This window comes from Bufo bufo, chromosome 4 (genome assembly GCF_905171765.1).
Source record: "Bufo bufo chromosome 4, aBufBuf1.1, whole genome shotgun sequence".
In the NCBI taxonomy this organism is placed as follows: domain Eukaryota; kingdom Metazoa; phylum Chordata; class Amphibia; order Anura; family Bufonidae; genus Bufo; species Bufo bufo.
In genome coordinates this window covers 68,061,418-68,133,506 of record NC_053392.1, presented here as the reverse complement: position 1 = coordinate 68,133,506, position 72,089 = coordinate 68,061,418, and positions in this window count along the sequence as shown.

Below are 72,089 nucleotides of genomic sequence, written 5' to 3'. Positions count from 1 at the left end.
CGGATCCGTCCTGACACACAATGTAAGCCAATGGGGGCGGATCCGTTTTCTATGACACAATAGAAAACGGATCCGTCTTCCATTGACTTTCAACGTTTGGCTCAGTTTCATCAGACGGACACCAAAACGCTGCAAGCAGCGTTTTGGTGTCGGCCTCCAAAGCGGAATGGAGACGGAACGGAGGCAAACTGATGCATTCTGAGCGGGTCCTTTTCCATTCAGAATGCATTAGGGCAAAACTGATCCGTTTTGGACCGCGTGTGAGAGCCCTGAACGGATCTCACAAACGGAAAGCCAAAACGCGAGTGTGAAAGTAGCCTTAGAAAGAGACTGTCATATACTATATGATGTCTGATTTTCATTTTTTACATTACTCATGGCATGACCCCTTTAACCACCTCCGGACCGCTGTACGCACAGACGCGTCCTGGAGGTGGTTGATTCATTCCTCCTGGACGCGCCGGCGCGTCATCTCGCGAGACGCGAGATTTCGGTCACAGCCGGCCCGCGCATGCGCATCGCGGGCCGGCAAAAGTTAGAGGAGTATTTCATCAGCAACCTGCCAGCCAATGATCGTCGCTGGCAGGTTGCTGATTTTTAAAAAATCGAATCACAAGCCAGATAACAGATCATATTAGTAAATATGATCTGTTATATGGCTTCTCTGCTTCTCTGCTGGTCCTTTTCGTCGGTTGGATCCAGCAGAGAAGCAGACATCACTGTGAGTACACACCAAACACTGCCCTTAGCCCCTGATCACCATCCATCACCCCCATCATCCAAATTAACCCCTTGATCGCCCCCTGTCAATCACTTAGTGAAAGACAAAAAGTGATCAGTGTAAACTGACACTTTTTTTTTTCACTAGTATTGGCTGTTAGGTTTTAGGGATAGTTTAGGCCCCTTGGTTAGGTAGTTAGCGTCAGTTAGCGCCCACCCCACCGCACCGCAGTCACTTTTATTCGCTGATAAGCGTATCGCTAATCAGCATTTGTACTTTTATAGTATCTGTAAGTGATCAAAACTGATCACGGTCAGATCTATAATAGTATTAGTGTCACTTTAGTTCGCCCTCCACCCAAAACGCAGTGTTTGCCCGATCAGGCCTGATCGGTCGCCCACACGTGCGTTCACCCACGCCCGCCCCACCGCAGTGACAAAAAAATTTTTTTTTTTGATCACTGCACATTCACTTTACACGCTCTGCGGCGATAAAAAAATCAGTTTTGATATTTTTTATCAACCGCAGCGGCCTCCGGTACTTCGCTAGCCTCCCCTTTGTAAGACAGGCTTGCTTTTTTTCTTGGGTAGTCTCAGGGAATACCCCTAAATTTAGTAGTCCAAATGTCAAACAGGGGGTATTCTTCTGAAGAGGCCTACAGGATTCTGACCCAGTCGGATGAGGAGTGGGAACCCTCATCTGATGAATCTAGCGGGTCAGAATATGAACCTGTAGAAAGCAGTGGCTCTCTGACCCAAAGTTCGGACGAGGAGGTTGAGGTCCCTGGCAGCACCAGGCGTACCCGGCCCCGTGTCGCTAGACCACAGGTTATGCAGGATCCGCTTCAAGAGCAGCAGAGTGGGGCTGTCGCTGCCGGATCACGTGGTGAGGCATACACCAGCAGCGCAGCCCTTCCTGGACCTAGTACCAGCACTGCCGTACAACATGGTGAAGTAGCGAGCACCAGAAGGGCAGTTGAAGCTGGTACGGTGGCACGTGCACTAGTTACCCCGTCGCAGCCACCGCACAGACAGGCCCGTAGAGCCCCTAGAATCCCTGAGGTGCTGGCAAACCCTGATTGGCAGTCACCAACTTCAGCCGCACCAGTAGTTCCCCCTTTCACCGCCCAGTCTGGAGTTCGGGTTGAGACGGCTCAGATCAGTACGGCCCTGGGATTTTTTGAGCTGTTCTTGACTGCGGAGCTCTTGGACTTAGTCGTGGCAGAGACCAACCAATATGCCACACAATTTATAACCGCAAACCCGGGAAGCTTTTATGCCCAGCCTTTCCGGTGGAAACCAGTCCAAGTTTCCGAACTTAAAATTTTTCTGGGCCTTCTCCTCAACATGGGCCTGACAAAAAAGCATGAATTGCGGTCATATTGGTCAACGCACCCAATTCATCACATGCCCATGTTCTCTGCTGCTATGTCCAGGACACGATTTGAGGCCATCCTGCGTTTCCTGCACTTTAGCGACAACACCACCTCCCGTCCCAGAGGCCACCCAGCTTTTGACCGGCTCCACAAAATTCGGCCCCTCATAGACCATTTCAACCAGAAATTTGCAGATTTGTATACCCCTGAGCAAAACATCTGCGTAGACGAGTCCCTAATACATTTTACCGGGCGCCTTGGCTTCAAACAGTACATCCCAAGCAAGCGTGCCCGGTATGGGGTCAAATTGTATAAGCTCTGTGAAAGGGCCACAGGCTATACCCACAAATTTCGGATCTATGAGGGAAAAGATCAGACCCTGGAGCCGGTCGGTTGCCCTGACTACCTGGGGAGCAGTGGGAAGACAGTCTGGGACTTGGTGTCACCCTTATTCGGCAAGGGGTACCATCTTTATGTGGACAATTTTTACACAAGTGTGGCCCTCTTTAGGCATTTGTTTCTAGAACGGATTTGCGCCTGTGGCACCGCGCGAACTAGTCGCGTGGGCTTCCCCCAACGGCTTGTAACCACCCGTCTTGCAAGGGGGGAGAGGGCTGCCTTGTGTAACGAAGAACTGCTCGCGGTGAAATGGAGAGACAAGCGTGACGTTTACATGCTCTCCTCCATTCACGCAGACACGACAATACAAATTCAAAGGGCAACCCGTGTCATTGAAAAGCCCCTCTCAGTCCACGACTATAATGCGCTCATGGGAGGGGTGGACTTCAATGACCAGATGTTGGCTCCCTATTTAGTTTCCCGCAGAACCAGACGCTGGTATAAGAAGGTGTCTGTATATTTAATTCAATTGGCGCTCTACAATAGTTTTGTTCTCTACAGTAAGGCTGGGAGAACACGATCCTTCCTCAAATTCCAGGAAGAGATCATCGAGAACCTCCTTTACCCAGGAGGTTCCGTGGCCCCATCCACCAGTGTAGTTAGCCGTCTACACGAGCGACATTTCCCCAGTGTCGTTGCTGGTACCTCAACCCAACCGCCACCCCGAAAAAAATGTCGTGTCTGTAGCAGGAGTGGAATAAGGCATGACACCCGCTATTTCTGTCCTGACTGTCCGGACCACCCTGCCCTATGCTTAGGAGAGTGTTTCCGGAAGTACCACACACAGGTACACCTAGCATAGGGATCACATCTCACCAGGACAGGCACACAGGGCTATTAGGGCCCTTTCTCTCACAGCTGCTGCAAACCTCTCCTTTCACCTGGGATAAAGTGCATAACGTACTTCGCCACATCTTTGGGCGATTTGCGCTTTGCACATTGTCCCATGGGGAAGGAGAGGTTTGTTCTATAAAGGTAAAAAAAACAAAACAAAAAAAAAATTACCGGTAAGTAAAAAAGTTAAAAAAGTTTAAAAAAGTTAATATGTTCTGTTCTAAAGTTAATAAAGTTATTGCTTTGCGGCCTGGTTTTTTCTTTTTTGTTTTGTTTTTTTTACCTTCCAGGTGGACCATCCGATCGACCAGCTGCAGCACTGATGTGCATTCGGACAGAAGCATTGCGCTGCTGTCAGATTACACGCAAGTCGGTGTATGCGGCGCTGCAAGACGAGATTTCTCCTCTGCAGTAAAAGATATGTTTGCCAAGGCATATGAGCTGAGGAGGTGGCGGTGTTCATATACTTTGGCAAACACTTTGTATATATAAAAAAAAAAATCCCGGCAATGATTTATTCATCCACATCGATTGATGTGAATGGAGAAATCTGGTTTGCCAGGGCATACGAGCTGAAGTGGGTATGGATGTTGGGCGGAGCTCCTATGTCCTGGCAGACGCCTTTCCCCTCCTTTTTTCTTTTTTTGGCCGAGATTTTTTCATCCACATTGATCGATGCGAATGAAGAAATCTGTGCCGTTCATTTTTTTCTTTCAGCCCAGAGGCTGAACGGAAAAAAAAAATCTCATTACCCGTATGCTCAATATAAGGAGAATAGCAGAAACTCCTAATGCTGGGCATACATGTAATGATTGCGGAGACCCTCAAATGCCAGGGCAGTACAAACACCCCACAAATAACACCATTTTGGAAAGAAGACACCCCAAGGTATTCGCTGAGGGGCATATTGAGTCCATGAAAGATTGAAATTTTTGTCCCAAGTTAGCGGAAAGGGAGACTTTGTGAGAACAAAATCAAAAAAATCAATTTCCGCTAACTTGTGCCAAAATTTTTTTTTTTCAATGAACTCGCCATGCCCCTCATTGAATACCTTGGGGTGTCTTCTTTCCAAAATGGGGTCACATGTGGGGTATTTATACTGCCCTGGCATTTTAGGGGCCCCAAAGCGTGAGAAGAAGTCTGGTATCCAAATGTCTAAAAATGCCCTGCTAAAAGGAATTTGGGCCCCTTTGCCCACCTAGGCTGCAAAAAAGTGTCACACATCTGGTATCTCCGTACTCAGGAGAAGTTGAGGAATGTGTTTTGGGGTGTCTTTTTACATATACCCATGCTGGGTGAGATAAATATCTTGGTCAAATGCAAACTTTGTATAAAAAAAATGGGAAAAGTTGTCTTTGCCAAGATATTTCTCTCACCCAGCATGGGTATATGTAAAATGACACCCCAAAACACATTCCCCACCTTCTCCTGAGTACGGAGATACCAGATGTGTGACACTTTTTTGCAGCCTAGGTGGGCAAAGGGGCCCACATTCCAAAGAGCACCTTTCGGATTTCACAGGTCATTTACCTACTTACCACACATTAGGGCCCCTGTAAAATGCCAGGGCAGTATAACTACCCCACAAGTGACCCCATTTTGGAAAGAAGACACCCCAAGGTATTCCGTGAGGGGCATGGCAAGTTCCTAGAATTTTTAATTTTTAGTCACAAGTTAGTGGAAAATGATGATTTTTTTTTTTTTTTTTTTTTCATACAAAGTCTCATATTCCACTAACTTGTGACAAAAAATAAAAACTTCCATGAACTCACTATGCCCATCAGCGAATACCTTGGGGTCTGTTCTTTCCAAAATGGGGTCACTTGTGGGGTAGTTATACTGCCCTGGCATTCTAGGGGCCCAAATGTGTGGTAAGGAGTTTGAAATCAAATTCAGTAAAAAATGACCTGTGAAATCCGAAAGGTGCTCTTTGGAATGTGGGCCCCTTTGCCCACGTAGGCTGCAAAAAAGTGTCACACATCTGGTATCTCCGTACTCAGGAGAAGTTGAGGAATGTGTTTTGGGGTGTCTTTTTACATATACCCATGCTGGGTGAGATAAATATCTTGGTCAAATGCCAACTTTGTATAAAAAAATGGGAAAAGTTGTCTTTTGCCAAGATATTTCTCTCACCCAGCATGGGTATATATAAAATGACACCCCAAAACACATTCCCCACCTTCTCCTGAGTACGGAGATACCAGATGTGTGACACTTTTTTGCAGCCTAGGTGGGCAAAGGGGCCCATATTCCAAAGAGCACCTTTCGGATTTCACAGGTCAATTTTTACAGAATTTGATTTCAAACTCCTTACCACACATTTGGGCCCCTAGAATGCCAGGGCAGTATAACTACCCCACAAGTGACCCCATTTTGGAAAGAAGACACCCCAAGGTATTCCGTGAGGGGCATGGCGAGTTCCTAGAATTTTTTATTTTTTGTCACAAGTTAGTGGAAAATGATGATTTTTTTTTTTTTTTTTTTTCATACAAAGTCTCATATTCCACTAACTTGTTAAAATATAGGTTAAAATCGTGTGCTGATGAATTTAATACATGATCAAAGCCCAATCTTTTCAGATACAACTCCAAGTTCTGGAGTTGTATCTGAAAAGATTGGGCTTTGATCATGTATTAAATTCATCAGCACACGATTTTAACCTATATTGACAAAAAAATGGTGTTCAAGGGTGGACCTTCCCTATAAAGTTATCTTGATGATAGAAACTTCTCCACCCAAAGGCTAAATGAGACAATTCTCCCTGCAGATAGAAGACAGTCCCCGCTTGATGGATTGCCACATTTCTCTGTCCTCCGTGTGCAGACACATTGCCTCCTCAATTCAGTAATTGTATTAAGATCAAAGTGACCACATCACATTGTCTCTATCCCTTCTGAGAAGGCACTTTACTGCCTAGAAGAGCTCACATGGCCATCTAGAAGGCATTCACAGGGTAGCGGCGGTGGAATCGTTTCTGAATTGTAAGGAACGGTCAATGACACATTGTCTTTATTATACCCTAAGTAGTGTGACACGCCGAAAGGAATGACGCGGCCTGGAATAAAGTGGCCATTCTGTGTGTAGGTTGCTATCACTTTGCTACAGTGGTCATTTGTTAACTATCTGCCAATTGTGTCTAAATAACCATGTCGCTTTCATTCAGGACTGTATCTCCACAGGAAGCTGTCGTGTGACCACCAAATGACCTTGCTCCAAGCTTCACGCCCAGACTGATACAATCCACACTTGAATTAACATTGATTCCACCAGGTGACTGGAAAAGACGTCATCAACGTATCCATAACTAATATTCTCAGTTGAAGTTTTCGCTCTGCTTAATATTTGTTGCAAATGTTGGTCTTCAACATAACTCTTGTGAACAAGTGGCGTGACCTGTCATAGTCATTTTTCACCGCTAGATGGCGCTGGTGTATCAGAACCCGAACTGTCTGTCAACCGGTTGTGTCTGTCTGGCACCAGCTTCTGAATGTGTCTGACTATCTATACATAGATGCAGACAGTGGAAGACAAAGGAAATTGCAGAGAGCAGCGGAGCTGGAGCGGACGCCTCAGCATCAGCAGCTAATCTGGCTCTGGTGATTCATCTGCAATGCAGATCCTATCAATTTTCTTGCTGTGACAGCAGCCAGCTAGATGCTGATTAAGTAGATTCTGGGGGGCTCTTAGGGGCATAGGAACCTAGGGAAGGATTCAATAGCAAAGGGAAAGAAGCGGATAAGGCATAGCCCAAGGCTGCGGGTGGTGGTAAAATGACTACAGTTTACTTTAAGACATAAAGATTCCTCCCCCTTCCCGAAATTTTGATCTGACAAGTGTTCTAAAAAGCTTTCACTATAGGAGCGGTCGCAGATATTTTGCTACCATGGGAACCATTTTACAATAGAAAATCTTTTCGATCATAGTAAAAATATTCAGAATCATTGAATGTTTAGAACATCGGATACAGGATATTCTCAATTAAAAAAATGGATTGAGCGATAACGATCAATGATGATGAATGTTAATGGTTGATCGACGGAGACAGCTGAACTTTTCAAAATTCACTTTCCATTTTGCCAATTTGTCCATCCGGTTTGATTTGCCGTGGATGAATGACTGACAGACAATTTGCTAATGTTACTTTGTGAGGGTTTATTTATTTTTTTTATACACCAATCAGCCATAACATTAAAACCTAATATATGTGGGACGCACAGAGAGAGGCGCGGAAATTAGTGTTGTGAGCAAATCGAGACTTCAATCCGAATTTCAGGATAAATTTGATTCGCTGCAAAGCCGAATTTCCTTGTGCTTCGTGGTAGCTAATTGATTTAACCTGAAATAGTGTAAATAACAAAAAGATTCATACTATCCTGATCCATTTGCTCGCGACGGGCCGGACACCGTCATCTTGCTTGAAGATCTCGCATGAAATCCTATGCACGTTATGACGTCATCATGGACTGCACGAGATTTTGTGCCAGATCTTCGAGCAAGAAGGTGGCGGCCAGCCTGTCACGAGCAAATAGATCAGGTAGGTATGATTTTCTTTGTTTTCATTTTACACTCTTTTATTTATATCAGATGCCAAGATCATGTTTGAATGTGGCATCTGAGGGTACAATGACGGGGGGCAGTGCAATCGCCTCAATTTTTTTTATAATTCGCTCATCTCTAGTGGACATCACAAGACCTCTGAAGGTTCACTGTGGTATCTGGTAGCATGACATTAGTCGCAAATACTTTAAGCTGTGATGTGGAGCCTCTATAGGTGGCCATATACGGTAGTCTAAAGTTGATCAAAATGGACAACTTCAACCAAAACTAACATTGCCGGTTGAAATTGAACAACAAACAATCGTTTTGACTAGTGTTCAGCAAATCGAAGCCAAACCAATTTACTTAGATCCGAATTTCAGGAAAAATTCGATTCATCGTAAAGGCAAACTTCCTTTTGCTTCGTGGGTAATAAATGTATTTTTCCTAAATTGACATTTAAAAAAAACATACTCACCTCATCCATTTACACGCGAAGAGGCCATCATGACCATCTTGATTGCAGAAACAGTGCCCTGGCTGGGTGCGGTGACGTAATCAGAGACTATGAGCGGTGTCTTCAATCAAAATGGCCGCGATGACCTCTACGTGAGCAATGCCGCGATCAGCGATGAATGTGGCATCTAAGAGGTTTAATGGTGGGGGGTGGCGCCTTATAATGAGATCCACTGGGTTCTGCAGTTTTCCGAAGAAAAATAATGGTGTATTAAAAAACAATGGAGTCTGCAATGGAGGCTTCTGAAAGATCTTCTGACGTAGATGTGAACAGAGTCTTATGTGAGTTAAGAGTGGGTGGTGGCATGGATGATGATGATGAGGTGCAAGACAGGACCAGGAAACTGATAGTCAATGGTTAACGGTCATAAATTAAATGATGCAAGGTTAGTTGGCCTCATGTATGTCCAGCAGGATATGTCATGTATTATCAGAGTCCTGGTCACAGCAGGAACAGGTGATGGTTTTAAATCAGGTTTAGTTAATTTTGAAGAACAAAATAACGGTGGCTCAGTGGTTGGCACTGGTGCCTTGCAGCACTGGGGTCCTAGGTTCAAATCCGACCAAAGACAACATCTGCATGGAATTTGTATGTTCTCCCCGTGTTTGTGTTGGTTTCCTCCAACACTCCAAAGACATACTGATAGGGCACTTAGATTGTGAGCCTCATTGGAGACAGTGTGATGATGATGTCTGTAAAGCGATGCAGAATATATAAGTATGAAAAATAAATAAGTAAAAGTGTGAATTAACTGTAGATCCAGTCTGATAGTCTGACTGCCACTTGGGATCAGGAAGAAAGTTTTTCAGTTTAGGCCAGATTTTTTTTTTACCTTCATCTAGATCAATAGAGGGAAACAAAGTTCTATGGTTTATCCATACCCCTTCCTTTCATACTTGCCCTCTCTTATCCCTATCCCTGCCACCCACTCTATGGGGGAAATTACTGACTGATTTATGCCAGTTTCCTGGTGTATAAAAGTCACAGATTCTGGCACAAGCCACAGTTACCAAAAGATTGTGATATTTGGTCATGTTAAGCTTTTCTCGCCAGAAATTGGGGTAAAATATGGTGTAGGTTTGCTGTTCAAACAGGTCAGGATCAGGCAGAAGGCAGGGCAGGCTAGTAGGCAATGCACAGATAATAAAGGGAACCTTTCACTTTAAATATAGTGTCTGAGCTACTGGCAGCATGTTATAGAGCAGGAGGAGCTGAGCAGGCGGATATATAGTTTTGTGTTGAAATTTTCAGTAAAACTTGTATTTCATTTGTGTATATCCCTGCTCATTCTGGGCTTTGGAGTCCAGGAGGCGGTCCTATCAGTGACTGACAGCTATCTCTGTATACACAGTCATAAAGGGAGGGCTGTCAATCACTGAAAGGACCGACCTCTGGACTTTAAAGGGCTTCTGTCACCCCACTAAACTGTATTATATTTTTTTGGTTACTTAGAATCCCTATACTGCGATTTATGCATACATACTGTAATTAATCATTTTGGTTCAGCAGATTATGTTAAAAACGTACTTTTAAATTATGCAAATTACCTTGCTACCAGCAAGTTAGGCGGCTACTTGCTGGTAGCAGCCGCATCCTCCTATCCTAAAGACGCCCCCTCCGCATGTTGATTGACAGGGCCAGTGGACGGGATCTTTCTCTGCTGGCCCTGTTTGCATTCAAAATCTGGCGCCTGCGCCGTACCTGTCTTCAGTCGGCGCAGGCGCACTGAGAGGCGGACGCTCACTCGGCCGCTCCATCCTCAATGCGCCTGCGCCGATGACGTCACATCTACACCCGGCGCAGGCGCATTGAGGATGGAGCAACCGAGCGAGCGTCCGCCTCTCAGTGCGCCTGCGCCGACTGAAGACAGGTACGGCGCAGGCGCCAGATTTTGAATGCAAACAGGGCCAGCAGAGAAAGATCCCGTCCGCTTGCGGTTCAAGAAGAGGAAAATGGGTAAGAAGAAGAATATTCTATAACCAAAATACCAAAGAGCATGAAGAATACTATTGAGGAGAAAATGATGCCACATTGTCCTTTAGTACCCTGCAGCTTGGCTCCTGACTAGACTTTCACATGACAAACATGTCCAGGATCAAATGTGACAGTACTGACATCTGCTTAAAAGATCAATCATAGATTTCTTCTACCAAAGGAAATTTCCAATCCTGATCTCTGACTGTAAAGATTAAATAGAGGATGAAGAATTGTCCAGGAGCTGAACTCTGTACCTAGATACTGAAGAATTATCTAGTGCTGATCTCTAACTCTAGAGACTGAAGAATTATCCAGTGCTGATCTCTAACTCTAGAGACTGAATAATTATCCAGTGCTGATCTCTAACTCTAGAGACTGAAGAATTATCCAGTGCTGATCTCTAACTCTAGAGACTGAAGAATTATCCAGTGCTGATCTCTGACTGTAGAGACTGAAGAATTATCCAGTGCTGATCTCTGACTGTAGAGACTGAAGAATTATCTAGTGCTGATCTCTAACTCTAGAGACTGAAGAATTATCCAGTGCTGATCTCTAACTCTAGAGACTGAAGAATTATCCAGTGCTGATCTCTAACTCTAGAGACTGAAGAATTATCCAGTGCTGATCTCTGACTGTAGAGACTGAAGAATTATCCAGTGCTGATCTCTAACTCTAGGGACTGAAGAATTACCCAGTGCTGATCTCTGACTGTAGAGACTGAAGAATTATCTAGTGCTGATCTCTAACTCTAGAGACTGAAGAATTATCCAGTGCTGTTCTCTATCTCAAGAGATTGAAGAATTATCCAGTGCTGATCTCTGACTGTAGAGATTGAAGAATTATCCAGTGCTGATCTCTCTAACTCTAGAGACTGAAGAATTATCCAGTGCTGATCTCTGACTGTAGAGACTGAAGAATTATCCAGTGCTGATCTCTGACTGTAAAGACTGAATAATTACTGTATCTAGTGCTGATCTCTGACTCTAGAGATCGAAGAGAGATTGAAGAAATTTCTAGCACTGATCTCTGAAGCCTGTATTAGATGGCCAGATATTCTGCCAGATGATTACTAATTAGCATTTGTGGTAATGTTTGTTAGCGATCATCTTGCAGTGTAATACTGCTGCCGATTACCCGATGCATGAGCAAATGCTCATTCATCGGGCAATCCAAATCTTTTGACAGGTTTAAAAATTATTGTTTGCAGGCAGCAGATCGAGGAAAATTGATCAGGGATGATCTCTGGCTCATGGGAATGAAGAATTATCCATTACTGATCATTGACTCCAGAAGAGTTGTCCAGTGCTAATCTCTGACTCTAGAGACTGAATAATTGTCCAGAAGTGTTCTCTGAACTTTGGAGTTTGAAGAAGAGAAGAGTTATCCAGTGCTGACCTTACTCTTACAATCCCATTGGATTCTATTATGAGGTCTTGTAGCTATGGTATGGTGGTGTAATAATAAAGTGGTTGTTGTGTTGGTAGTAATATAACACTAGGACGGCTTTATTTGGAAGAATACAAGTACAGTTGAATGTACTGCAAGTCTATACATAGCAACAATAGAAAAAAAGCTTGTGGCCAAGGGGAAAATTCCAGTTATCCAGTGACCGGTTCCTGTCAGTGCTTCCTGTTGGCGCTATCTCTAGTAGCTGTTTAGCAAGCTACATCTGAAAACGCAATGCCCGAGTAAGCAATGTAATCAGCCACGGTTCAATGATTGCTCATGAAAGCAGACATCAGGAGTCACCCAGGGAATGTTGCAGGTACTAGATAGAGCAAGTGAAATATTTTTTTTTCCTAAGCATTTTCATATTGGCGCCAGCATTTTTGCTTCAGTTCACGCGTTTCTTGCTAGCAAGCACCTTTCGGAGTATTCAACAGCTGCTTCCATCCCATGTAGGTGACGGGTATATCTTAAGACTTCAGGAAAAAGTAATCATTATGGTTAATGCACCATGCCGGCATGTGGTTCACTGGAAAACTAGAACGTAAGATACTTAGTAGCACATGGGAATCAGCCCTGAGGTTATATGTCTCCTACTACATAATTCAATCTGTGGCCCTATCTTACAGTTTACACTTTAACTGTTGATCTCCCACTTAATACAGCCAGCGATTTTCCCATGGTTGAAACCCACAGATGCATGTAGTAAAAAAAGGAAAAGAATTAAACGTTAAACCAGGCGAGGATAGTGTATCAGCAGAGTTACGTTGTTAATTCCGGTCTTTGGCAGTATCAGATACTAAGTCCATTAAGCTTTTATTACCGTAAAAGGCATATAACCCCAATCCGGTCTCTCTTTTTTTTTTTTTTTTTTACATAATAAAAAGAAAAATTTTTGGAATCCAAAGTAAGCAGCAGCTTCTTAGGGGCTCTCAGAAACAGCTTTGATTGGCACTGCCGAAGCGTTAATGCCGGTCCCTGCAATGCAGCTAGAATGTTTTCTTAGGGGTGTATGTGTTACACCTTTCAGTGTTTTCCCTCTGTGGCGCTGCTTGGATCAGCTTACTTGGAAACAGCTTAATGGCACACCGCTGTGAAGTTTGGGGTCTCACAAGACTGATCCTTTTCTCACAACATGGTAAATATGTGGGAATTAAACACTGTTACGCTGCTGCTGAGCTACAGTATGTCACTACTTCCCGGCTTCTTTCTAATTGAAATTCTTTGACTTGGCCAGAGCAGTGAGCAGTAACATCCTTGTCTGGGGAATTCATTCCCTCTTATGCGAAGACGAATATTGACACAAAGTACATACATTTTTTAGAAAAATTTGACATGTCAAAGAAACAATGGTGACGCCACTCCCAGTGCCATGAATATCCAATGTAGGGCAAAAGACATTATGGTAGATATTTGGAGATCTCTGAGTTAAAAACTGCAGAGATAAAAGCAGGGGCGTTGCTAGGTTAAGACATTCGGGGCCTGGGCCCCTGATGTTTTGTCCCAGGCCCCGAATGCCCTGCCTGCCAGATAGATACAACTGTATTGCCTTCCTTACGAGGGCAATGCAATTGATTATAATGCCCTGCAAGAGCTGAAGGACCTGTAATGACATCACAGTCCATGTGATCAGTTCTTAATGCAGTAGTTGAAAAGGACCTGGGATGATGTCACCATCATGTGACCAGTGCAGGAGAGGACGGCTCAGCAGTGAAGAGTAGTCTGGGTAGAAGCTAAGGTGATGTCTGTTACATGAGGAGAGGTAAGTAAAGGGGTAGATTACTCAGTGTGAGAGGCAGAGCAATGTTGGGAGTATGTAGTTATAACTGGGACTGTACGTTAGGGCTGAAGGGAGGGAAGTTATTAACATGGACAGTGGGGTGAAGTGATGTTATTTACATGGGACTGAAAGCTGAGGGGGTGATGTTATGTACATGTGAATGCATGTTGGAGGTGGCTGGGGAGGGGGTGATTTTATTTACATGGGACTGTATGTTGAATGTGTCTGGGGGAGGAAGTGATGTTATTTAAATGGAACAGAATATTGAGGGGTAATGTTGTTTACATGGGACTATATGTTGAAGGCGGCTGGGGAGGGAGTGATGTTATGTACCTGGGACTGTATTTTGGAGGGAGCTGTAGATAGAGATGGATGTTATTTACATGGGACTGTATATTGGAGGGGGCTGGAGAGATGGTGTGATGGTATTTACATGGGACTCTATGGCGGAGGGAGGGAAATAATGTTAATTATATGGGACTGTATGGTGGAGAGGCTGAGGAATTATAATTTCTGAGAACACTAAACAGAGAAATATAACTACAGGGGGCACTACAGGGGGCACTGCAGGGGGCATTCTAACAGTAGCGGTCAGTATAAATACTGGGGGCACTGTAGGGATATTATAAATCGAGAGGACATTAGGCATTCTTATTACTACTGGTGGCTCTATAGGAGGGATTTATAGATCCGCATTATTTCTACTAAGAGCACTATGAGGGGCCTTATTACTACTGAGGGGTCTGTAGATAGCTTTATTACCACTGGGGGAAAAATAGGGGCCTTATTTCTACTGGGGGCTCTGTGAGGATATTATTAATACTGGCGCGCTCTTCTACTAATGGGGGCACTCTTGGAGAGCATTATCACGGTTGGGGGCACTGTAGGGGTAGTTTTACTAATTAGGGCGTTCTAGAAGAGAAGTACTATTGGTGGGACTATGAGGAGCACTGTTACTATGGGGGGCAATGATATTTCTTCAGGATAGTATTTCGGGGTATTGGGGGGGGCACAGTGAGCAGGATAACACTGTGGGGGCTCCAGGTTGGGGGATGATGATAGAAATGTGAGGAAACTAAGATGTCTGTGTGTCACACTCTGCAGAGACTTCGGAATTGGGCCATATGCATTGGGGCTTTGGCCCCGGATCTTTTGAGACCCTAGCAACGCCCCTGGGTAAAAGACTAGAGGGGTTTTCAAGCAACAAACATTTATGGTGCATCCATGGGACATGTTATTAGGACCACCACTTTTTGGAAGAATGAGTGTCCCATGGCAATCCAAAGTGGCCAGTGTCTACCAAGATACGGGAGGAGAACGAAAGAGTAGTTCAACCATGAGCTCTTTTCAATATGCTCTACGGGAGTTACAAGAAGAACACCCCTGCAGTACTCTAGACCACCAAGGATGATGCCATTGACCCCTTTAATATCCTAGACAATCAGGGTTATGGGTATTCACTCATTTAGTAGCCTAAACCACCTGGGTGCATCCATAGGACATATTATTAGGACCACCAATTTTTTGAATAATGAGTGTCCCATGGCAATCCAAAGTGGCCAGTATCTGCCAAGATGGGGAGGAGAAGGAAAGAGCAGGTCAACCATGAGCACTTTTCATTACGCTCTACAGGAGTTACAAGAACAACATCCCTGCAGTACTCTAGACCACCAAGGATGATGCCATTGACCCCTTTAATACCCCAGACAATCAGGGTTAGTGGTATTCACTTATTTAGTAGCCTAAACCAACAGGGAAGCTGGTATAAACCCCTTAGCTACCCTAGATCACCAGGAATGTTTGTATTAGGAATGTCAAGGTGAACCACTAACTACCCTAGAACACAAGAGATACACTATATATAGATTAGTATTGGGACTCACCTCTTAATCACTGAATTCAGGTTTTTCATTAAGTCCCATTGTCACAGGTGTATAAAATCCATGCAGTCTGCCTTTACAAACATTTGTGAAAGAGTGGCTTGTTCTAAGGGGCTCACTGAATTCAAGAGAGGTCCTGCAATAGGATGTCCTGATAGATATTTCACCATCATCAGTTTGTATTATTATTGCAAAGTGAAAGCATTTAGGAACCACAGTAACTCATGAAGTGGAGCCGACATAATGTTACAGAGTAGGGTCGCAGATTGCTGAGGCGCATAGTGCATACAAGTCACCAACGTGCTGCTGACTCCATAACTGCAGTGCTCCAGAACGCCTCTGGTATTAACATCAGCCTGAAAACTGTGCTGTGCCGGGAGATTCATGGCATGGGTTTCCATGGCAGAGCAGCTGCATGCAAGCTTTACATCACCAAGCACAATGCTAAGCGTTGAATGGAGTGGTGTAAGCACATCTCCACTGGACTCTTGAGCAGTGGAAACATGTACTGTGGAGTGACGGATCACACTTCTCTATCTGGCAGTCTGATGGATGAGTCTGGATTTGGCAATACCAAGATAATGTTACCTACCTGACTGCATTGTACCAACTTTAAAGTTTGGTGGAGGAAGGATTATGCTATGGGGTTGTTCTTCAGGGTATGACCTAGACCCTATAGTTACAAAACATACCAAAACATTTTGGACAATTGTATGCTTTCAATTTTGTGTTTGTGTTTTGAGAATGTCCTCTTCTGTTCCAGCATGACTGTGCCACAGTGCAGTGGCGTAGCGTGGTTGCCAGCACCCGGGGCAAGCCAAAAATTGCGCAGATAATGTAGTAGATCACTTGTAGTCCTACATAACTTCACAGCTAACACAGATAACACAGCGTTAACTCTCTGAGTACAGATAATGTAGTAGATGGATGGATGGACCCAGAATTCAGAACACACACAGTGTGACCTGAAGTCTGGGGCTGGGCTGCGGCACCCTCCCCCCAACCCTACTGTGAAACAGATATTTGGATGGACATTACATCGCTATTAATTATACAGGAGAATATAACAGCACCATACCTGTTACATCCAGTGACCTCTCCTGGGTTGTAGACTCTTTCCTCAACGTTTTCATTCCGAGATAAGACTGCAATGATACCTTCTTCCAGCCGCTTCTTGTCTCTGCAGTTTCACAGCAAAAAATGTAGGTTCCTCACTTTACTATCATCCTCCCCCTCCTGGTGCTTCAACACTGTCATCCTGCTGCCCCCCAATACTGTGCTAGAGCCAGACAGATAGTCCCCCATTCCTCATAATATTATTCCCCCTGTATATTATAATGGCCCCTCTGTATTATTATTATTGTTATTATTATAAATATTACTATTATTATTATTATTATTATTAATGGCCCCCTCTGTATTATTATTATAATGGCCCCCTCTGTATTATTATTATGGCCCCCTCTGTATTATTATTATGGCCCCCTCTGTATTATTATTATTAACGGCCCCCTCTGTGTTATTATTATTATTATTATTATTATTATTATTATTAATAATAATGGCCTCCTCTGTATTATTATTAATATTAATGGCCCCCTTTGTATTATTAGTATATTAGACCCCTCTGTATTAGGGCCCATTCAGACGGCCGTAGTGCTTTGCGGATCCGCAAAACACGGATACCGGCCGTGTGCGTTCCGCAATTTGCGGACAGCATATAGCCACAACCATAGTAGAAAATGTCTATTCTTGTCTGTGATTGCGGACAAGAATAGGACATGTTCTATCTTTTCCGCGGGGCCGTGGAACAAAACCACGGATGCAGACAGCACATGGTATGCTGTCCGCATCTTTTGCGGCCCCATTGAAATAAATGGGTCCGCACCCGTTCCGCAAAATTGAGGAACAGATGCGGATACATTCATACGGCCATGTGAATGAGCCCTTATTAGTATGATGGCCCCCTCTTTATTATTAGTATAATGGCCCCCTCTTTATTATTAGTATAGTGGCCCCTCTTATTAGTATAATGTCCTCGGTCCCCCACCCCCATAGTGCCCCCAGTACCTCCGCAATTAGGGTAGGGTACATACATAAAAAAAAATGCATACCTCTCTCTATCACATCTTGTGGCGTCCCACTGCAGGTTACGAACGCCTGACTGTGCCTTCCCGTGCCGCGTGATCACGTCATCTCGCGAGACCTGGCGCAGAAGGTCACAGTGAGGTAATCGCGATCTCCTGCGTCGCTCTACTACCTCATAGGCCTGAAACCTATGAGGCATAATGAAGGGGATGGGAGTCATAGGCTGCTGCCTGGCGCCTTCTGCAATTTGGCACCCGGGGCAACCGCACCCCCCACCTCACCCTACGCTACTGCCCCAGTGCACAAAGCAAGGTCCAAAAAGCAATGGTTGGGTGAGTTTAGTGTGGAAGAACTTCACTGGCTGCACAGAGCCCTGACCTAAACCTAACTGAATGCCTTTGAAATGAACTAGAACGGAGATTGCGAACCAGACCACCTCATCCAACATCAGTGTCTGATCTCACAAATGCTCTTCTAGATGAATGAGCAAAAATTCCCACGGACACCCTCCAAAATTTTGTAGAAAACCTTCCCAAAAAAGTGGAGGATGTTTTAGCTGCAAAGATTATATGTGTGGGGGGGGAAGCAACTCCATACTAAATATAGAAAATATAGAAGGTTGAGGGCCATTAGTAAGAGACAATGCCCTCAACCTTCTATAAAGTTCAATGTTTTCAACCTCAGAGGCTGGCTTGTCTAAAAATCACTTTCTGGTTGCTCTTGGCTCTCAGTAGTGATGTGTCCATGTTTGCTGCTTCTCCTTGCAACTCTCACTACATGCACAGAATACAGATCTTCACTCCTCAGCTACCTCTCACAGACACGCCACTGTTCCCAGATCAGAGGGGTGGGATCAGCCCACACCTAGCAACTGAATCTGGGGCTGGTAAATAAAACCTCTTTCCCATATACAATTTATGGGATCACAAAAAGCACAGTAGAATCACATCAACCACTTTAGTAGTGAACCACTGGGTCACTGCAGAACCATACAGCAACCATTCAATATTGAGATCAATGAACTATCATTAGACCAAATTTGGTTGCGGCTTAACGGAGAATCAATTATGATGACATTGGAAGGAACTAGACGCACCTCGACAATAAGCATGATCAAATGTTTGAAGATGTGACAACTGGATGCAGTTTTGCAGTAAAAAAATACCTCCATGTATCGGATATAGTTTTACACTTGTTCAGTGGTCCGGCACACTCGGTGCCGGCGTTTCCTTACCTCCCTCTTTCACCCTGAGTATAAACAATGTCACAGCTTAGCTATAAACTTTACACAAGTGAAGCAATTTTGGTTTGTAGAATGATTTGAGCAGTTACGAGATAATGCTTTTACTGCTGCCTACTTTAAAGGCCTTTCAAATTGAGGAAGGTTAGAATTGTCAAGGTGAAAGTCAACACTCAAAAAGTTTCAGATTTCTTCTCATGGGTCTTTTTGCACTGGAAGTAGTTTGCGAGGATTCTTTACTTATAAGACTTCTTTAATAAACTGCAAATTGTGAAGACCTATAATCCTTCTTTACATGAGAAAGTTGAGCTGAATTGAAATATTACCTTACTTCACCTGCATCACATTAGTTTTTTGCATTTGACATCTTCTTTAATCTCAAATATGCTGGTCATAATAATTATATCCTTTTTCTTAGTATCTTATTTCGAATCTGTTCAGACACAACTGGAGGTTAGTTGAAGATTTGCTCTTCAAATACCTACCCTCAAATCTTTGAAAAGATTTTAGGAGGGAATGTTGGCTCAACTGAGGCTGAAGGTCTGAAAACTCTCCCCATTCTCCACCTGGGAACCCTTGTAAGGAAGTAGGGTCTTTCTTAGTTGCAGTCTCTAGAGTAGTCATAAGTTGCTGTTGGGTACACACTCTGTTGCCAACCTTCACGCCCTGGGTCCTCCTGTCTCCCCTGCCTGCCCCTCTATCTCCTTCATGATTGACAGGTTGAGGTTCATGCATATAGTTTAACAATGAAATTAAGAAGGAGAGCGAAGGGCTGGCGGAGGAGTAAGGGTGCACCCTCGCTACAATAAGTAATCATTTACATATGGAGTAAAGGTATTATTTCTCCAGAATGAAGAAGTATACTAGCTAGTATAGTCAGTGGCATATCCGTTTGGTGCATTTTTTTCCTGTTATTTATATATTTATATATTTTCATCCGCACAATGCTCCGTTTTGTGTAGGATGCCTTTGTGGTGCATGTGGACCGCGCCCGCATCCTCCATTGTACGCATTTTTTGCTGGGGATAGTCGTTTGCTGCAGTCCACATGTGGTGGGACTGCTCCCCCAATGAGAAACACGCTACAGTGTTTGGGGTCTGAGCGGTTCCCCCATATTGGCCACTATATTTCAGTTATTTTGTTCCATATTTATGCAGCACACCAGACCTGCAGGGTATTGCGATAGTGAGGTCACGGTTATGGGCAATCGAGGGTTACTCGCTGTATTGGAGAACCCTGGGCAGGCATGCGGCAGTGAAGGAGAGGTAGACACAAGTTCCTCTGGGGCACACTCTGTATGTAGGGACCAGGCCTGATGGTGGATGAGGTGCCCTGGATGTTACAGGTATTTTGAGTGCCTGGGGCAAGGTCCCTTTAAGGATCGTGACGCCAGTGCCTGTAACGGTGGCACACCGATTTGTAGGAGTAGTAATGGAGGTACACAGGTGGTATAGTGAACCAAACGTTGCTTTACTTTAAACAGTCCAACTTTGTACATACAGATGATGATGCAGTCCCATATATCAATGTTCCACAAGCAGGCTTATTCTCAACAATATGGCAGGTAATAATCTTGCAAGATACTTGGAGGGTATACAATTAATGCTTCACAGACCAGGCTGCACTATCTCCACAGCTATTCTAGCTGGCTGTATCCCCTCAGCTATTCTGTCTGGCTGTATCCCAAGGCCCGGATGCCTAAATGCTGGCTTTAATCCTTGGTAAAATAATCTTCCTCCCGTATTGACCCTTGCTTCTATTTTATAGTACCTCTGCCCATCAGCTTACTTATCTAAGCTGGTTGTATCGTCCTTGCTTTGCTGGAGGATAACTGCAGGTTTCTCCCAGGAGGCACATCTCTTCTACTGGGGTGACTTCTTCTGGTGCTGTCATAGGCTCAATAATACTTCAGGCAGGCTATGGTCCTTCATTAGCCTCCTGGTGGCAACTAGAAGCCTGGACTATCTAGCTGCATGTCAGGAGGAGGCCCTCAGCATATCTCTGGCTAAGATGCCCTCTCACTTCTGTGTCCACAGACTCCTGACTACAGACTCACTCCTCCCTGTCTGGGCCTGAACATTTATACTAGGGGCTCCCTATCTCCCTCTAGTGTCTAGGATGCCTAACTACACCCTCATAGGCCTGCTATGCATGACACAGGGGAAACATTGCATACAAAAACACACAGAAAATACATTAACATACATAGTCAAATATAATATTACTGTCCCTTAGGAGTAGGAGTAACACGTGACCCAATTGACCCTTGTGTAGTGCCCACCCCTACCTAGTGGGACACTACATGTATTGAATGTGCCTTTACCTGGCATTAAACATTTTTTTGCACCTGGTAACCTCCATCACACGGTCTGATATGGGTGAGGCTTACAGTCTTGCTTTATTCACATTGCATTAGTTGTCCTGCTATGCGGTTGTGTGGAAGCTTGGCTGTGAGCTGGATGTCATCACCTTCAGACCGTGTTCACACCATAGATAGCGTAGTGGTAGGACCCCTTGGATCAAATGACGTCTGTGTTGTTTCTGGTACTTGCCACACCTTCTTTCTCCAGGTGTGGCTATTGTGGTAATTTAGCCTTTATTTATTGTTGTTTCTCCTACTATGCTATGCGGTTTATAGCTTCTGTTGGACTTGTGGTTAGCTTGTGTTTGATTTTTGGCTGAGTTCCTGGTGCTACTAAAGCATCATTGAAGATAAGTGTTTCCTTTCCCTTTTGTATTTTGTTTATATATGTGTGTGTGTGTGTTGCCTTTCCCTGTTGTTTGTTATTAGGCTGAGGGAGACTCCTGTTCGTCCTTCCCTTTGGAGGTACAGGTAGACTCAGTCCTAACATTAGTTCCAGGCTCCTATAGGGTGAGATAGGATTCTAGGAATCCGGTGTATAAACTTGCCTACCTTTGGGGCGTGTTCATACTGGTAGTCGGTCAGGACTGGAGTTAGGGTTTTCTCTAGTAGGTGTCCATCTTCCTTCCCTAGTTTCCAGGCCTTATTCTGGTGTCCCCTTTCCCTCCTATGCTCGGTGTGGTGTTTTTCTCCCACACACGAGCGTGACACTAACACAGGTGAGAAAGTAAGAGAATAGATATGATTAGTTGCTATGAGGTTCAATTAACACAAGGGTGAAAAGCCTCTAGATATTAGCTTTCTCCTGCTCAAGGTCCTTCTCAATTAGCCAGAACTATACTAATGATATCAACTATCCCTTTATTTAACCTGTCCCATCCATATATTTCTATGGGTGTAAATGTAAGGCTGGCCTCAACTTGTCCTGCCGATATGAGGTGATCATTGTTTTTTTGAGGCTGGACCCACAAAGTCAATTGATTTCCAGACTGGGTTAATATGAAAAAATAGGGAGACAACTAATTATTTGCCTAGAGAATCCCCACAACATAGTTTTGTAGCTGCATACATATCACAATTATTATATTGGAAAGCCGGCTGCTGCCTCTACCTGTGCGACTGGTTTCTCTCTCCTTGTGTCACTACCGCTGCTACTGGGCTCTACCTGGGTAGGTAAGTGCAAGCTGTGCAAAAGTATATCTTAAAGGCACAGGGTCTAAGCTGGGCAGTGCTCAGCCTGTGGCTGATTGCCTTATGTTACATACTACCTAATATAGTCTAGGTACCTCTGATGCCACCAAGACACATTGAGGCATGGAGTTCACAAGATATCTGAAGGTATCCTATCATATCTGGTGCCAAGACAGCAACAAATCCTTTGAGTCCTGTAAGCTGTGAGGTGCAGCCTTCTTGGATCGGACATGCTTTTCCAGCACATCGCACTGATGCTGAATCAGACTGGGAATTTGGAAGCCAAGCCAACACCTTGAACTGTTTGTCATGCTCCTCAACCCATTCCAGGATATTTTTTTTGTAGTGTAGCCGGGGCATTATCCTGCAGAAAGAAGTCACTGCCATTGGGGAATACCACTGTCATGAACTGGGTACTTGGTCTGTAGCAATGTTTAGGTAGGTAGTATGCAGTATGTCCAAGTAACATCCACACGAATGCCAGGATCCAAGGTTTCCCAGAAAAACATTGCCAAGTTAGCAAGTCTTTTTCCCATAGTTCATCCTTGTCCCAAAGTAATCAACATACGCTCAGCCGCCCATCCAAATGATGTAAAAGACAGCACAATTCATCAGACCAGGTCACCTTCTTCCATTGCTTCATGGTTCAGTTCCAATTCTCACATGCCCAATGTAAGTGCTTTGGACAGTGGACAGGGGTCATCATGAATACTCTGACCCATCTACATCTACTCAGCCCTGTGTGTTCAGACACCTTATTATCACAGTCTTACACTTGCCCATTTTTCCTGCTTCCAACACATCAACTTTAAGAATTGACTGATCAATTGCTGCCTAGCATATCTCACTTTGCAACAGGTGTCAAAAGATAATGAGTTTTATTAACGCCACCTATTTATGGTTTGAGTCTGGGTCGCCATGTTCAGGTTTTCTGATGCAGTTTTTGAAGTCAAAACCAGGTGAGGATCATATAGGGAGAGTAATGCAACTGCCGCGCCCTAGGGGTGTTATGTGAGTGTACTAGTGATGATGTGCTGAGTGGGGGTAGTAGTACTCACAGTTTAGTTGTCCTCTGGGCTGGCGTGCAGTGGATGGGAAGACAGCACCAAATCCTCCGGGGCACTCTCTGTTGCAGGGAACACCAGCCAGATGTTGGTTGAGGTTCCCTTGATGGTAATTGGGTAACGATTAGGGTGCTTCGGCGGCTGGGCCCCTGTGTTCGTGACGGCAGAAATTAGGAGATTAAATGAAATGAGAGAGGCAGTAGTTGAACCAAACAGGAACTTTACTTGTCAGTTGTAGTCTTGCGGTAAATAGCAGTTGAAAGCAGTACTTTGAGTTACATGAAGTTGGCAAAGATGATAAAGCTGCAAATCCCAATTAGCAGGCTCTGTGAGGTGTAGTATGTAGGTTCCAGCTCAACTTATGCAGGAGTGGTAAGGATACTGTACTTGATTCCTGATTTTGCTCAGGCTTCTTAGTCTTGCAATACTATGGATCCTTTGGTACTAATAGTATACAACCCAAGGGCGGTCTCCCTCATGGCAGGCAAACTCTCTGCTCCATTCTTTGAAAAGGTTGTCTTCAGAAACTGATCCACACTGTCCATATAGGAATATGGTAACACACAACTTTGCACTTAGCTGTCAGGCTATGTCCAGGTACTGGGAGCTTGTCTCAGTCACTTGGTGCTGTGGAGTCCATAAGCTAAACCTGTTGCTATAGCCACAAGTTCCCACAAGTTCAAGTAGCTTGACTCCTGGGGCAAGGCCCAGGAGAACAGAGACGAGTCTGTTTCCTAGACTCCTCACTCCTCTCCTCCCTCAACGCCTCTCCTATCTAACTTCCTGTTGCTGACCTATATAAATGATGTTATAGTGACCTCTAGTGTTGGAAGTGTGTAATGCATTCTAACAGCCTGTAATAGGAATTTAGCAGCATTGACAATAGAAAATACAGTGATTAGTGCAATATGACATGAATGGGCATATAGCAATTTGGAGTGGCCCATACACACATAAGTGGGACACTACAGTAAGTGTAAAGGACAGATATGAACTCACATGTTTTTTTTTTTATCTACTCTTGGTTTTGGCTTAGAAAACCAAACAAGGAAACCCAACCTTAAAGTTTCCATCAATCTCCTTTCATTTAGTTGAATGTGTGACCATCTTTCAATGTTATGTATTGTAATTACGTATCTCTCAATCTGGAATGCAGTCACATGACCTGTCCCACTCTTCTCCGGCAGCTTCCTGTGACATCATGTCTATTTTTTTCCAGGCTGGCCATTCGCTCTCTGCTGTGTTCTGTAAATACAATGGTTTAGAAGAAGGCAGGGCCCTACAATCCTCGGCATCCTCAGTAGCAAAGTGAAGAACTTCAGGAGCCTGCACTTCTCTAGCAGACACTTTAGTGAAGCAGCAGGGAACAGTCTGCACATGCGCTGTAAGTTAGACTAAATAACAGGGGGTTGATGGAAACTGGAAGACCCCTTTAATGACTGATTGTTGCAAACCTGCTAAGTACTGCCACATCTTGCCTGAGCACAAGCTTGCTTGATTCCTGTTCGTTCGTGCCGGTGTACAGTATGTTGTCTTCTGTTTTGGACTTGACTCAAGGTGTTTTCTGACTCAGCCTTTGGATCGCTGCCTGCCCTGTCCTGTTTCTGTCTTATTGTATTGCATGAACTCTTCCAGCCCTGACTGCAGATTTATACAACCACTTTAATCATCTCTATTACCTAACTTTGAAAATACCATCTGCACAGTTGCTATTAGAGTGTTCTCTAGGGAATGCAGCCCAGTCCATAACCCCATTAAGGTGACGTAAAATTTAAAGGGGTTGGGACATTGATTGTATATGGCTAGGATATGCCATAAATGTCACATAGGTGTGGTTCCCACCTCTAGGACCCACTCCTTTGTCCAGAATGTGAACTTATCCTAGCAATATACTATCAGTGTTCCAGATGGGCTAACTTCTTTAAGGTGACTTAGACTCTGCTCCAGTTGAGCCTTAGCAAAATCCAATTGTGACATAGCGGCTCCATTCTCCTGTTATGAGGATTGACCATGACAATTACTAAGCATTTAAAAAACACCCTCCCATCCGATATCCTCCATGAGAGGTGCCAGCCAGGATAACCCTACCACTTGCAATTAAATGAAATCCTAACATCTGCTAACTCCTTATATTAACAAGTCTCCTTAAATTGCTTTTTTTTCCTGTCTCTTTGGCAATCATCTAGAGTTTTATATTTTTATGAGACACCAAACAGCCGTAAGTGTTCCAGCAATGATTATTCTGTCTGCCTCTATACCCATTAGCCATAAACTCCAAACCGCCCGTGGTCAATAACATTCCCAAATGGAATTTTTACCTAAGTAAAAAAAAAATCGGTGTCCACTCGAAAGTAGACAGGTGTTTTTCCCCACACGTTACACAGTGAGCTACTGATTAGAAAGTGCAATTGGTTCAATCTGTTGCCTAAACCCAGGTTTCGTTGGCTGACGTCCATTCATCACTGTTGGAGTTCAAGTCTGTAAACTTCCAATGACCTAAGGAATTCTGCTCGCCGTATTTTTAAAGCCAGGCTGTCAACCTTAACCGACTGAATCATTGTAGGTTATTCAGAGCTACGGGGAGATGTATTATGAGACAATTGGCAGTCTGTCAGAGTTAATAGCTGCCATGACATTGAAGCTGAAGCCACAGTAACCTCTCCATGGGCATCGCCTCATTAGGAGTGACCGGAAGACACCAGTCTATTCCAGAGATTACGACCCCCATGAATAGCGCGGTGCAATTAGTGTGGCCTGAGTTACTCTTCTGAATGAAAATCACCCAGCTTGCCCTGAGAGGATTTGACTTCCAATTAGGTAATTATAAATCTCTAGGTGTAGACTGATAATCTTTTCAGTATATCTTCTTAGCCATGGTGCCAAGTAAGCCAGTTAATTCATGTGCATCTTCATCCTGATAGAAAATCTTATTTTCCTTCTCAATGCAGCATCTGTCAACACCGGGAAGTTATGATGCATCGTAAAAAAAAAAAAATGAATTTTATCTTCTGGAACGCGTGAGAATGGAAATTGAAAAAATTTAAAATTTGATCATATTTAGGGTGAATACTAATCCATAATTTATGTTATCCTAAAACCGCGGACAATATATATTTGAGCTGTTGCCGTGGCGTACATAAAGAAGTAAGGGCCCGGTAGCAAGGATCAAACCAGGCCCCCCACACAGGACAGAAAGGTTTCCACCTAAACCCTTTTCAATCACCCTTGGGCCATTTTTTCCACTGCCTCGTTTGCTAAAAGTTGTTTCTTAGAGGGTGGAGTCCTGACCAAGTTTTCACCCCCAGTAGAAGAGGAGATGATCCCAACTGGGCCCCTTCTTGCCCTGGGCCCCATAGCGGTTGCATGGTCTGCCGCTATGGTAGTTACGCCCCTGAGCTGTAGAACATACTGTACGTCTCAGTCTAGGACCATTGCACAGAGGTTGAGGACATTGCAGGTGAAAACGTTAACAATCAGAGCAAGTATACTGTAGTTGGAAACTAGTATTTGCCCCCTTTCAGATATCACCCATCGAAGCTGCCTCTAATTAAACAAACGAGACCACACTGTTCAGTGGGTCTGTATTATTATTTTTTTAAACTCGTTTTATTAAAGTTTAACAGATGAGGCATGAGGCAAAGGAGCATAGCAAGGATACATCCCACGCAGGGGATACATGCCATTCAGGAGAAATCTGTGAGGACCATGCAAGAAGTATACAAAGCTTATTATCAAGCAGAGAGAAGTAACGAGCAAATATAATAAAGTTATTATCCAGAACATGAGAGTCTTCATTTCATTGTACAACAAACGGGTTATCATTATCAACCACAGAGTATATGTCTGCGTTATGCAGCGTCAGAGGAGACGAGCACCATTCTCCCGAAACTTTGTGAAATTTTTGTGGGCATTTTCTATGCTTGAAGACAATGTTTTCCATGGCCACAGCATGATTGACTAAATATTTCCACTGACTTAGTGTAGACGCTCTATCGGCCATCCACCACAAAGCTATGGCCTTTCTAGCAAGGAATAGGGTCTCTCTCAAAAACACTCTATGATAATGCATCCATGTCTCTTCGTCTAGTACACCCAATACACACATTTTAGGGCACAGTGGTACTGTAGAGGGAACCATGGCTGAAGTGGGTCTGTAATAACAATGTAGACCGACTTTACAGAGCGGTTTTCATTAGTTCAATAAGACTGTATGACTGCAGTGGTACTCGACTGTAGCACGGCCACATCCTGAACTCTCCACGGCCATGTCGTGCATTCATACCCTGAAAAGTTGCATAAAGAGGATGTCCTATTTTGCCGCCTTCACAATGAGATGGGACTAAGAGTTGGCCCCGGGTGGCTGGGCTTATGTAAACTGTCAAGTGGGCCAGCACTATGCAGTTTCCATAGCTCCGTTCAGAAAAATCCACTGCCACAGCCACACTTAATTTTCTCCAAACCAAGTCTCTCATAAGACATGTGCCCATCACCAACATTTTTGTGTGTCCTGTATGGAGACTGAGGCCCGTGCTATGCCGAAGACCTCGCACTGCCAGAGCAGGCATTTAATTTTCGACAAGGCACACGCCTCACCATTAACTAAATGCCTCCTCCGGCAGTCCGTCTGACAGCTTGTAGCTGGCATAGATTTCAGTCCGCCCACACCCTACCCAGTTTTCAGAAACTGGTGAAAGCAGTGTAAAAATTTCAGTTGTGACTAAATCTAGTCGAATAGCATTTTGTGATTTTTTTTGTGCAATTTTGTGAAATTGTGAAACTTTTTATTAAGAAAAACAAGTACAAATTGACATTCAAAGCTTGTCATCATGCAAAGTTTAAATAACAAAGGAATAAAGCCACAAGGAACATGGGGAATGGGAAGGGCAGGAAGGAAGAGGAAAGGTAGGGGAGAAAGGGGAGGAGTTAGAGGGGAAAAGGGGAGAAGGTATATGGAGCTCCAGTGCATGATATTAAGTGCATAGTGTAGTATACATCTCAACTAGTGATTAGCGAGCACCAAAATATTTGGGTGTTCGGCCTGAACACATTGCTATATTCGTGTGCTCGTGCGAGCACCCGAGTATAATAGAAGTCATGGGAGACAACCAGGCACCCCCTGCTTGGAAGAGAAGAGTGTGTCTGGTTCATAATAAAAGGTTAGAAATTGATGGCTACCCCATCAAAATGGTTTGGAAACAGCATTTCAAGGATAGCTGGATGCATCTTAGACTCCTATTATGTACAACATACAATAGACAACCACTCAAAGGCTATATGCCAAAAGCCAGGTATGTGCCCAATCTATCCATAAGATATATAACAGCCAGCATACCTTACAATGGCAGCCTTGTGCACTATGAGATATTCCAAACCAGCTCTCATCTGACTGAGAACTAGTAAACATCAAAGTTATTTTGCATCTGTTGGATGGCTTGGGTGGACCTGCACACCTAGATCAATATCATTAGGGTGACAAAAGGTTGTCTGATTGTCCTAACATAGTATTCAATAACCTTTCTATACAGTTTTGTCATGTAAAAACTCATTTGCATAAACATGGGCATATGGGAAAGACATGCAAATGAGCAGAATCTGCTTTGTTTTTCAGCTGTCATAAGACTATGAAAACCAAGAGATGGCGCTATGGAGTTATGAACAGCGCCCTCTATTGGTTTTACAGTCTTATGACAAGTCTAATATTCTTGTCAGAAGACTATGAAACCAGTAGAGGGCGCTGTTCATAACTCAATAGCGCCCTCTATTGGTTTCATAGTCTTCTGAGAAGAATATTAGATATTCTTATGACAAGCTTATTATCCTTTTGCATGACAATAACCTCAATGTTCACTCCGAGGATCACTGGGATCCTCTTCATGGGGGATCATGTAGATCCAGTCAGGGCCACACAATCCTGCCTTACCTGCCTCCAAGAACCCCAAATTTTTAAATGATTCCTGAATTCCTAACTAACAAGCTCCTCCATTAGGCACATCTGATCAACCTTGGCACACCACAAATCAATGGTGGGTGGTGTGTTGTTTAACCACTTCAGTGGAATAAGCAGTCTAGCGGCTTGAACCAGCATTGTGGGCATGTGAAATTTGGCAGGTGTCCAAGTGGGTGATGGCAACCATAACAGCACAGATTCAGGGATAAGTTTGATTGTCGTGCCACAAATTCTATTAATTTGATACTCTAACTGCCTTCAACAATCTTGTATAGCTGGGCAGGACCAGAATATATGGTCCAATGAGCCCTGTTCCTTCCCACAGTTCCAAGTGTCTGATCCCATCAAAGCCACCTGACACATTTTTGAGGGTCCTTATACCATCTAGACATGGTCTTATATGAGTGTTCTTGGACATGAACACATTTGGAGAATACATGTGACCACAAGTGGATCTGAGTGATCTCAGCTTCTGAAAAAGATCATTTCAAATCCTTCTCCCATCTAATGTAAGCCCGGCATCCCTGTGCATTTGAGAGATATCATGCGAGAGAAACAACATGTTTGGGAGGTGAGTTCCCCTGAGGTGAGTTCTCTAATCAGGTCGCCTCCCCTAACTTAGGGTAATTTGCAAGTAAGTTCTTGCAAGAGCGTGAGAGCTCAAGCATCTAGAAAATTCCCTTTCGGCATATGGAAGGAACAGAAAGGTTTTGTGACTTTTTAACGGCAAATCCATGGCATAGCGGGCTGACAAATCTCCCCATAAGATGAAAGGTTACGATTCCTGAAAAAACACACTTATCTCAAATTGCCACAGAACAATGTATATTTTGGATGCAATCTGACTTGTCAAAATAAAATAAATTACAAATTAAACATGAGCAAAATCCTGGCATGCAGGTTAGGCTACTTTCACATTAGCGTTATCAATTCCGCTATTGAGATCCGTCCTGACACACAATGTAAGTCAATGGGGACGGATCCGTTTTCTCTGACACAATCTGGCACAATAGAAAACGGATCCGTCCCCCATTGACTTTCAATAGTGTTCAAGACGGATCCGTCATAGCTATAGAAGACATAATACAACCGGATCCGTTCATGACGGATACATGCGGTTGCATTATTCTAACGGAAACGTTTTTGCAGATCCATGACGGATCCGCAAAAAACGCTTATGTGAAAGTATCCTTAGACTTCTTTTCCCGATAATTTCTTGGTCAATGGAGATGCTTTACTGTCTAATAACCTAGACAACATGTTACTGCTTTGGGGCCCTGACCCAGAAGGGGCCCATCCAGGATGAGGAGGACTAAAAGATTTTGTCAGGGCCCCCTAAACAGTAATACACAGTGAAATTATACACAGTGGCAGTATAGACGGATGGAACAGCTGCCGGGCCTGGTCTGAGAGAGTGATCTTTACTAGCCACAGGGGGTGGCATGAAAGGAAGGGGTTGCGAAAAAATTACTGGGAGAGGGGGGCCCCATTCAAAAATTTGCTGTGGGGCCCAGTATATCTATCTTTCTATCATAGCCTTAACATTGCATTACTTATCTTGTATTAAAGGGAGTTATCCCATGGTTAATGTAAAAAATGAAGATCAGACATCATATAGTACATGACAACCTCTTTCTAGCAAAGCTAGAACCAGCCCTGTACCTCACATGGATCCAGAGATCTCCCCATTCATTTCTCTGCTAGATTTATAGCAAGCTGACAGTTCAGGGGGAGTGTCTTTTCTGCTGCAGCTAAGGGGGCGTGTCCATGCTCTCCCTATCACAGCTCAGGAGGCAGCTGAAGGATGAAACTGAGCATGTGCGGCCACCTCAGTGAGCAGGACAAAGAAATAAGAGAAAGAGCAAACAGCAGGTGGTGCCATACAGATACATTTTATTTAAAAAAACTCAGTATCTATAATACATTTTTAATTACATGCAATTACAAAAGTATTCAGATGCAGGTGCTGGTTTAAACAGTAGAATAATTTTCGTGGGACAACACCTTTAATCCTGAGTTATTTCAGTGCATGTAATACTTCACAGCTACATTCACAATTCTGCAGGCTTCACTGCTGAAATCTGCATGTTCAATGGAACAGAAGTTGTTCTGGTGACTTAAATTCCAGAAAGTGTAGTCTTTACACCAGACACTGATGTACCAAAAATAGCTGTTCATCTGAGTTCATGGTTTCCATTGTACGGCTGAAGAGAAAGAAAAATTCAGGTTGGTCACAGTCCTGATTTATTTCCAGGAGAGGTGTTAAATCAGGATTTAAAATGGCAGAAAAGCATACCAATGTATTGAAATATGAGTAGAGATGAGCGAATTTCTTAAAAGTAAAATTCGGCTGATTCGCCGAATTTCACAAAAAAATTAGCTTTGTGACTAATTACTTCGTCAAGAAAGCGCATTTTTTTTGTAAAAAGCGGGTGCAAGGACAGGGAGCTGCGATAGCGCCGCCCCCGTCATTGTACCCCTCAGGTGCCGCGTTCATACATGATCGTGGCATCTGAGTGTAAAATTAACAATAATTTTTTTTTTTTAATCAAACTTACCCCCTCCATTTGCTTGCGACGGGCCGGCCGCTGCAATCATGCTCGAAGATCTCGGCCGAAATCCTGTGTAAAGGAAAAGTGGTTTAGTTGCCCAAAGCAACCAATCAGACTCCATCTTTCATTTTTCAGAGCTCCTTTTGAAAATGAAAGGATCAATTTGATTGATTACTATGGGCAACTAAGCCAGTTCTCCTTTAGACCCCTTTCACACGGGCGTTGCGGATTGGAGCCGGATGCGTTCAGGGTGCGTTCAGGGAAAATGGTGCGATTTTGACACTAAAACAAGTCAGTTTTCACTGCGATTGCGTTCCATGTTTGCGTTTTTTCCGCACGGGTGCAAAACATTGTAATGCGTTTTACACGCGCGTGAGAAAAATCGGCATGTTTGGTACCCAGACCCGAACTTCTTCACAGAAGTTCGGGTTTGGGTTAGGTGTTGTGTAGATTTTATTATTTTCCCTTATAACATGGTTATAAGGGAAAATAATAGCATTCTTAATACAGAATGCATAGTACAATAGGGCTGGAGGGGTTAAAAAAAAAATGTATATAATATAACTCACCTTAATCCACTTGATCGCGCAGCCCGGCTTCTCTTCTGTCTTCTTCTTTGCTGTGCACAGGAATAGGACCTTTGATGACATCACTGCGCTCATCACATGGTCCATCACATGATCTTTTACCATGGTGATGGATCATGTGACGGACCATGTGATGAGCGCAGTGACATCATCAAAGGTCCTATTCCTGTGCACAGCAAAGAAGAAGACAGAAGAGAAGCCGGGCTGCGCGATCAAGTGGATTAAGGTGAGTTATATTATTTATTTATTTATTTTTAACCCCTCCAGCCCTATTGTACTATGCATTCTGTATTAAGAATGCTATTATTTTCCCTTATAACCACGTTATAAGGGAAAATAATAATGATCGGGTCCCCATCACGATCGTCTCCTAGCAACCGTGCGTGAAAATCGCACCGCATCCGCACTTGCTTGCGGATGCTTGCGATTTTCACACAGCCTCATTCACTTCTATGGGGCCTGCATTGCGTAAAAAAAGCGGAATATTGAACATGCTGCGATTTTCACGCAACGCACAAGTGATGCGTGAAAATCAACGCTCGTGTGCACAGCCCCATAGAAATGAATGGGTCCGGATTCAGTGCGGGTGCAATGCGTTCACGTCACGCATTGCACCCGCACGGAAAACTCGCTCATGTGAAAGGAGCCTTACAGCCGTTTTGATAAATGTCCCCCATTGTGCCATGTAAACCATTTTGATAAATTTGAGCCACTTTGGACACTTTTTGCATCTTACAACAGTATTGATAAAACTTCCCCAGTATTTTGTAGAATCTAAGCGTGTTGACTAAGGATGTGCGAATCAACTTCGGATGAAGCATCTGAAGTCGATTCACATAAAACTTTGTTATAATACTGTACAGAGCGAGCATTCAGTACAGTATTAGAATGTATTGACTCTGATGAGCCAAAGTTATTACTTCACAAAGTCTCGCGAGACTTCAGGTAATAACTTCAGAAATTAATTTCTACTGTAAAAAACCTTTGTACTAAACTCGGGTTCGGTTCCAGGTTGGACATTTGGACCATCTTTGTTCCAAATATATTTCATGGGGATCACCTAAGCTAAGTTTCCCGATAGATGGTTGTTCTTCAGGGAAACAATAGTGATGGCCAAAATACGTATCAAATGTCTGAAGACCTCCATCATCCATCTCTTGCTCCTGGCGAAATTGGTCAAATGTGGTGATGGGCATCAAAAGTTTATGGGTGTCTTGTCTGTAAGCTTTTACTTTGGATCTTGACCTCTGGTTGTACTGACAATTTTTTTTCTAGTAACTGTATCTGACATTATACCGTTGAAAATGATTATCTCCTATAAGTTCTTGTCATGTAGGCTAGGGAACAGTGCAGCTCTACTCCACTCGCATCTACTCACCTGCATGATGCCCCCTAAATGGTGGGCCACAACTTGGTGACGGTCCCTAACTTGACTAAGTGCAGGGGCCTAAACCTAGTTGGGTAAAAGAGTAGTCAGACAGAAAGAGGTCAAAACCAAACAGGCAAAAACCAGGACTGGATCAGAAGTCCAAACCAACACAATAAGACCAGATTCCAAACCAGATACATCAAAATTAACACAAGATGCAAATACAGAGTCAAATATCAGATGGGGTCACTGCCAGGAGATAGCATCAGAGGAATAATTGGATGTTAGGAGCAAAGTCAGGGACATTCCAAAAGTCAGAATACCAGGAAACCAAACAATAGTACAATACACGCTAGTGAGGCAAAAAAGACCAATCACAGGCAACTGTTGCCAGCAGCTGCCAGTCTAAATTTCCTACTAACAGGACTTATTGGCCCATCGTCCTTGCTAGGCCAGGCACAGATAGATAAGTGATAGTTTTAGGCTACACGCTACATGCACACGACAGTGAAAAAAAAAGTCTGTTAAAAAACGGACACACTGTCATTATTTCATGGCCATTTTGCATCAGTGTGTGCATCAATTTTCTGGTCGTGTGTCTGTTTTTAATGTCTGTTTCGCATTAGTTTTTCATGTCCGTTAAAAACGGACATGAAAAATGGATGAATTTGATTGGCAGTTATTTCTAGACCCACCCTTATGAGAACACCCACAGGATGCTAGGCCCCCAACTAAAAATTTTTTCCCCCATACTGTAGGAATTTATTTTTTTAATGCTCCCAGATTTAATAATGCCCCCAATGTAGGCCCCCATTTTAAATAATGTCCCCCATAGTGTAGATTTTTTTTTTCAGTCCCCATTTTTAATAATGCCCCCATGTAGGTCCCCAGCTAAAAAAATGTCCCCCACGGTGTATACAAATTTTTTAACTGCCCCTAGCTTTAATAATGCCACCAATGTAAGGCCCCATCTTAACCCCTTAAGGACCGGGCCATTTTTTGCAAATCTGACCCAGGCCATTCTGAGATTGTTTTTTTTCGTCACGCATTGTACTTAATGACACTGGTAAAATGGAGTAAAAAAAAAAACATTTTTATTTATAAAAAAATACCAAATTTACCAAAAATTTTGAAAAATTAGCAAATTTTCAAGTTTTAATTTCTCTACTTCTATAATACATAGTAATACCTCCAAAAATAGTTATTAATTTACATTCCCCATATGTCTAATTCATGCTTGGATCATTTTGGGAATGACATTTTATTTTTTAGGGATGTTACAAGGCTTAGAAGTTTAGAAGCAAATCTTGAAATTTTTCAGAAATTTTCCAAAACCCACTTTTTAAGGACCAGTTCAGGTCTGAAGTCACTTTGTGAGGCTTACATAATAGAAACCACCCAAAAATTACCCCATTTTAGAAACTACACCCCTCAAGGTATTAAAAACCGATTTTACAAACTGTGTTAACCCTTTAGGTGTTCCACAAGAGTTAATGGCAAATGGAGATAAAATTTCAGAATTTCAATTTTTGGGCAAATTTTCCATTTTAATAAATTTTTTCCAGTAACAAAGCAAGGGTTAACAGCCAAACAAAACTGAATATTTATTGCCCTGATTATGTAGTTTGCATAAACACCCCATATGTGGTCGTAAACTGCTGTACGGGCACACGGCAGGGCACAGAAGGAAGGGAACGCCATATGGTTTTTGGAAGGCAGATTTTGCTGGACTGGTTTTTTGACACCATGTCCCATTTGAAGCCCCCATGATGCACCCCTACAGTAGAAACTGCAAAAAAGTGACCCAATTTTGAAAACTACCTCCCTCGGCATTGTCACAGAGTGCCTGCTGAATGATTTTCAGCAGACACTCTGTTCCGATCACCGTTGTGCGGAAATACACAGGGTGTACAGGTACGCCCTGTGTCCTTAAGTACCGGGACATCAAGGTGTACCTGTACGCCCTGCGTCCCCAAGAGGTTAAAAAATGTCCCCCATAGAGTGTATTTTTTTTTTTTAGGGCCCTCAGCTTTATAATGTCCCCCATGGTTTATATAATGCCCCCACAGTGTCCCGCAGCAAAAAACAAAAACAAAAAACCTCACTTGCTTGCGCTGCAGCAGTCTCTTCTCTCTTCACAGAACCGGACCTGCCGAAGGTGCGCAATGACGTCACAGCGCACTCCCACGTGGTTACATCACCATGCAGATCACAGATCCTTTGGCAGGTCCTGCTCAATGAAGAGAGAAGAGACTGCCGCACCGCAAGCAAGTGGATGAGGTGATTATTATTTTTTTTAACCACTACTCCGCTATCTATTATAACCAGGGAAGCAGCAGCCTGAATGAAGCCGAACCGTGTGATTATCCTGCGCGACGCGGCCGCCGTCTTCACAACCCTTCATAGACTTGTATGTAATTCATCAATCCTAATGGCCTGTGTACCCGTTTTTAATGGCCGTTAGACGGGTGCACTCCTTTCAATCGGCCGTTAAAAACGGTACATTTGATTTGAATGGGGTCCGTCCGGCCGTGAAAATGGCCAAAAATAGGTCATGTCCTATTTTTGGACGGACGCTATTCACTTTCACTGGTGCTAAAAATGGTCGTGTGCATGAGGCCTTACTCTCTTTCTTGCACCCTTGATCTTTTACCTCATCCATCCCTTTCCTCACAGGATGCTGTTCTTATTCTTGGTATGAAAATTATACTTTTAATGAGTGAAATTCTGCCTTGAGTTGTCCCTGGAGGCCTTTTGGAGCTACATGCTTTTTGTCATGTTTCTCTAGTTCATTCAGACATGGGTTAAAATGTTGAACTATGCTTCAGGCTGAAATATCCATCAGGGCATAATCTCAAAGTAGCATAGGATCTACCTACATGGGCAGTGCCAGAAGGGTAGCAAGGTGTTATCCAGTTAACTACATATTTTTGAGCATGCTCATATAAATAAAGGGTTTGGTCATGCAAACAGGGACTGTGGTATTGCATGGTTTCTATGGGGTGTGCTTGGTCTTGTTCGTTATCAAACGGACATATAATTAAGACCTGTCCTGCTAGTTATCAAAGGGACAAATATATTCATACATAAAGCCAGTCTTCTGCCGCAAATATGCTGAACATCAAATATTTAAAATGTAAATGAGTAATTCAAAAACGTAATATACAGGATAGCATTTGTTTCTCCAAGCCCTATGTTTCATGTTTTTCATGTCTGAACCGTGCACCCTCTGTTCTTATGTGACTTCTGTGGCCCACATAGATTAATAAATATCAAAGAAGCCATCTGATGCAAACCTCTTTGCCTTCACTATTGCTACTTGGTGTATGGAGAATGTTTCACATTTTGGAGACATAGTTTTCCCTCCACCAAAAACAATTTCTGAAGCCACAAATGTAATTTTGTGAATTATCTGATCTAAACAAAGAGTCAAACCTTTTTTATGCGACATTTTCCAAAAGGATGGATTTGTTGTTCCACTCTGTACTCTTTGGCCATGTTACAATATCTAGACTTTTATAATCACAGATAAATTGTTTGCACTGCATTATCTCAGATTTGTCATAGAAATCTGATGAAAGTGTTGATGCTACCATGCAAAAGCATCTAGCTTCCAAAATATGGACAGGGCTAGTCATAAACTCTAACCTATTGATGTTCACTGGTCTCAAATTGCTGGACAGTGTGAAGTTATTAAACTCCATCTTTGACTCAACATTGGAAAATTTGCAATGATATAGACACAGGACCATCATTTATAAGCCTACTGTGTTGATCCAGAGGAAGGCAATACCCCTATAAGGTGGATGTGTATTGTCCCATGTTGGATGAAAACTTCCTTTTACCCCATGAAAACACCATTTATCATTTGTAATTTCATGAAAGCTTCAGTATCTGAGAAAGGACAATTATTTATTGCCAGATAATAGATGAGATCATATATTTTAATTTGCTTCACTATTTGTGTAGAATTTCATCTTGATGTAATATTTTCAAATTCTTCCTTCTGTGTCTCTCTTAAGATGACACCAGCTTGTGCAGAAGATAACCGAGGAGCAAAAATGCTGGTTCTTAAAAGATTTTAGTTGTTAGATCTTATCTCTGACATAAAAACAAAAAAAAAATTGTGATGGTCAATGGGATTTGTAAGGGCCTAGACATTTTCCAAAGATATACTGTTTACATTATTTGCCCCCCAAGTAACCATCCTCACAAATTAGTCAGTTGTACTTTTCTTCAGCCATTCTGACCATACCTGTGGAAGCACAAGGAAGAAGAGATCAATCGTGAGCTGTAGGAGAAATCAATCTGCCAATGAACCTGGGCTGATACATGATAACTAGAGAGACAGCAGTATACTGGACACACAGATCCACAAGGTATTACTAGAGGGCAGAGTAAAGTTTTAAAGAGTTTGGGCCACTAATATAATGTATACATCCTAACAGATATATCTGTTGTATAATGTTGCCCAAATACCATTGTTTATCAAAATTATTAGCCTACCATTGCACCCTGTGGCAAATCTATTTTGATATTCAGTTGCTCTAGGTGACGTCCTGCATTGGAGCCTTGTAATGTAAGATGTAATACATAATATAACAAAATACATACAGTGGTAGCAGTGCAGGACGGTACTGCGACAAGTATAAATCCACCCTCCCACAGACCTCATATGGTTAGCTTTGTACCATCAGAAAAACAGAGCGTATACACCAAGATCTCAATCTGATTACTGTGTAACACACATGTAAATTGGATAACTCATGCATCTCATATGCTGACCTTATGCCATATCTTATTGGCATGCCAGTATGCTACCATTGTAATTATTGTTGGCTGTTGCATGGGGTCTCCAAAAGGCATACTCCTAAATGCATACAAGAGCCCACAATGTATAACGTTATGAATATCCTAAAAAGCAAAATAACTGGTGGTACAAAATAAGCATAAGGGAAACAAATACTAACCAAGAAATGGAGAGGAGAGAGGATGCCAACCTGACGCGCGTTTCGCCTCGCTTCTTCAGGGGGCATATCCCTCCACTATGCCATACAACCATATATATACCCCCCAAGTGATGAGGTCAGAGTGAACTGATAGGGCCTCAAATATTATACACCTGTGTTGTGTCGGGCATCTTCCCCTATTCAATAGCAGATAGCACCAATATGGCCGTCAAGGGATGCAATGCTCATGCGGATGACAAGGGGTCACATGACAAGTGGTCACGTGACCTCACGACATCTCGCGAGATCTATGGGTCATCACTAAAATGACGAACGAATGCAGGAGAGCTTGGTGCGCTCTGGTAATGCATTATCGCATGACACACGAGATCTTGTGATATCTCGATGGCCATATTGGTGCTATCTGCTATTGAATAGGGGGAAGACGCCTGACACAACACAGGTGTAAAATATTTGAGGCCCTATCAGTTCACTCTGTCCTCATCACTTGGGGGGTATATACAGTCAGGTCCATAAATATTGGGACATTGACACAATTCTAAATTTTTTGGCTCTATACACCACCACAATGGATTTGAAATGAAACGAACAAGATGTGCTTTAACTGCAGACTGTCAGCTTTAATTTGAGGGTATTTACATCCAAATCAGGTGAACGGTGTAGGAATTACAACAGTTTGCATATGTGCCTCCCACTTGTTAAGGAACCAAAAGTAATGGGACAATTGGCTTCTCAGCTGTTCCATGGCCAGGTGTGCATTATTCCCTCATTATCCCAATTACAATGAGCAGATAAAAGGTCCAGAGTTAATTTCAAGTGTGCTATTTGCATTTGGAATCTGTTGCTGTCAACTCTCAAGATGAGATCCAAAGAGCTGTCACTATCAGTGAAGCAAGCCATCATTAGGCTAAAAAAACAAAACAAACCTATCAGATAGATGGCAAAAACATTAGGCGTGGCCAAAACAACTGTTTGGAACATTCTTAAAAAGAAGGAACGCACCGGTGAGCTCAGCAACACCAAAACACCCGGAAGACCACGGAAAACAACTGTGGTGGATGACCGAAGAATTCTTTCCCTGGTGAAGAAAACACCCTTCACAACAGTTGGCCAGATCAAGAACACTCTCCAGGAGGTAGGTGTCTGTGTGTCAAAGTCAACAATCAAGAGAAGAATTCACCAGAGTGAATACAGAGGGTTCACCACAAGATGTAAACCATTGGTGAGCCTCAAAAACAGGAAGGCCAGATTAGAGTCATAAACGACATCTAAAAAAGCCTTCACAGTACTGGAACAACATCCTATGGACAGATGAGACCAAGATCAACTTGTACCAGAGTGATGGGGAGAGAAGAGTATGGAGAAGGAAAGGAACTGCTCATGATCCTAAGCATACCACCTCATCAGTGAAGCATGGTGGTGGTAGTGTCATGGCGTGGGCATGTATGGCTGCCAATGGAACTGGTTCTCTTGTATTCATTGATGATGTGACTGCTGACAAAAGCAGCAGGATGAATTCTGAAGTGTTTCGGGAAATATTATCTGCTCATATTCAGTCAAAGTGCTTCAGAACTCATTGGACGGCGCTTCACAGTGCAGATGGACAATGACCCAAAGCATACTGCAAAAGCAACCAAACAGTTTTTTAAGGGAAAGAAGTGGAATGTTATGCAATGGCCAAGTCAATCCCCTAACCTGAATCCGATTGAGCATGCATTTCACTTGCTGAAGATAAAACTGAAGGGAAAATGCCCTAAGAACAAGCAGGAACTGAAGACAGTTGCAGTAGAGGCCTGGCAGAGCATCACCAGGGATGAAACCCAGCATCTGGTGATGTCTATGCTTTCCAGACTTCAGGCTGTAATTGACTGCAAAGGATTTGTAACCAAGTATTAAAAAGTGAAAGTTTGATTTATGATTATTATTCAGTCCCATTACTTTTGGTCCCTTAACAAGTGTGAGGCACATATGCAAACTGTTGTAATTCCTGCACCGTTCACCTGATTTGGATGTAAATTCCCTCAAATTAAAGCTGACAGTTTGCAGTTAAAGCACATATTGTTTGTTTAATTTCAGATCCATTGTGGTGGTGTATAGAGCCAAAAATGTTAGAATTGTGTCAATGTCCCAATATTTATGGACCTGACTGTATATGGCTGTATGGCGTAGTAGAGGGATACGCCCCCTGAAGAAGCGAGGCGAAACGCTCGTCAAGGTTGGCATCCTCTCTCCCCTCCATTTCTTGGTTAGTATTTGTTTCCCTTATGCTCATTTTGTACCACCAGTTATTTTGCTATTTAGGATATTCATAACGTTATACATTGTGGGCTCTTGTATGCATTTAGGAGTATGCCTTTTGGAGACCCCATGCAACAGCCAACAATAATTACAATGGTAGCATACTGGCATGTCAATAAGATATGGCATAAGGTCAGCATATGAGATGCATGAGTTATCCAATTTATATGTGTGTTACACAGTAATCAGATTGAGATCTTGGTGTATACGCTCTGTTTTTCTGATGGTACAAAGCTAACCATAGGAGGTCTGTGGGAGGGTGGATTTATACTTGTCGCAGTACCGTCCTGCACTGCTACCACTGTATGTATTTTGTTATATTATGGATTGATCCCCCTTTTTTAAACAATAAAGAATACATTTGTATTATATGTGTGTATTAATATTTTTGGTGAACAGCGTAACTGGTAAGAACAAGGGACTTGGTTAGTATCACATGTCCTTCTAATGTCAAGACAACATCTCACTGCCCTAAGACATGATCGGACAGCAGACATGACAAACCAGGAAGTAGGATTCAAACATGGGGGATATGAGAAAACTGCACATACGGTGTATTTGAAAAAAAAAATAATAATCCAAGGAGCAATGGGAACTGGAGTAATTGAAGAAAATTAACTTTACAGTAAAAGGTAGTTTATGGTACAACCAATTTAACCAGGAGCAGGTTGTAAATTAAAAATCAAGGGGTTTGAAAATGAAATACCCTGGGATCTGAGTAGAGCAAAATTACATGAGTACCACATAGTCACCACCAAAAAAGTTATACCAGGCAAATTCACCAATAGATGACAGAAAACTGGATGAGGATGACAACAGATGAGAAAGACAGCAGATCGCAATGGCGTACAAGTGGAGTGCAATGAATGTAGGTAAGAGGAATCAAATCTAGCAGAAAGTGACCCTGAACTGCTAAGTCAAACAAGACAATAGAAAATCAAAACCCAAACAGAAAGGTGAACCCACAACTGCAACACAGACAACAATAAGACTGCAAGACCACAAATCCCAGGATGCACTCAAACAAAGCAAATCGACAAGGATTCAGGATTCAGAAACAAACTGTGCAGAGTTATCACTATACCCAGCAAAGAGGCACAGAAACTAAAGGTATATGAAGGCATAACAATCAAAAAGCCCCTCCCAGTAAACACCAGCAATTTGATAGAACCAGATTCAGGGTTCAGGCATAGCAACTGCTTCAGATAGTATTGGTGAGCAACAGCCAAGAGAACCCTGTTGGTCATACAATTAGCAGAGTTATTCAGGCACGTTGATAGCCTGTGAAGCCAGAACCCCATTAAATAGAGGGCAAATATTTCATATCTCAGTATTTTTTTATATACAGTATATATCAGAATACATATAGGTGTAACATACCTTCATTTGTCATTTTTGGACTGTTATTTAGGGAACTGGTAGAATTATTTAGGCAAATATGGCACTGTTATTTAGGTACTGTTGCAGCAAGCCTGGAGAGAAGAGGGAGAGGACAGGAGTGCTGGTGGTGGCAAGATTAGGAGTAGTAGTAGTCACAGTGGCAGTTCTCACTCTGGTGCTCCCTGGGCCATGCAGTGATGGGAGAGGTGTAACATTTCTTACCCCCGGGGCACACCCTGGTTTAGGTTCTCCTTTCTGGTGGTAGATGTGGTGCCCTTGATGTTAGTGGGTTTTGAGGTGAAATGCAGGGTTCCTTTGCGGTAATGAAAAAGGGGCAATGGTGTGGCAGTGAAGGTTGGGGATGCAAGGCAATGATGAGGTCGGTTTGGGGTAACATGTCCACTGTATTTTACTGAGCCAATTTAAGTAGATGACACAAAGAGGTGCTTGTAAAAGTAAGTTCAGTCTTTCCAGGTTACATGCACATTATTCCTAAGCTGTATATGGCGATATAGGCTGTACAATGAGTACCCCTCTGAGTCTCTTTACTGTTAATCCCAGCAAACTTCCCAGTTTTACCAATGGGTGCAAACTTTCTTTCACAAAAATTTCTCACCTTCAAAATGGTAGTACAATGCCTAACTGCGGGGTGTAGTCTTTAACAGATGGTCAGTCTGTCTGAAGTATGGAAGGGTGCCTGAGGCTTCTCCCAACCAAATGCAGTGAAATACACAGCCAAACATATATAAGTTACCTTTAAAATGGCCCTCAACCTTCTGTAAAATTCAATGCTTCTTTCCCTCAGAGGCTGGCTTGTTTTAGAGTCACTTTTGTAGCTTCTCTCAGTTCACATGGCTGGTGTGGCCAGCCCATACTGAATCTGCAGCAACTGAATATGAACAAATGAATCTGGGGCCTACACATTAACCCCTTCTCACATATAAAGCGTTTGGACAACAGAACCATATAACTACATAAGGTGACACCATTAACATTTTTAGCAGTGAACCACTGGATCACTGCATTGTATGGTTATTTGTGTGAAATATCACTGTATTAATTGTACTTTATAAGGTACAGTATGCCATAAGCGGAGGCACCAAAAAAAAAAAAACTCTTCAAACTCTAGATAGGATTTTTTTGGTCTCTGTTCTGTCCCTTGTGTCTCCTCCTTTATTTGGTATTCCAGTGACCCGGATCGTTTTTCCAATTCCTGGTTTTCGTCTTCCATAGTTATCAATAACTGCATCTTACCTCTAAGCAATAATTAACCCCCTTAGCTTCTGGAATTCATAGCAGCCTCTATGCCTGCTACCCTGGCAGGGACACCCATGTTTGTAGTATTACACCCATTGTATGGACATTTTATTATAATTTTTAATTGAAAACAAAAGCTGAAAAAGCCGGATAAAGTGGGCGACCATAAAAACAATAGCAAAAATATAAATCTCTAGCTACATTTCTACATGCACATTTCAGCTATCAGCTGTTACTTGTTATGTTTTTAAACAAAATATCATGGTAAGGTGATGAAGTAAGGTAAAATGAAAGAAAGCTAAGTACCATTCAAGACGGCCCTACCAAAATTTATGGACCCAAACAGAAATGTTAAAGCCTGCAGGAAGCAAATTTAATATGAACCTCTGAATAGCTGTGTGTTCTGAAAAATATAAACCGTATGTGAGATTCTTTGAACTTTGAGGAAAAATAGAAGGGGAAACTACTACAGCTAACATTTTAAAAACAGAGCGCTAGAACAGTCACTTGACATTTGAACCCCTAAAATTCTGGCGATGTGAACCGGGATTAAGTTGTGCTGCTTTTCAAAGCAATAATTCAATTAGCATTCGACATAACAACCCCACTTTAAAAATATCATCCCCTGCCCTAAGCTGATCTCAAGGGGTTCCAATGTGGGGAGCTCTCAATCCTCTTATCAAGGCTGCAGACTGCAATGGGATTTTCCAGAAGTCTGTGAATACTTCTACTTGTAGGCTTCTATAACCCCCTTTATTTTAAAAGAACGTGTAAGAAAGTGTTCTCCAGACAGTCAATGGCCACAGAAGATATATGTAAGACTCCCCTTGCAGTCGTTTTCCATAATTAGGTATCAAAACCATGGCTGTTTTACAGCTCTACGGGCGTAATGAAGCTCCCATTCTATCGCATGGGGCCTCTACTTCTTTATGTTTCCGATTTATACAGACATTTGCAGAGCTTTTCCGTTTAAATGTGTCAGGAAAAAAATCTGCTTTCAGAACAAAACACATAGACTGTACAACAATACATAGAGACTGCACAACTAGGGAGTAGGGAGGCATATGGCCTCCACATGTAGCCATACAAGCTCTGTGCATATGGCTTTGCCACATACATGGGGCCTTAGGTTAAATTCTACTAGTATATGAATCCACCATATTTTCCGTCAAAAAATTCTTCTTATTATTATTGTTAGCGAAGTTTTAAAAAATTAGTTTCGGACGCTTCACCGAATTTTACCCAAAAATTCAATTTGATCCAAATTAATTTGTGACGAAGCGCGTTAAAAAACTGCTATTTCTCGGCTGCAGGGAGCATGTATCTCAGCGTGCATCACTGTGCAGCGCAGAAACACCTGTCCCAGTGGTCTGGACGTGCCTCCCGCAGATCTGCTCTTCCAGGCAGGGTTGCTCTGTCCCTCGTGCGGTCTGCTTGCCAGTGAGGCCACACCTCCTCTGCCTGTAGGGCACTTCCAGCTCTTATAGGGCCAGCAAACTCGCGTCCTGATTCTAACCAGGCAATGGCTGGCAACCTTGGGGTACTTAAGTCATCTTCCCCTTTGGGAAGGTGCCTGAGCAATAGGTTTCCAATTGTCATAGTACCCTGCTAAGGTGTCGGTTCAGTTGCCTGCTTGTGTACTGAATTTGTGCCTGTTTCCTGCTTCATCATTCTCTGTTACCTGAACTGACCTGTGCCTGACCTCCATATTGACCCTTTGCTGTGTGTCCTAACCTTGGACCTCATTGTACTCTGCTTGCCCTGACTTCAGCCTGTCCTTGACTACGATGTTGCCTTACCCCGCGGTGCTCTGTCCGTCAGCTGTCAATCATACAGAGACTACTCCAGGAGGTAGTTGCCTGGTGGTTCCCCTGCAGTGAAGTTCAGATCCCCGAATAGGGGTTAAAGAGTGAATGCCAGGGAAATGCCAGGATAACACCCTTAGGAGTAGCCCAAAGCCAAATCTGTTGGCTGACACAGTGGTTCCACACCCACTGCCAGTAATTATCCATACATACTATAGAAATAATTTATATACAGCGGGAAAATGGCTCATAAATGGTTCATGAAGCAAATATGTTGGAATAGGTTGGAATAATAGACAGGTCTACTCAGGCAATAGTGCATGACTCAGTAAATAGGGATGGATTGTGACATGTAATCGCTCAATTATTAGTGGAATCATCACAAATAGGATAAAATTATTCCTATATTTGTTGTCAAACTTCATTTCCACGTGCGTACCTGATAGATTGGCAGAAATCAGCATAACGCAATTACAACACAATCTCCCAGGAAATAATTATCTGAGGGAAAGGTGTAAAAGACTGTGTGACATTTATATTCACACACATGGAGGATGAGAAACACTACAAATGTGGAAGCAGTTAATTAGACGTACACTTTCTGAGCATCCTTCTTCCTAATTCTGAGGATGAAGACATGTGGGAGGTGAAGAGAGAAACCTTTTCTATCTTATTTTTTGAAAATGATACTTTTTATTTTATATATCAGTCACTGACAGATAAATAAGCTACTCCTTAATATAAAAAATTGCTTAGAGGAGTTATTCCATGACTAATGTAAAAAATGAAAATCAGACAACCTATAGGACATGACAATCTCTTTCTAACAAAGCTAGAACCAGCCCTGTACCTCACATGGATCCAGTGATTTGCCCATTCATTGCTTCATTTTGATAGATTAATTTTAGGCTAGCAGCTCAGAGTTGAGTCCTTTCTGCTGCAGTTCTTTGTCTATTACAGCTCAGGGGTGTGTCCTTTCTGCAGCAACTCTTTCCTAATCACAGTTGTGGCGGGGCACTTCCTTTCTGCTGCAGTTCTCTCCTTATTATAACTCATGGGTTTTGCCCTTTCTGCAGCATCTCTCTCCCTATAACAGTTTAGGGGGAGAGTCTTTTCTGCTGCACTTCTCTCCCTATCACAGCTCAGAAGTGTGTGTCCTTTCTGCTGCATTTCTGTTCCAATCACAGCTCAGGAGATGTGTTCTTTCTGCCCCAGCTCTCTCCTTATCACAGCTCAGGGGCATTTCTTTTCTCAGTAGGCGTGCCCATTCTGCTACAGCTCTCTCCCTGTAACTGTCACAGCTTTTAACAGAACATAGGGCTGGTGGCAGTTAAAAGATGGAACTGAGCAAATGTGACCACCTCAGCGATACTACTGAGGTGGACAGAGAGATGAGGAAAACAACAAACAGCAGGTGGCGCTATATAAATAAATTTTGTTGAATAACACTGTCGCTATACTACACGCACTTACAAAAATATTCAGATCCATGCACTGGTTTGAAAAATGTAGAATATTTTTTGTGGGACAACCCTTTTGACATATTTTAGAACTATGAATAATGTCTCCCTCTTTTTATTCTCACTTTTACTCCCCTCATAATGCAACACACAAGTTTTTCAGCCAAAATCAGAACCAGATCCAGCACGAAAGAGAAGTATAAAATCCTTCCTTTATATGACTGATTCCTTTCCAATCCACTTCTGGTTTTGGCTAAAAAGCCTGCAGGAAAATCTGCCTCAAAACCACCTTCATGAAACTCTGTGTGATCCAGCCCTTAGGGTACGCCCACACGGTTAGCTTTTCAGATGCAGCTTTGAAGGCCAAAATCAGGAGTGGATCATAAAATGAGAGAAAGTATAAAGGACAGATACAACTTCTCCTACTGGCATAAATTTCAGTTCAGGATCACAGACTGACGCATGCTGTGTGTACGCCTAGTCAGGTGCAGCACCTGGTTATCATAACCAGGCATATGTCGATGGTTTATGATAAATCTGCCCCTAAGTTTTTACTAAAGATTCATCTAATTTTCCATTCATAAACAGTTATAACAAAATTACAACAAGTTCTGGGCCTGAATCAAGGGGTTATCTCCTGGAGCTCCCTGCAGAGATGCAAGTCTCAATCCAACCGAGGAGTACAGTTCCTCATACAATGTCTGCAATTCCCACTGCATGGTGTAGATCAGGGGTGCACAACCTTTTTTGGTCTCGGGGCCGCATTGTCACATTGCTCTATTTCAAGGGGCCGCAAAAAAAAAAGTTAATCAGCACTTGTTTGCATCAGCCTATTATACAGGCTGATGCAAAGTAAATGGGGAGAAATAATCACTACCACAGTCACTGCTCCCTCATTCAGTTCTGTTGATTATTGGCAGCAAATTCCTGATTACACGGTGAGATATGCACGGTGACAATAATTGTACGTCTTTCATCCTGATAAAACATGCAAATCAGCCGACAAACGAGCTGACCAGCGGCAGTGGCGTGCCTAGGCTGTTTGGCACCCGGGGCGGGTCCTTTCTCTGGCACCCCCCCCTTCCCCAATACTTTAAGAAAATCATAACCCCTCACAGTAGTATTGCCCTCATTGTTTTGTACAGATGTTATGCAAACATTGTGCCCCCTTCATAGTAGTTATGCCCTCATTGTGCCCCTCTCACAGTAGTAATACCCCATCTGTGCCTCTTCACAGTAGTAATACCCTATCTGTGCCTCCTTCACAGTAATAATGTCCCTTAATAGTACAAACCGGATTCCAAATAAGTTGAGACACTATACAAATCGTGAATAAAAACTGAATGCAATGATGTGGAGGTGCCAACATAAATAGAACATAAATCACAGAACAAAAGTTTAAACTGAGAAAATGTACCATTTTAAGGGAAAAATATGTTGAATCAGAATTTCATGGTGTGAACAAATCCCAAAAAAGTTTGGACAAGGCCATTTTCACCACTGTGTGGCATCTCCCCTTATTCTTACAACACTCAACAGACGTCTGGGGACCGAGGAGACCAGTTTCTCAAGTTTAGAAATAGGAATGCTCTCCCATTCTTGTCTAATACAGGCCTCTAACTGTTCAATCATCTTGGGCCTTCTTTGTTGCACCTTCCTCTTTATGATGCGCCAAATGTTCTCTATAGGTGAAAGATCTGGACTGCAGACTGGCCATTTCAGTACCCGGATCCGTCTCCTACGCATTCCTGTTTGTGGTGCAGTGTCGTTTAAGGGCCTGGAGATCACGGGCATCCAGTATGGTTTTACGGCCTTGACCCTTACGCACAAAGATTGTTCCAGATTCTCTGAATCTTCGGATGATGTTATGCACAGTTGATGATGATAGATGCAAAGTCTTTGCAATTTTTCGCTGGGTAACACCTTTCTGATATTGCTCCACTATCTTTCTGCGCAACATTGTGGGAATTGGTGATCCTCTACCCATCTTGGCTTCTGAGAGACACTGCCACTCTGAGAAGCTCTTTTTATACCCAATCATGTTGCCAATTGACCTAATTAGTGTTAATTGGTCTTCCAGCTCTTCGTTATGCTCAAATTTACTTTTTCCAGCCTCTTATTGCTACTTGTCCCAACTTTTTGGGGATTTGTTGACACCGTGAAAATTGGAATCAATGTATTTTTCCTTTAAAATGATACATTTACTCGGATTAAACGTTTGATCTGTCATCTACGTTCTATTACAAATAAAATATTGACATTTGCCATCTCCACATCATTGCATTCAGTTTTTATTCACAATTTGTTTAGTGTCCCAACTTTTTGGGAATCCGGTTTGTAGTAATGCCCATTGTCCCCTTTCACAGTAATAATGCCCAATGTGCCCCCTTCACGGTAATAATGCCCTCTGTGTCCCCTCCATAGTAGAAATCCCCATTGTGCCCCCTTAATAGTAGTAATGCCCTCTGTGTTAGTAATGCCCATTGTGCCCCTTCACAGTAATAATGCCCTCTGTGCCCCCTTCATAGTAGTAATGCCCTCTGTGCACTGTGCCCCCTCCATAGTAGAAATGCCCATTGTGTCCCCTTCACATTAGCAATGCCCTCTGTGCCTCCTCCAGAGTAGAAATGCCCATTTTGCCCCTCCATAGTAGAAATGCCCATTGTGCCACCTTCACATTAGCAATGACCATTGTGCCCCCTCCAGAGAAGAAATGCCCATTGTGCCCCCTCCAGAGTAGAAATGCCCATTGTGTCCCCTTCACATTAGCAATGCCCTCTATGCCCCCTCCAGAGTAGAAATGCCCATCGTGCCCCTCCATAATATAAATGCCCATTGTGCCCCCTTCACATTAGCAATGACCATTGTGCCCCCTCCAGAGAAGAAATTCCCATTGTGACCCCTCCAGAGAAAAAATTCCCATTGTGCCCCCTTCACATTAGCAATGTCCATTGTGCCCCCTCCAGAGTAGAAATGCCCATTGTGCCCCCTTCATATTAGCAATGACCATTGTGCCCCCTTCACATTAGCAATGCCCATTGTCCACCCTCCAGAGTAGAAATGCCCATTGTGCCCCCTTCACATTAGCAATGACCATTGTGCCCCCTTCACATTAGCAATGACCATTGTGCCCCCTATACAAGAAAAGAACAAAAACAAAAACAAAAAAAACACAGTACCTACTCACCTTGTCCCGTTCCGGAAGTTCACATACCTCTCTACTCTGCCGGCACAGATCGCCCTACAGCACGGTGTGGGCGGAGCTTATGCAGATTCCCGGGCTGCAGGCTCCGCCCACACATGCTGGCAGCGCGATCCGTGTCTGCAGGCTGAATGGTGGAGTGGGGAGAAGTCTTCCTACTCTACCATTCAGAGCGCCGCTGGCCTGAAGGAGGGGAGGAGCGCGGGGAGCTGAGTGACAGAACAGCAGCTCCCTGCGCTCCAACAATGAGCGCTTCCATCTGTATTGATGGAAGCGCTCATTGCTTCTGGCACCCACCTGAGAGCGGCACCCGGGGTGGACTGCCCTCTCCCTTAGTACGCCACTGCTGCAGAGCGCTCCTTGAGAAGAAGGCAGGAGCGCTGATAAACTGCGCCTGCCTTCTCCTCGTCTCCCCCACTCTCACCAATAGCCAGGGACCCGTCCTGCTCCAGACTCCTGCTATAGTACAGGGGCAGGAGCTGTCATCCTTCCCTGTGTGGTGCTCCAGGAAGAAACACAACAGATCGCATGATCAGCTGTGTTTCTGTCCAGCAGGACGGGGGCCGCAAACCTTGGCTCCGGGGGCCGCATGCGGCCCGTGGGCCGCAGGTTGTGCACCCCTGGTGTAGATCCTCAAGAGCAGCACTTGCAAGCTGCCACAATAATATGACTTTGGGCCAGAAGCCTTTAGACCCAATCAACAGCTGTGAAGTCCAGTAGCCTTAGGCTACATGCACACGACAGTATGTGTCTTGCAGTCCGCAAATTACGGATCCACAAAAAAAAAGGATGACGTTCCGTATGGCATCCTTTTTTTTTGCGGATACGTTTTTTTTGCGGATCCATTGTAATAATGCCTATCCTTGTCCGCAAACTAGAAAAAAATAGGACATACTGATGCGGACAGCACACGATGTGCTGTCTGCATTTTTTGCGGACCCATTGAAATTAATGGGTCCGCATCATATCCGCAAAAAAAACGGAACGGACACGAAAACAAAATACGGTCGTGTGCATGAGGCCTTAGACGAACCTTACTTTCACAGACTTTGGCCAAGCTTAACTGCTGCTCAACTTTCTTAAGGGTTCTTGTCTACGATCTTTCTCTGGGAAGTTTACCGTTTTTTTCCCTGAGTCTCAGGCTTCTTCAGGAGTGGAGATGCTGCTCACACTCTGACCTCTAAACTAACTCTCTAATATCCCAGGAAAAAGCCCAACCCCAGGATTTAGGTTCCACCTTTTCCTGGAGAAAGTAGCGAAGGGAAAGCATTTAAACCTCTGATTCAGCCTCAAGTACAAAGAAATAACATAATATACACTGAACAAAAATATAAACGCAACACTTTCAGTTTTGCTCCCATTTTGCATGAGCTGAACTCAAAGATCTGAAACATTTTCTACATACACAAAAGACCCATTACTCTCAAATATTGTTCACAAATCTGTCTAAATCAGTGTTAGTGAGCACTTCTCCTTTGCCGAGATCATCCATTCCACCTCACAGGTGTGGCATATGAAGGTGTTGATTAGACTGCATGAATATTGCACAGGTGTGCCTTAGACTGCCCACAATAAAAGACCACTCTGAAATGTGCAGTTTGATCACACAGCACAATGCCACAGATGTCGCAACGTTTAAGGGAGCGTGCAATAGCAATGCTGACTGCAGGGATGTCTACCAGAGCTGTTGCCCGTGCAATGAATGTTCATTTCTCTACCATAAGCCGTCTCCAAAGCATTTCAGAGAATTTGGCAGTACATCCAACCGGCCTCACAACCGCAGACCACATGTAACCACACCAGCCCAGGACCTCCACATCCAGCATGTATGTTCACCTCCATGATTGTCTGAGACCAGCCACCAGGACAGCTGCAGCAACAATCGGTTTGCATAACCAAAGAATTTCTGCACAAACTGTCAGAAACTGTCTCAGGGAAGCTCATCTGCATGCTCGTCATTCTCATCGGGGTCTGGACCTGACTGCAGTTCGTCATCGTAACTGACTTGAGTGGGAAAATGCTCACATTCTATGGTGTCTGGCACGTTGGAGAGGCGTTCTGTTCATGAGTCCCAGTTTTCACTGTTCAGGGCAGATGGCAGACAGCGTGTGTGGCGTCGTGTGGGTGAGCGGTTTGCTGACGTCAGCGTTGTGGATCGAGTGGCTCATGGTGGCGGTGGGGTTATGGTATGGGGCAGGCGTATGTTATGGACCACGAACACAGGTGCATTTTATTGAAGGCATTTTGAATGCACAGAGATGCCGTGACGAGATCCTGAGGCCCATTGTTGTGCCATTCATCCACGACCATCACCTCATGTTGCAGCATGATAATGCACGGCCCCATATTGCAAGGATCTGTACACAATTCCTGGAAGCTGAAAAAATCCCAGTTCTTGCATGGCCAGCATACTCACCGGACATGTCACCCATTGAGCATGTTTGGGATGCTCTGGATCGGCGTATACGACAGCGTGTTCCAGTTCCTGCCAATATTCTGCAACTTCGCACAGCTATTGAAGAGGAGTGGACCGACATTCCACAGGCCACAATCAACAGCCTGATCAGCTCTATGCGACGGAGATGTGTTGCACTGCTTGAGGCAAATGGTGGCCACACCAGATACTGACTGGTTTTCTGCCCCCCCCCCCCAGTAAGGCAAAACTGTGCACATTTCAGAGTGATCTTTTATTGTGGGCAGTCTAAGGCACACCTGTGCAATATTCATGCTGACTAATCAGCACCTTGATATGCCGCACCTGTGAGGTGGGATGGATTATCTCGGCAAAGGAGAAGTGCTCGCTAACACAGATTTAGACAGATTTGTGAACAATATTTGAGAGTAATGGGTCTTTTGTGTATGTAGAAAATGTTTCAGATCTTTGGGTTCAGCTCATGCAAAATGGGAGCAAAACCGAAAGTGTTGCGTTTATATTTTTTTTCAGTGTAGCATAATACATTATAAAACATTAAAGGCTATGTACACCTTCAGGTGATTTGTGATTGCATTTTACTCATTTTGAAAAAAATCTTTTTTTCAATTGGTCGTTATTAAAAATATTGAGCCGTTCTGTCACCAAGGGTTAACTGTTTGTCTAGCTGTGTGAATAGTACTGTCACTTTCACTTTGTGTCATCTAATAAACCTTAAGGCCATAAACACTTATTTAAGCCACATTCTTATCAGTAAGAATTGAGCTATAATGAGTATTTAGGAGGACAGAGAGCAGAGATAAGGGGCCGTCAGCTGAGCAGCCTGACGTAACAGAGTGAAAATTCAGAGCCTGCTACTAGAGAAACTCAAGGCTGCCCAGAGACAGGGGTGCAACATTTTTAATGAAGATCAATTTAAAAAAAGATTTTTAGTTTAAAATAAGTACAATAAATTGCCCTCAAAGGTGGACATAGCCTTTAAGGGCATGTAATCTAACCAAGTCCTATCATTAGCAGTGGCCTAGTGGGCCTATAGGGTCGCTGCATATGGACATGATGGGTCCTCCATAGCAAGATATATGCTTATTTTTAAATCTGCTGTCTGATCTGACGAGTTATATGAAAGGGAGACTGACGAGTGATATATAAAAGGTTTTCTAAACTGACAACGACAACCCCTTTAATACAAAAGATGGACGTATGGCCTAATACCTCATCTTCAGCTATTCAGCCTTGAGTATGTACTCATGAGAAGGGAGGCAGCTAACAATATGGCTGATGCCCCTGTGTGCTCACTTTCTGTGTTTTCAGTAGAGATCGTAACTTGAATCTCTTTGGCACCAGTGCAAAATATGGAACAGGCCCCCATGAGTTAGTTGTCTTTTTATGTAGCCTTTTGGGATCCCTAAGTCATCGGGGCCCAGGTACGAGTGCTATGTTTGCAAGCCATGGCCATATAGATATAGCTGGTCCCAGTTATACTGTGTGTGTAACCTGGCAGATGGTAAACAACATATAAAAGACACCCCTGGGTGCTTTCATATTAGTTTTTCAGGGAACAGCCAGGGCTCAGGTACGTTCCTGCAGAAGGTGTGGATCTGGCACAAGCTCCAATATGAACGAGGCTGCAGAAGGAATTCCTTTGGAGCTAATGAATACCATTAAAGTGGCTGGCTTTCATTCCTCTGGTTTGGATTTGTGCCATCTTAAGTCTAGCATTTACAGTGTCAAGCTGGCAAATACTCATTTTCAGCTGATTGTGCTCTTATTAAACAGCCTGTTCACCTTAATTATTGCCTGGAGCTCCAGCTGAGGTAACAACGTATAAGTTATAAGTGGGGGCGTGAATTGTTCAAAATATCCAACTTCCATGGAAAAAAATTAAGATCTCACGCTAAGTGATTCACAGTAAAGAACTGTCAAAAGTTTAAAGGGACACTCCAGACACTGGGGGAGATTTATCAAACTGTCTAAAAGAAAAACTTTTTCTTAGCAACCAATCATAGCACAGCTTTTATTTCGTATTCTGCTCTTGAAAAATGAAAGCTGTGATGTTATTGATTGCTAAGAACGATCGGGATGAAAAGCACCACTACAAAATCACCCGAATTGGGCTGGTTTTTATGAGCAGGTCCGCCGCTGCGTCCAACTTTTCAGAACAAGTCACATTACGCTGGTAGTTTTCTCGGCATCGCGAAGATGAAATTTCATCCGCTATGCTCTTACTGTAAATGATGTGGATTTTTCCACACAAAATTGATGTATAAGTATACCGCATGTGACCGCTGCAGCCACTCACTGGCCTTAGCTGACTTGTGCCATATACCGCTAAGGACATTGATTGACTCCAACGATCACATGCTGTATATGGGCACATCATCGCTGTAACAAAAACGGAACATCATGGCGGCAGCGGCATGGAGGATCGGAGTTATGGCTTTGGAACGAAGGGAGTTTGGTGAGTATAGCACATTTTTTTAAAAGGATTTTAATAGCTTTGGTGCCTGTTTAAAAAAAAAAATCCTCTTCAAGGGGACTATTTTTGGACAACAACCTATCCACCACTTTATTCACATCCATGGGACTGCCAATTACAGTGCTTGGCTATCTCCATCAGTTCTATAGATGAGAATGGAGCAGTGGTCACAGATGTGGACCACCCTTCTATTCACACATGGGGCTTAGGGAACTTTCGTGATCAGGTCTCAACATTCAGGTCCCCAGCGACCATAAATTTCTCATGAATAAGGGATCAATGTTGTTCATGGCTCAACCCCATTAAGGAAGTGATATCGTGCATCTCACAATATTGAGTGCTTATACTCACCCTGACATTGTGATAAGTCTTATTTAGAGATGAGCAAATTTTTCAAAAATTAAATTCGGACGATTCGCTGAATTTCCCAAAAAGATTTGATTCGATTTGAATTTATTCGTAATGAATCACATTAAAAAATGGCTATTTCCTGGCTGCAGAGAGACTTTATAGGGGTGTAGAACATTGTGCCTTGCAGTAACACTCATAGGGAGTCTGCTGTGGTAGTGAAACAATACTGTGAGTCAGTATGACACGCAGATGACGGGCGTCGCTCTTAGAATCACTGCACACTTCACTTATTTGGGCAGTTATGGTGCCAAAACTGACCAAATAACTCAAGTGTGAACTCAGCCTTACAGGTCAATGTCAGCGCCAGGTATAAAGAACCGTGCAGAGGTCCAAGATCCTACTGTAGCGTGAAAGAGCGCACTCCTTTTACACCGCCATCAGCTGATTCCACATAAATGTCTACAGAACCTGTTCACCCTAAAATCTGTAGTATCAGGCCTCAATTTCACCCCAGAATCAAGGATGAATGGATGTACTTATATAGAAAATAAAAACAAACACCCCAAAACTTGTAGTATCAGACCGCAATTTCACACCAATTTCACAATTAGGGATTAACGGATATACTTATGTATAATAGAACTTAAGCACCCTAAAATCTGTAGTATCAGACTGCAGTTACACCCCAATAATAAAATCAAGGCTTACTGAAATTACTGATGTATCAAAGAACCTAAAATCTGTAGTAATACATCACTTTTAGTAACCCCAATTAGTGCAGCAAGGTGTAATAGTAATCGCTCCTATTACCCAGACTGTACACTCCCCTATTGGACCCTGTTCTCTCCCTACAGTGTGGATAATGCCTCCCTATCCTTTCCCTACACTATGAATAGAGATGAGCAAATTTCTTAAAAGTTCGATTCGGCTGATTCGCTGAATTCCACAAAAAATTTTGCTTTGTGACTAATTACTTCGTCACGAAGCGCATTTTTTTGTAAGTAGAGGGTGCAATGACAGGGAGCTGCGATAGCCGGATGGCGTGATGATGTAATCTTCCACCGCACGGGATTTCGTCCGAGATCTTTAAGCAAGGCTGGCGGCCCGTCGAGAGCAAATGGAGGTGGTAAGTTTGAATTTTTTTTATTTTTTATACTATTTCAGGTTAAATTGATTCGCTGACACGAAGCACGAGGAAATTTGGCTTCTAGGCGAATCGAATTTATCCTGAAATTCAGATCGAATTCCACTTTGTGGGATTTGATTCTCTCATCTCTAACTATGAATAATCTTTCCCTGAACTGCTCAATAGTTTTTTATTTTATTTTTATAAAGTCTTTTCTAATCGCTGTCCCTAGTGCCTGTAACGTCTCTCCCTGCACTAAATCTACTGTAAAATAGTGGAGACCGGGCAGGAGGAGGCTTTTTATAGGGCCGTGGCATCACAGGGCTGGCTATCTGCTGATTGGCTGCATGCATGGCATTGTGGGTGATCCCTCGTTCCCAGAGTTCTTTGCTCCATGTTCTAACACGTGCAGCAGCCATTTTAGAAAAAATTTGATTCGTTACCACTAAGCACAAGGAAATTTTAATTCGCGACAAATCAAATTTTTCCTGAAATTTGGATTGAATTCCACTTTGTCAACTTTGATTCGCTCATCTCTAGTCTTATTATAGGAAGTCACCTACCATTTCCAAGTATGTAGCATACTATGGACTTGTCTCCTTTGTTCTTAGTCACAGAAATAACCTTCATTAGGTGCCCTGAATGGCATCCAGGTAGTACACAGCATACGACTGGGAAATAGATATTCTCAGCCAAGCAAGCTTGACATACTACCTTAATGAAATGTCATTTGGAATTCTTGGTGTTTGCTGCACTGGGATGCTGGAAAACATTCAGGAACATATGGAGGCCTTGGCTCTGGCAGAGAGCATCTGGCTAATTTCAAAGGTTCTTGTTTGAGTTGACTTTCAGTGATAAATGTTTGTCACTTTGCATTTGTTGGCCTCTAATTTTATTGCTGCCATTGACACCTCCATATGTTATTCACCAAGTTTACTATTTAGATTTTTTTACCCGAAGAAAACTTCATAATTACGGTACATTTCCATGGTAGGTATTATGTTCTATATTATTGATGACGAATCTCCCGGAGAAAGGTTGCCACAATTGAAGATGGTGTCTCACTGCTAGAACCCTCACCAATGATGTTTTACATGGAGTACAATTAAATCAATGGACCATGTGTTTAATACATGGACTTGTTGGGTCCTCCACAGAAAGGAAACTTCTTAGATAATAGATGGGGGCTTAAATAGAATCCCCCCATGTAAACAATATTTAGTAATAGAGTAATTAGTTACATATCAGAAAAATATCTTCTGTTGGAAATGCCGTTCAATTTTTGCATTGCCCCACAATTATCAGTAGGTTATAATCAAACACGTTGGGCATATTTATTAAGACTATTGCAATCGGCAAGTAGACCTGGTGCCCAAAGATACCAAACAGATTCTACCTCTTACTTTTTAAAGGGTTTTTTTTTATCCTATGCTCTGATTTTGGTAAATCTATGACTAACGACCAAAATTTCCATTGGTTGGAAATTATTATTTGCCACCCCATGATGGCTAGAACCTTTTGAACCCTATAAGCCATTAAGAATCTTTCAACTGATCAGAATATTTTTCATGTTTCTTCCAACATTTCCTGTAGATATTGCTTGAAATATCACTACCTCGCGGTGAGCATTCTAAGGTTTCTAGCTTAAAGGTTATGTACACTTTTGCAACCATTTTTATTATTGATTTTGTATTTGAAATAAAAATGAGACAACTCTGTAAAAAGTCTGGATTTAAAAAGTTTCTTACTGTTTTGTGTCTACAGATCATATGCAGACATGTGTGCACCCATAATTGCAGACTATAAGCACACCCTGTTTAGACTATTCCTGAAGTCATACAGTATGTTACACTCCTTCTTTTACTGCCTATAGGCTAGCAAGACCAGGGAACAAAGTGGTAGAATCAGACAACACAGAGTTTGTTTGTAGTCTGCAATTGGTGTGAAATTGTAGCCTGATATTACTGATTTTTGGGTGTCCACATTCTTTTATACATAAGTACATCCATTCAGCCTTGATTCTGAAGTGAAATTGTGGCCTGATACTACTGATTTTGGGGTGATAGAGATGCTTGAATATCTTTCTTTTATTTTTTCATGTAACTGGATTGATTTTCTTATGTAGTTACTTTAAGCTGCTTCTTTCTTATCTAAGTAGTGCCTTCCCCTCCCCCTTTGCTCCGAGCTGCCTGTATCTCAGCAGTGAGGAGAGGGGGGGGGGGGGGGGGGCACGCAGCTGTGTTCCGAGCTAATCCTGACTTCTCCCACAGATGTGTGCAGAATGATGTATAGGCTGTAGAAGTATATGTATCTGCCACACGTGGATATTACCCCTAGGGGTACCTTGATTTGGAGCACCAGAGTATATCTTAAATGCTTCAAATGGAAGCATCTTCAACAGTTGGCACCCAACGTGGGGCCCCTGGCGAAGGGAGCATCAACAGCTGACCCTCAGGGGCCCCCAGGATCTGACGAACAGCAGAGAGGAGATGACCGCAGCTTTAGTTAGAAAGGTAAGAAAACAATTTATATTACCTGTCTCTCTGCTATTCAGTTCGTCATGCCCTGGTGGCTTAGTCTGCTGTATGGTGAAGCCCATGTGAGTATAGTAGTCGGCTGGAATGCTGAAAGCCTGGTGTCCATATAACCAGTATGAATTGACGGATCCCTCTGGTGTGTTTATGTGTACATGTGATTGTCTGACGAGTGAACTGAGCATGGACGGTTAAGACCACAGGCAAAGGAAGGGGAAAAGTAACCTCCTGGTTTGGGCAAGAGGGCGCTGTAGTGCCGTAGTGTGGAATGAAGTAAACTCCACCTGACCTGTACAGGAAGACGTGCGGAGCCGCCTGACCCCCAAGGAGCAAGATGTACAGAGGTAATCTCCGCCTGACCTGTACAAGAAAATGTGCGGAGCCGCCTGACCCGCCTCTAGTCAGACGTGATAGTCAGATCGAGCCAACCACACTCCTCTGTTTTGTGTGTGTCAGTCTGCAACATTGCTGTGGAAATGGGCCAATCCCAGTCGCATGGAGGAGGAGAATATAAAGCTCCTCAGCTAGTAGCGAGAGAAGAAGGAAATAAACATGTGAAAAACTGTAAGAAGTTGATGAAGATTGCAGTATGTGATATAAATGGAGAACTGAATGTTGAAATATTGAAAAGAGCGTTACAGTGATGTCAGGGAAAGTTGAGTGATGAAAGTTAGCTAGGTGCAGAGAAAGTGTGGCAACGGACAGCAGGTTGTCTGGCTGGCAACGGGGATGAAAGTCTGTAAGACTCTGTGAAGTTAGAGCTTGCAGACTGTGGACATCAGAGCTCCTATGAAGAAGGGGGGTTCTGATGGGTTAGAAAACAGAGCAGTGTCAGGATCTTAATTTATGGCAGTAGCAAGAGAGAAAGTGCCCGAGTGTCTACAATCAGAAAGGCACTTGTGTTAAATGTTCAGAAATGAACTGGTTACGTTTTGTACACTAATGCTATGTGTGTGTCCCAGAAGAAAATATTTCTGGCCATAGCATTAGGGATTAGAGTAGTAAAGGATGGTCAGTTAATAAATAAAGTCTGTCTCGCTCTGTGTTAATCTTGAGGTCTCAGGAAAGTTGGATGGCTCCTTGAGAGATGAGTGGGGGGGGGGGGGAATAATTTCCATCCCTCAGCTTTACCAGAGAAGCATATAGTCTGCTAGGCAAACATTCCTTAGATAAGAGATACAGGCAAAGCAAAAGTGACTAAGAAGAAGGGGTATATGCTATGCGGAATAAGTAATGTGATATGTGTAATAACCTTTTACAAGACGAAGAAAGGTGAAGATTGCTTAATAATTTTCTTTCTTCTTTCCCAAGCAGCTGACCTCCAGCCTTTAACCAAAATGATTACATATGTGCAACAACAATTAAGACCATGTGGCATATAAGATAATTTGGGTTTAACAAAAATTATTGTATGATTATAACTTGTATGCTGTCTTGTTATAAGATTTTGATTAATCACATATTGAAGACCAGAAGACATTGGAAAAAACGGCAGAACAACAGAGATCATCAGCAATTCTGGGTGTGGTGTGTCTGTCTGTTTCCAGGAAAGCTGTGTTTGTTTGTGCTGCAAGTTTTACGATGAAACAAAGAAAACTGGGTGGCTTGTATGGAAGACATAAATCATTCAGTGGAATGTGAATGGGTGTGGCTTTAAGTTGTAGTTGAGTCAAATATGTGTGAAGACTGATGGATGCTTAGCAGAGTTGTGTGTGCAGTTTGTACTGCAGAAATAAGGGTGTGGTAATGAGCTGTTTGTGAAAATTAAAAAATGATGCTGCAGCAAGAAATGCACAAATGAAAATGTGTATGGAGTCTGATATTTGTTTTTATATAATATGCGCATTGGGGATTTTTATTTTATTTTTCTTGGAAGATTTTGTGTTTTTATTGGTGCCTAAAGTGTTGATTGAGCTCTAAAAAAAAATTAAATCGAAGTCAATGAAATGTTTCTTATGAGAACTTCATGTGTTCATGTCTGTACTGTCAGATCTGGTTGTTTTGATGTTTGTAGTTATGTGTTATATGTTAAATGGTGTGCTAACATCAGAGATCTGTCCTCATGAACAATCGAGGCAATACTGATGGATAGAGGGAGGATCACACCGTCCGATCGAAGGGGTGGACTTGGATGACTTAGAAGAGAGAGGGAGGAGGACAGGGTGGACGTCACAGACAACGACAGCCCTTGTGCCCATTCCTTAGTTACAAGACACCCCTATGAAAGATGAGAAGTCCTGTGTTTCAGTCTATTAAATTTCACATTAGGAAAAGCTGGGTACTTCTGTAAACGAAAATGCAGAGTAACAGCAAACAGCATTAGTGGTTCAGTGGTGCCAACCACAGGTAGTGTTCCTCGGGCATTGCATCAGCCCTGATGCCAAACGCCTCATTGAAGTGAGTAAAAAGTAAGTTTGCTACCCTACAATGGTCCTGGGAGATGGACCTGCAGAGTCTGTAGACAGTGGATGGGAAAGTAGTACACTTTTAACAGAACCCATCCGTATTAGATATGCCCTTAACCAAGAAGTGCTTGCCGTTTGCTGTCAGTGATAACACGTCCTGTTACCTCCTGGGTACAGACTTGCTTGCAAAAGTACATGCTAGCATCTCATATCAGGAGGACGGCACTGTGAATCTTACAGGTGCCCTCAATGACCAGGAACTTCGTTTGTTGGCCGTTAGTGATAAAACTCCCTGGTCCATGTTTGTAGAGACTTAAAAAAAAAAAAAGGGAGATTGTATCCCCTTTTAACACTTTTTTGTACCTTGTGAAAAAGAAAAGTGAGAAGAGCAAACCGTATACCTGGGTAGTGCTGCCGCAGGGAGCCTAGAACTCACCCAATATGTATACTGCAGCCATGTCACTCCTGTTCTTTTTTAGCTGATCATGGCTGCAAGTGAGAAAAAAAACGGTTTTGTTGCATTACTGCTACCTCCCTGGGGTGAACTATTTCATCCCTGAATGTAAGAAGTCTGTATGAGGACATCCTTTTTCCCAGAAACATGAATGCACTGAGGACATTTTTGGGCCCTGTTTCTTACCGCAGACCTTGGATACACAAGTTTGATGCAGCCTCTTTATGATTGTCCTTTAGTCCCTTCCACCTTATAGATGAGGTGGTAGATGCCTTTTATGCCCAAACTTGGCAATTTTGTGCTCCCCGCACTGGGCCTATCAGATTATTACATTTAGATTGTATTGTTCAGAAGTGAATGGCCATGCCTCAGTTGTCCTCACCTAATTGGATGGCCAACAACAACGTCCTGTGGCATATTATTCATCCAGACTTGGCCCTGTGGCCAGAGGTGCCCCTTTCTGCATCAGAGCTGTAGTAGTTGTACAAGCCATGCTTGATGAAAGCTCTGAGATAGTCCTGAACCACAAAGTGACAGTGATATTACTTCTATCCTCATGAAAAGTACAACCCAAAAATCTTTTTCTTGCACGTTATTTGAGAATGCAGTGTTCCATTTTGTTGCCTGATAATGTTGTCCAAAAGGTGTAATACTTTGAATCTAGGAACTCTGTTGCCTCTAGAATGAGGGGGGAGGGAAGAGTTAGGGCACTTTTCTTCCAGATCCAGAGGAAGAGGCTCACGACTGCAGATGATGTTACAAGAGACAGCGGGATGTGGTAAATCAGCCATTAGGTAATTCAGATCATGTGCTCTTTGCGGATGGATTGAGGTATGGCCAGGATGGCAAGTACTTCACAGGTTGGGCAGTGTTGATTAAACAGGACACTCTAAAAAAGAATAGTCCTTACCACCACACATGTCTGCTCAAGAAGTGGAGCTAAAGACTCTGAAGATGGCTTGGAGATATGCAGATGGAATAACAGCCAACATTTACACTGATTTCAGGTTATGACTTTGGGATAGCACATGACTATGGGCCCATTTGGAAAGCCAGAGACTTCCTGACCGCTTCAGGTAAACCCATCGAAAATAAGGAAGCAGTGAGGTCTCTGATGGAAGCCCTCATGTTACTAACTTGAGTGGCAGTGATAACGACAAAAGGTCACTGTAAAACAGACTCAGAGGAGGCAAAGGCAAAAGCCATGGCAGATCAGGCGGCAAAAATGGCTGCCAAATTGCCTAGGCAGACCCCTGCCTTAGTGGACACAGCTCATGTCCCTGTCTCCCTGGAAGTTCTTAAGACCTTACAGAACCAGGGGGGAAAGGGACTGGTGGATGGAAAAAGGGGGGACTACAAATGAGGAAGGCCTTATACAGTTCCAAGGGAAAATCTGCCTTCCCAGGTCCCTCTACCTCACGATGGCACAGGCAACCCATGGAGTGATGCAGCAGACAAAAACTGCTATGTGTGATTTAGTACATAGCGCATGGTACGCCCCAGGGTTCAGCACTGTGGCAGTCAGATATACACAATGATGTATGATTTGTGCCCAGAACAATGTGGGCGAGGTGGTTAGGTTACCCCAGAAACACACGTCTTGCCCTTTGCATCTGTTTGAACGCTTGTAGACTACCTTCAACTACCCAAGGTGGGCGTATATGTACTGATGTGTGATGACCTGTTTTCAGGATGGCCAAAAGCATACCCAAAGAAGCAAAGAATATTATGGCCGAAGTTGTATGCAAGTATGGGGTACCTAAGACCATTGAAAGTAACAAAGGTGTTCACTTCACAGGTGAAGTGATGCAGGAGATGATGAAGGTTTTGGGTGTAGAACATGCCTTGCATGCTTCGTACCATCCACAAAGCAGCGGTAGGATAGGGAAAAAAAGGAACTGAACGGGACACTAAGTTAAAGATTCAAAAAGTTATGAACAGAGTGCCTGCTGGTAGCCCTCTTTTCAGTAAGGTATACCCCTAACTGTAAGACAGACCTTAGTCCCTATAAGGTCCTTTTTGGGTCAGTCCCTAGGACAGGATTGTATTTCGCATAGCAGCTCCAGATGCAACATGGTTGTCTGACAGATTATGTGATCAGTTTGCACAAGCATTTGATTAAAATATATTCTCGAGTTTTTGCTTCACCTCCAGATCTTGATAAAGTACCAGGAACCCACCCATTTGTGTCTGGAGATTGGGTGGTAGTAGAAAGACACGTTAGAAAAGTCCTCAAACCCTGGTTTGATGGTCCATTCCGAGTGTTGTTAACCACAAACACGGTGAAGCTCAAAGGAAAGCATAATTGGAGTCATTTCAAGAAGGTGTTGAGTGTGGAGACTTGAAAGGATGATGTTTCTTGTTCCCCCTTGTGTGACTGCTGATCCTGACTCAAAAGAATATGGATTTTAAATGAGATAGTAAAAATAGGTTTCTGGGCCATGAAAAAGTTGTGCAAAAGGAAGAACAAAGTTGTTACAGTCCGATACTTCTAGCCCAGTGATCCATTGATAGTATTGCCCAAAGATTCTCAGGATTAATAGTTCTTAGGTTCACAATATTCAATGGGCAGAAGGGCTAGAGAATTGATATCATCATCGTTGTTTTAGTTTTGCTTGTACTAATTATCTGTTGTATTATTCCCTGTGTAAAGAAATTGTTCAGCAAGGTATTTGACGAGGCCGAACCAGAGATGATGATGGGAGAATGAAAACTTGTATCCAGAAAAATCAGGAGCACTGATGACCTCCAGTCTCCCCCCTCCCATATGACGTCAGCGCAAATTAGGGAAAGATCATCTGACTTCCCCATGCTCAAGTCCAGTGTCATTAAGAATAAGTTGTCATGGAAGCTGGTTAAGAGCAGTCAGAGCATTGGGACAGATGTTTAGGTTTATGTAAAGAATGAGATTCAAGGGGGGACTGATAGAGATGTGTGAATATCTTTCTTTAATTTTTTAATGTAACTAGATTGATTTTCCTATGTAGTTACTTTAAGCTGCGCCTTTCTTATCTAAGCAGTGCCTTCCCCAACCCCCTTTGCTCGAGCTGCCTGTATCTCAGCAGTGAGGGGGGGGGGCAAGCAGCTGTGTGCCGAGCTCATCCTGACTTCTACCACAGATGTGTGCAGAATGATGTATAGGCTGTAGAAGAATACTTGAGCCAATTACTTAGCTAGATAATTCACATATATATATTTAGTGCCTATAAAAAAGCACCACCTTGAAGTGTCATATATAACGTAAGCAGTATTAATGTTAGTGAGACGCCATTATAATATGGCACCGGTGCACAGATGTTTACATTAAGTTCACATACCAAAGTTTGTAAGATAGTGCACAATGCGCAGACTCCAAGTATTATCTCTTTTCTTCTTATCTCTTTTTCCTTCTTAGCCAATTAAATAATGGCATGAGCCTCAGAGGGGGACGCCCCACCGCCCTGAAGATGTAAAAACTGCATTACTCATTGTAATAAACATAGAGACTGTCTTTGACCTGCCTTTGTGTCAGTGTATGTCTCTGCCACGCGTGGATAATAACCCCTTGGGGTACCTTGATTCGGAGCACCAAAGTGTATCCTTCAAGTGGAAGCAGCTTCAACAGGGGTGATCAATTACTGACCAAATGCCGACCATGTGAAGGCAGTTGCTCAAAAGACAGGATCCGTTTTTTTTGGGGGTTGTTCTTCTGACGGATCAGAAGAAGGGAAACATAATCAGTGACGTCAACACAAACTTACTGCTGACACCCTCTCCACTCTGTCGGGGGGTTCTACTTGTATAAGCGTTTAATAGAACATGTTCTGTAGAAATCTATGTGGAATCAGCTGACGCGACGACGGTGTAAAAGGATTGCGCTCTTTCACACTATAGTAGGATCTTGGGCCTCAGCACGATTCTTTATACCTGATGCTAACATTGACCTGTATGGCTGAGTTCACACTTCAGTTATTTGGTCAGTTTTGGCCCGTAACTGACCAAATCAGTGAACTGTGAACTGATTCTAAGAGCGACGCCCGTCATCTGCGTGTCATACTGACTCACAGTATTGTTTCACTACCACAGCAGACTCCCTATGTGTGTTTCTGCGCTGAGCAGCATTGGCTGTAGCAATTACATTATACAGTTATACTGTTATATTCACTAGGAATAATCGGATTTATGTACACTAAAGGGTTCTCCAGTCTGGATAAACCATTTTCAGACTGTAGACTCCCCAGAATAAAGCATCTAACCACGACATCTAAAGTGTTAGACAGAGGACTGACAACACTATTGGAGCTCCTGCAACATGATCACAGGATGCCGATGGGTTTAATGGCAGGGGTGGGCCTATGGACAACTTTCAGCCCTGCCCGAGGCAGGGCCGAATACGCTGTTTGTTAGTGTTACACAGATAAGCATAATACACTTCAATACAGAAGTAGTGCGGTGTATTATAAGAACAATTAAGTCTTAGGCCTCTTGCACACGATCGTGACGGATTAGGTCCGGATGCGTTAAGGGTGCGTTCAGTGAAACTCGCACCATTTTGCAAGCAAGTTCAGTCAGTTTTCTCTGCGATTGCGTACAGTTGTTCAGTTTTTTCCACGCAGGTGCAATGCATTTTGATAAGTTTTTCTGCGTCTGCATTTTTTGTTCATCTTGCCTTCTCACTCAGGTCAGTATGAGGCCTCATGCACACGACCGTTGTGTGCATCCGTGGCCGTTGTGCCGTTTTCCGTTTTTTTTCGCGGACCCATTGATTTTCAATGGGTCCGTGGAAAAAATGGAAAATGCACCGTTTGGCAGCCGCATCCGTGAGCCGTGTTTCCTGGCCGTGAAAAAAATATGACCTGTCCTATTTTTTTCACGGCCAACGGTTCACGGACCCATTCAAGTCAATGGGTCCGTGAAAGAACACGGATGCACACAAGATTGGCATCCGTGTCCGTGATCCGTGGCCGTAGGTTAGTTTTTATACAGACGGATCCGAAGATCCGTCTGCATAAAAGCTTTTTCAAAGCTGAGTTTTCACTTCGTGAAAACTCAGAACCGACAGTATATTCTAACACAGAAGCGTTCCCATGGTGATGGGGACGCTTCTAGTTAGAATACACTACAAACTGTGTACAAGACTGCCCCCTGCTGCCTGGCAGCACCCGATCTCTTACAGGGGGCCGTGATCAGCACAATTAACCCCTTCAGGTGCGGCACCTGAAGGGGTTAATTGTGCTGATCACGGCCCCCTGTAAGAGATCAGGGCTGCCAGGCAGCAGGGGGCAGACCCTCCCCCCCCCTCCCCAGTTTGAATATCATTGGTGGCCAGTGCGGCCCCCCCCCCTCCCTCTATTGTAATAAATCGTTGGTGGCACAGTGTGCGCCCCCCCCCCCCCTCCCGCTATTGTAATAATTTGTTGGTGGCACAGTGTGCGCCCCCCATCGGCCCCCCCTCCCTCTATAGCATTAACAACATTGGTGGCCAGTGTGCGGCCTCCCATCTCTCCCCCCCCCCCCCATCATTGGTGGCAGCGGAGTTCCGATCGGAGTCCCAGTTTAATCGCTGGGGCTCCGATCGGTAACCATGGCAACCGGGACGCTACTACAGTCCTGGTTGCCATGGTTACTTAGCAATAGTACAATAGTAGAAGATTCATACTTACCTGCTCCAGGCTGCTGCTGCGATGTTCGTGTCCGGCCGGGAGCTCCACCTACTGGTAAGTGACAGGTCTGTGCGGCGCATTGCTAAATGAACTGTCACTTACTAGTAGGAGGAGCTCCCGGCCGGACACGAACCTCGCAGCTCCCAAGCTCCCAGGTAAAGTATGAATCTTTTACTATTGTACTATTGCTAGTAACCCGCTGCCACCAATGATTGGGGGGGGGGGGGGGAAGATGGGAGGCCGCACACTAGCCACCAATGTTGTTAATGCTATAGAGGGAGGGGGGGCCAATGGGGGGCGCACACTGTGCCACCAACGATTTATTACAATAGAGGGAGGAAGGGGGGGGGGGCACACTGTGCCACCAACGAATTATTACAATAGAGGGAGGGGGGGGGGGCCGCACTGGCCACCAATGATATTCAAACTGGGGAGGGGGGGGGGGTCTGCCCCCTGCTGCCTGGCAGCCCTGATCTCTTACAGGGGGATATTATAGTACAATTAACCCCTTCAGGTGCGGCACCTAAGGGGTTAATTGTGCTGATCACGGCCCCCTGTAAGAGATCGGATGCTGCTAGGCAGCAGGGGGCAGTCATGTACACAGTTTGTAGTATATTCTAACTAGAAGCGTCCCCATCACCATGGGAACGCCTCTGTGTTAGAATATACTGTCGGAAATGAGGTTTCACGATCTCACTCATATCCGACAGTATATTCTAACATAGAGGCGTTCCCATGGTGATGGGGACGCTTCAAGTTAAAATATACCATCGGATTGGAGAAAACTCCGATCTGATGGTATAAAAGGGACTCCAGACTTTACATTGAAAGTCAATGGGGACGGATCCGTTTGAAATGGCACCATATTGTGTCAACGTCAAACGGATCCGTCCCCATTGACTTGCATTGTAATTCAGGACGGATCCGTTTGGCTCCGCACGGCCAGGCGGACACCAAAACGACTTTTTTTTCATGTCCGTGGATCCTCCAAAAATCAAGGAAGACCCACGGACGAAAAAACGGTCACGGATCACGGGAAAACGGAACCCCGTTTTGCGGACCGCAAAAAAATACGGTCGTGTGCATGAGGCCTGACTCTTGGAACGGAGCGTCACATTTTTATTAAATTTATTTGCAAATGTAGTAATACATAAAAAGTTTATAAATTTCATATCACTGTAATCATACTGACCCATAGAATAATGGTAACATGTTATTTATGTTGCACAATGTACAGTCGTGGCCAAAAGTTTTGAGAATTACATAAATATTGGAAATTGGAAAAGTTGCTGCTTAAGTTTTTATAATAGCAATTTGCATATACTCCAGAATGTTATGAAGACTGATCAGATGAATTGCATAGTCCTTCTTTGCCATGAAAATTTACTTAATCTCAAAAAAAAACTTTCCACTGCATTTCATTGCTGTCATTAAAGGACCTGCTGAGATCATTTCAGTAATCGTCTTGTTAACTCAGGTGAGAATGTTGACGAGCACAAGGCTGGAGATCATTATGTCAGGCTGATTGGGTTAAAATGGCAGACTTGACATGTTAAAAGGAGGGTGTTGCTTGAAATCATAGTTCTTCCATTGTTAACCATGGTGACCTGCAAAGAAACGCGTGCAGCCATCATTGCGTTGCATAAAAATGGCTTCACAGGCAAGGATATTGTGGCTACTAAGATTGCACCTCAATCAACAATTTATAGGATCATCAAGAACTTCAAGGAAAGAGGTTCAATTCTTGTTAAGAAGGCTTCAGGGCGTCCAAGAAAGTCCAGCAAGCGCCAGGATCGTCTCCTAAAGAGGATTCAGCTGCGGGATCGGAGTGCCACCAGTGCAGAGCTTGCTCAGGAATGGCAGCAGGCAGGTGTGAGCGCATCTGCACACACAGTGAGGCGAAGACTTTTGGAAGATGGCCTGGTCTCAAGAAGGGCAGCAAAGAAGCCACTTCTCTCCAAAAAAACATCAGGGACAGATTGATCTTCTGCAGAAAGTTTGGTGAATGGACTGCTGAGGACTGGGGCAAAGTCATATTCTCCGATGAAGCCTCTTTCCGATTGTTTGGGGCATCTGGAAAAAGGCTTGTCCGGAGAAGAAAAGGTGAGCGCTACCATCAGTCCTGTGTCATGCCAACAGTAAAGCATCCTGAGACCATTCATATGTGGGGTTACTTCTCATCCAAGGGAGTGGGCTCACTCACAATTTTGCCCAAAAACACAGCCATGAATAAAGAATGGTACCAAAACACCCTCCAACAGCAACTTCTTCCAACAATCCAACAACAGTTTGGTGAAGAACAATGCATTTTCCAGCACAATGGAGCACCGTGCCATAAGGCAAAAGTGATAACTAAGTGTCTCAGGGACCAAAACGTTGACATTTTGGGTCCATGGCCTGGAAACTCCCCATATCTTAATCCCATTGAGGCGGGTGGACAAACAAAAACCCACTAATTCTGACAAACTCCAAGAAGTGATTATGAAAGAATAGGTTGCTATCAGTCAGGAATTGGCCCAGAAGTTGATTGAGAGCATGCCCAGTCGAATTGCAGAGGTCCTGAAAAAGAAGGGCCAACACTGCAAATACTGACTCTTTGCATAAATGTCATGTAATTGTCGATAAAAGCCTTTGAAACGTATGAAGTGCGTGTAATTATATTTCACTACATCACAGAAACAACTGAAACAAAGATCTAAAAGCAGTTTAGCAGCAAACTTTGTGAAAACTAATATTTGTGTCATTCTCAAAACTTTTGGCCACGACTGTACAGCACAACATTTTTGTAGTAAAAATACAGCAACCCAGGGGGAGTATAGAGAGGATGGGGGTAGTAGTGGACATGATGTAGGTGATAGTCAATGTGCTAATGTTTTCATCCCCCAAACCTCCCTCATTCATTGGGCTGGTGCAGTGACAAGGCGGTTGCACTTGGATATATTTTCCCCTACCATGGCCGGTTTTAGATAAAATGTCGCCCTGGGCAAAATAAAAAATGGGGCACCGAATCTTGTAATAATGGGCTAACAACAAAGTCACATTCCGTGGATTCCGTAAATGAATACAAATATGTAAACATGTGTGTTCCCTCCATTCTCCTGGTCAGTTATTTCTACAAATCTGTGAAAGGGTTCATTATTTGCGGGACGATCTGTAGTTTTTATTTATACCATTTTGGGGGGTGTATTACTTTTTAATCTGTTTTTATAAAATTTTTGGGAGGAGGTGAAGCAACCAAAAAATTGTGAATTGGCTATTCATATTTTAACCATATGGATGTTTTGGGACATTGTGCCTATGATGTTCATTTATTGTTTTCAATATATACATAGGGGGTGATTAGAATTTTTATATATTTTATTAAAATTTTATACACATATTATAAGGACTTGAACATGTGATCATATGATCGCTTCTCCCCTATACTGCAATGAATTACCATTGCAGTCTATGGAAGATTAGCTGTGTTCCTATGGATCCCTACCACAGGATGGGCCCAAAGGCTGCCATAGCAACCGAACACTCCCTCGATATTGAGGTCCATGGTTAACCCCTCAGATGCTGTGGTCAACCAACCATGGCATCTGAGTGGTTAAATGTCCAGGTGTCTGCAGTGTAAAACAACAGAAACCCTATGGTGCCTGATCAGCTTCTGACCGAGCACCAAGGGTTAAATGGGCCTGAAAGTACTGCTTACTGGGGAGCAAAAGATGTAGTATACAGATAGATATGAGAGAGAGAGAGAGATAGATAGCTAGATAGATAGATATGAGATAGATAGATAAAAAATTTTGCTTTATAAAATACACCTGATGATAAGACGCAACTAGGTTTTAGAGGAGGAACCTAAGAAAAAAATATTTTGAACCAAAAGGTGTGCTAAAAAATTTAATAAAATAACAGAAAAATATTTCACACTGTTATGGGGGATCTACAGTATTGCTTACACACTGTTATGGAGGGAATCTGGCAATAACGTACTGTTATGGGAGATCAGTGGATGACACTGTTATGGGGGGATCTATGGATGACACTTATGGGGGATCTGTGGATGACACTTATGGGGGATCTGTGGATGACACTGTTATGGGGGATCTGTGGATGATACTGTTATGGGGGATCTGTGGATGATACTGTTATGGGGGATCTGTGGATGACACTGTTAAGGGGGATCTGTGGATGACACTGTTAAGGGGGATCTGTGGATGACACTGTTATGGGGATCTGTGGATGACACACTGTTATGGGGGATCTGTGGATGATACTGTTATGGAGGATCTGTGGATGACACTGTTAAGGGAGATCTGTGGATGACACTGTTATGGGAGACCTGTGGATCACACTGTTATGGGGGATCTGTGGATGACACTGTTATGGGGATCTGTGGATGACACTGTTATGGGGATCTGTGGATGACTATTCTGACTACGATT